The sequence below is a fragment of the Bos mutus genome, chromosome 19 (genome assembly GCF_027580195.1).
Source record: "Bos mutus isolate GX-2022 chromosome 19, NWIPB_WYAK_1.1, whole genome shotgun sequence".
Lineage (NCBI taxonomy): Eukaryota > Metazoa > Chordata > Mammalia > Artiodactyla > Bovidae > Bos > Bos mutus.
In genome coordinates, this window is record NC_091635.1 from 40,540,656 (window position 1) to 40,612,744 (window position 72,089).

At 38.4% G+C, this 72,089-nt stretch overlaps 2 protein-coding genes and 2 non-coding genes across 6 annotated transcripts in view; all 4 read right to left on the reverse strand.

The window, feature by feature from the left end:
* Positions 1-273: 273 nt before the first annotated feature.
* Positions 274-35,861, reverse strand: GOSR1 (golgi SNAP receptor complex member 1). Of its 3 annotated transcripts, none has more exons than XM_005888216.3 (9): positions 35,719-35,861; positions 32,652-32,766; positions 26,570-26,657; positions 26,119-26,226; positions 22,006-22,097; positions 17,037-17,111; positions 9,409-9,438; positions 3,503-3,585; positions 274-835 (listed from the first exon to the last, which is right to left on the reverse strand). In XM_005888216.3, exons 1-9 carry the CDS (start codon positions 35,747-35,749, stop codon positions 711-713), a joined length of 747 nt encoding a protein of 248 aa, XP_005888278.1. In that variant the 5' UTR covers positions 35,750-35,861; the 3' UTR covers positions 274-710. The 3 variants fall into 3 exon arrangements, with proteins under 3 accessions (XP_005888278.1, XP_005888277.1, XP_070246410.1); XM_005888215.3 differs by having other exon boundaries at positions 32,646-32,766; XM_070390309.1 differs by having other exon boundaries at positions 274-846; positions 32,646-32,766.
* On the reverse strand, positions 2,604-2,676 carry TRNAC-ACA (transfer RNA cysteine (anticodon ACA)). The gene has a single exon. It is a non-coding gene; the product is annotated as a tRNA-Cys (tRNA).
* A 5,246-nt stretch (positions 35,862-41,107) lies between the features above and the next one.
* CPD (carboxypeptidase D) overlaps positions 41,108-72,089 on the reverse strand; it is a 71,623-nt gene continuing 40,641 nt past the window's right edge. The window contains exons 8-21 of the mRNA XM_005888213.3: positions 67,553-67,662; positions 63,220-63,322; positions 62,594-62,736; positions 60,311-60,480; positions 59,810-60,133; positions 57,438-57,633; positions 54,760-54,895; positions 53,722-53,853; positions 50,722-50,817; positions 50,551-50,615; positions 49,185-49,316; positions 47,607-47,792; positions 46,856-46,955; positions 41,108-45,266 (exon numbers count right to left, since the gene is read on the reverse strand). Of these exons, the coding sequence (XP_005888275.3) occupies positions 45,040-45,266; positions 46,856-46,955; positions 47,607-47,792; positions 49,185-49,316; positions 50,551-50,615; positions 50,722-50,817; positions 53,722-53,853; positions 54,760-54,895; positions 57,438-57,633; positions 59,810-60,133; positions 60,311-60,480; positions 62,594-62,736; positions 63,220-63,322; positions 67,553-67,662 (2,120 nt within the window). The 3' untranslated portion in view covers positions 41,108-45,039. The remainder of the gene's footprint in view (positions 45,267-46,855; positions 46,956-47,606; positions 47,793-49,184; positions 49,317-50,550; positions 50,616-50,721; positions 50,818-53,721; positions 53,854-54,759; positions 54,896-57,437; positions 57,634-59,809; positions 60,134-60,310; positions 60,481-62,593; positions 62,737-63,219; positions 63,323-67,552; positions 67,663-72,089) is intronic.
* On the reverse strand, positions 62,189-62,260 carry TRNAC-GCA (transfer RNA cysteine (anticodon GCA)). Its single transcript has one exon. It is a non-coding gene; the product is annotated as a tRNA-Cys (tRNA).

The following is a 72,089-nucleotide window of genomic DNA, read 5'->3' on the forward strand; positions in this document are numbered from 1 at the left end:
AACAATGACTGAGCAAAAATAAGCCTATCATTCTTGATGGTTTTTCCAGGAATACAGTTAACCCGAGTGTGGGCATGATTAAAAGACAAGATAAAGTCTTTTTTGCAGTGCTTGTCTTCTGTTTCAGATAACCTCAACTGTGCTGAAGATGGCCTGTGAAAATCTCAAAGATTCTTTGAAAATTGCCATTTTCTTTGAACACCAAAAAAGTTGGGGACGAAGAATAGAAATTTATAGCACAGATTATCAAGAAATGACTTGGGATTTCTCATCATGAGTGTAAAATAAAAGGAAAAAACTATTTTTATTCACAACTCCATCTGGTGGCTGAAAGGAAAGCAGTCTTTGGATATACAGAAGCCTGGTTTTTTGAAGAGTCCAGCCTCATGACCTGGCTTGTCATCAGCCTTCAACACTATCATCGAAGCATGGAAATTCTGTTTCTGATGGGTTTACTTACCTCTTGGGGAGACAAAACATCTTTTTTTTTAGAAACTAAAAACAGAGGGAAATGTGTGTTAGAAAAGACAGCACAGAAAACCTGTGACTTCCGCTTAACCTGACCACATCAGAGTCCATCACTATCAGTCCTGAATGAATCCTGCTGGTCAGGCTAATTAGCAGGTCAGTCAACTTCTCCTTCCTACTGTTTCTTCTTCTGGATCAGGGTGTGAAAGTGGTGGCTGTCAAGAGTCTCTGGAGATGTCCCATCAATGGAATGCATACAGCAGCAACAGGATGGTACAGACGCCAATAACACCACCCAGGATGAGGGAGTCTCGCCGCTTCCTAAGGTTGATTCGCTGGATGAGGCTGTTCACAGCAGGAAAACGATCTTTGGGGAATCTTTATTAAGGTCATATGTCGAAGAAGCCTCTTTAATGAAAAGTCACAGGAATCACAAAAAACAGAGATCAGTGGAGTCCAGAAAGACAAATGATGAGAAGAAACAGAGGGGAAGAAAATCACACTGAGGGAGCTGCAGCAAACACCAATGCCTTACTGCTCAAAGTCCCAAGCAAATTTGAGTCCCCTGGTACACTTGCAGGACATGAGTAGGAATAACAAAAAGGAAAACATTAAGAGAGAGGAGGAGGCAGCAGTGATGACTGCTGCCATGTGCCGAGGGAGTACTGTCCGGGTGGAGCCAGTGTGGCCAGGAATGAAGGAATGCTGCAGGGCAGGGAGGAGGAGGCACAGCCAGCCACCACCACCATCCTGCATTTCCTTCTCTTCCTCTCTCTCTCTCTTAAATTCCTTTCCTCAGGAGACTGGGAAGTTCTTCCAGAAGGGTTTTGAGGAGTACACGATCTCCCCACAGGGTGATAAGCCCCCCTGGATTCAGACAATTGGTGGGAACAAGCTCTAAGGGTCTGTATAATCAAACACTGGTTAATTATTTAAAAATTTTAAATTCACTTTGCAGGAGTGGGCAGGAATAGGATCAGAAGGTGGGTTAAACTGCTCTGACTGCCCTTTGTGGGGAACACAACAAAAGGAGAGGGAGCTTTCAGTTCAGGAGTCTTGCGGCAGTCACAACCGTACTGGGCTCGGTACTGTATCTCACTTAGTAGGATGTCGTCATCAAAGCACACGCCTGTGTGTCCTGTACTGCTTTCACTTCCAGCAGTGGTTTCTGACTACAAAAACTTCCATGGTGTCAGGTACAAATCTCATATAAAGCAGGTACTTAATCTTTTCTGGCTTGGTACAAGCGTCAGCACTGCCCTTAGAGGAAGAGAACCTCTGACATCAGGAAACCCTGTCTGTAGTGAACACATTTCTACCTAGTTTGTCTTTTAGGGGACTCTCCCTGATCCTTCTCTAATCATCTAGTTCGGTTCATGTAACTGGGTGGGGCTGATGCTGTCCTCTGCCATCAGGTGTGCATACCCACTCAGGGTGGGCAGGAGAGAACAGTCCCTCCCCTTGGCCTGTGGCTGGGTTTGGCAGCGACTCAAGTGAGGCAACCACAGTCCTCTTTGGACAGGTGCCAGAGCTGCTAGAAATTTCATAATTTTTGATCTGGCAGGAGGTGACCCTGGTAGCCATCTCTTATCAGCACGAGGAAAAAATGTGTCTGAGAATAAGGCCATCACGTAAGTAAACAGAAATGAGAGATGGAGGAGGGGAACAGAACGGAAAGGCAGATTCTTGATAATAAAATCTAAGCCTCTGCATCCAAGCCATCCATTAAGCCAAATTCTACTCCTGAATTTTACAGACATATGAACAAGTTAATTCCCTCCTTTTCCTCGTTAGGTCAGTGTAAATTAGGTTTCTATTAGTATCTTTCTATGGAGTCCTAACTAATCAAACCCATTTTATTTTTTTAAAACATATTTTTGGAAATGATTCTAACTTATTGTACTGATAAAATGAGATAATGTATATCAGAGTACTCTACTAACTGCAAAGCCCTATATAAAACAGAAATGATTTTAGATGTATGGTTTTATACTTAGGGTGACAAGTGAGTGAAGTCGCTCAGTCGTGTCCTACTCTTTGCAACCCCATGGATTGCAGCCTATCACGCTCCTCCATCCATGGGATTTTCCAGGCAAGAGTACTAGAATGGGTTGCCATTTCCTTCTCCAGAGGATCTTCCTGACCCAGGGATCGAACCTAGGTCTTCTGCATTGTAGGCAGACGCTTTACCGTCTGAGCCACCAGGGAAGCACAAAGCAAGAACAAGATTCACCAAAAACTGGAAAATATCAACACACTTCAGGATATTCTTTTCCTTAGGCCAATAAGGGATCAAACTAAAAGTGACCTCAAATTATCTAGGTCAGAAGATACTCAACTTTTAAAATTATAGGTCCTTTCCCTACTAGTAATTGGGGAAGGAAACTTTTTTTCTCTAAAAGGCTTGATTCCTCCAAGGAAACAGAATGTTTTTGGTCTTAGCAGTTTCCTTGCTGGATTTCTCAGAGTATGACTAGTACTAATTTAAACTGGGAAACTGAAGAACTAAAAAAGGTAGAGGTTACAACAAACAAACAGCAAATCTATACGAGAGTTCAGCTTGTGCAAAATGAAAATACGGTGATCAGCAGTGATCAGCACTTACATGTATGGCTGTCTACTTCCCTCCCTTTCTAAGCATATGCCACTGACTTATTCTCCAAAATGAAAAAGAAAAAGAAGAAAAAGCACAAAATTTATGACCTCTGTGTAAAAACAGCATACACTGTAGACTTCTAACATGGATTCAAGAGCTCTTAAGATGCAAAATAGTTCTGTGAATAACTTGGAAATTATATTTATCATTTTTTTCGAGATCTACTAGTATGAAACTTCTGGTGTGCTGTCTTTTAGAAATGGCACTAAACAGTATGAACTTCCACAAAGTACAAGCACAGGGCACGTCCATAATACAGAATTACGGACGACTTATACTCTCACTGCCGACGGCAATCTGCCCAGGGGAGGGAGAGAGTGGCGAAGCACACAGATTTTCCCCCTAAAAACACAGATTTCAAACTGTCAAAAAGGATACTAGCCAAAGTGTTCATTTTACTCTGAATTGATTTCAACATTCCTCTCTGTGAAGTCATATTTTCTTTTGTTGCCATAGCAATGCTGCAAGGGAGAAAAAGAGAAGCTCATCAATTGACGTTTAAGACAATCGTGCATGGATTCATCGTACACATAAAAATGAACAGAAAACCAAGGTGAATGACACCAGCTTTGAAAAGCACATGGGAAGGAACATGAAAAAAAAAATCATTTCCCAAGTCATCTTCCCATTGTTCTTTTTCTGAATGATCACTTTATCCCCAATGTTATCTTCTGATATTTTTTTGGACAAAGCAGTGAACCATTTCCCGTGTTTTGTTTTTTTTTTTTTTAATTCAAAGTAACAAATGAAATAAGACAACTGACGAATCACACATTACAAAAGCTTCTTAAAATGGTTTTAAAAGGGGCCAGCTACCAAAACATCTTTAATTAGGAAAAACTCTTTGAGAGTGAAGTGGGGAATTACAATTATAAAAATAGAACCAAATGTGTAATACATCACAAAATATTTATATACAACCAGCCCTTAATTTATGAAAAGACTATATTCCAAAATTCTATTGGAGAACCAACTAGACAGTGTATTAAAAAGCAGAGATATCACCTTGCCGACAAAGGTCCATACAGTCAAAGCTATGGTTTTGCAGTAGCCATGGATTTGAGAAATGGACCATAAAGAAGGCTACGTGCCAAAGAACTGATGTTTTCGAAGTGTGCTGGAGAAGACTCTTAAAAGTCTCATGAAGTGCAAAAACATCAATTTAGTTAATCCTAAAGGAAATCAACCCTGAATATTAATTGGAAGGACAAATGAAACTCCAATATTTTGGCCACCTGATGTGAGAAGCCAACTCACTGGAAAAGACCCCAATGCAGGGAAAGCTTGAAGACAAAAGGAGAAGAGGCTAACAGAGGATGAGATGGTTGGATGGCATCACTGATGCAATGAACATGAATTTGGGCAAACTCCAGGAGATAGTGAGGGCCAGGGAGGCCTGGCATGCTGCAGTCCATGGGTTCATGAAGAGTCAGACACAACTTAGCAACTGAACAACAACAGGAACTACACTTCAAAAAAATATACATTGAAAGATAAAAGGAACCAGGAGAAATGCATGTTGTTGTTCCACCATTCAGTAATTGGCTACAGTAGGACAGCTCCCTAGACCATCACGTATTTCCACCACCCAGTTCTTATCCTTGGTCAAGAAAAGGAACCCCACTTGCAGTGTCTGTAACTAGCATTCTACAAGCAACCCTCCTTCCCTTTTTAGGGGTTAACACTTACCCATATGACCCTCTCACAACTTACTGTTTTAAGTCATGGACAAGTTAGGTGATGGCACAAACTAACTTGCTATGATTAATATCATTCCACTTTTTCTAAACACATGACTATACATGTGTCTGCCTTTTTAAATGAATACATTAATATTTTTAAAATCATTTTACACAGATATGAAGAGCTACAGAGAGAAAAATACGGAAGCACACCAAATTATTAACCAATGTAGTAGTTGTATTTTAGGTGAATTCTTTTTCTTCCCTGCTTTATTTAGGTATATTTGACAAACATAAATTGCATTTAGGTATATTTGACAAATATAAATTGCATACATTTTTTAAAAGAAGATCAATAAGGAGGAGAGAAGAAAATGATAAATGTAAGAAAATTTCTCAGATCTAAAGATAAGTTTTCAGATTGTAAGAGTCCATCAAACAGACTAAAAATGATGCATGGCAACCTCATCATGGTGAGATTAAACACAAACATAGGGAAAAGGGATGATCCTAAAAGATTCCAGAGGGAAAAAACATTTACAAAAAGTGAAAGTGAAAGTTGCTTAGTCGTATCTGACTCTTGGTGACCCCATGAACTTATACCGTCCATGGAATTTTCCAGGCCAGAATACTGGAGTGGGTATCCTTTCCCTTCTCCAGGGGATTTTCCCAACCCAGGGATTGAGCTCAGGTCTCCCGAATTGCAGGTGGATTCTTTACCAGCTGAGCCACAAAGGGAAGCCCATCATTTACGAAGGACATAAAATTTTAATTGGGACTGGACTTAAAGAGCAGTACTGGAAACAATGCCTTAAAAAATGTGAAAATTATTTTCAACCCACAATTCTGATTTTTAGCTAAACAATGAATCAAGAATATGGGTAGAATAGGGACTTCCCTGGGGCCCGGTGGATGGGAATCCGCCTGCCAATGCAGGAGACATGGGTTTGATCCCTCGTCCAGGAGGATTCCACATGTGGAGCAAGTAAGCTTATGTGCCACAACCACTGAGTCCGCGCTCCAGGGCCTGCTAGGTGCAACTACTGAGCCTGTGTGCCTAGCGGCTGTGCTCTGCAACAAGAGAAGCTGCCACAACGAGAAGCCCACGTGCTGCAATGAGGAATAGCCTTCGTCCACCACCACTAGAGAAAGCCCGTGCAAAGCAGCAAAGACCTAGTGCAGCCAAAAATAAAATAAATAAAATTGAAAAAACAAAAAAAGAATATAGGTAGAATAGAAACTTTTTTGAGATGCGTAAAGTCCAAATAATTTACTTCTTATTCTTCCTGAGGAAGCTACTAAAGAACATGGTCCAACATAATGAGGGGATAAACTAAGAAAGTAGCAGACAGTAAATCCGAGAAACAAGTGATTGCATTTAAGGAGGTCATTGTAGAATAATGGTAAAAAGACATCCCAGGACCGGACAGTGAATGCACCAGGTCTAAAGCACAACCAGTCAAGATTCGAGCAGAAAGAGGCAGGCAGTGTCAATTTTATAACACATTAAATTTTATTTTTTTAATTAATTGATTTTAATTGGAGGATAATCACTTTACAATATAGTGATGTTTTTTGCCATACATCAATGTGAATTGGCCACAGACACATACGTGCCCCCACCATCCTGAACCTCCCTCTGCACACTATCCCTCTGAGTTATCCCAGAGCACCGGCTTGGGTTCCCTGCTCCATGCATCGAACTTGCACTGGTCATCTATTTTACATATGGTAATATACGTTTCAATGCTATTCTCTCAAATCATCCCACCCTTGCCTTCACATTGAATTTTAGATCCAAGAAGATCATAAGAAGAGTGAAACTAACAACATCCTTTGTATCACTAGTTCTTATTCCTAATTTTTCAGGTTAAGTGTCTATCTATGGTAGAATATGATACATTTAAAATGTAGTCGTTTTATAGTAAATTTACTTTACCAGATATTTAAAAATAGGTACTATAGCCTTGAAAAAAGTAACAATTCAAACCTGAGCTGAGCAACAATCTTTGAATCATATATCTCTCTGTTTTCTTAAACTGGGACTATCACTATCTCCTATGCACTCTGACTCAGAAGTAGAGAAAATTAAAAAATAATTTCCACAAAGCACTTTGTATTCCTTGGAGAACAGATATTATCATCATACATTATGTTATTATCTTGTTGAATATGCATGATTTCCAGTAGCACACAAAGTATATCTAGATATCCTTTCCTATCTCATTCCACCATCTGGAGTCAACTGGAGTGAGATCTAGGCTGTTGTTATTTCAAGGGTCAAATATGCAGGGACAAAACAAATTCCAAATAACATGTAATGCTTTTAAAATGATAAATCATTGATGTTTACTGGAATTTCAACATTCTCACCTATCCTGTGAACTAAACTCGGACTTTTTTTTTTAACAATTGTTGTTTAGTCGTTCAGTTGTATCCGACTCTTCTGTGACCTCATGGACTATAGCCCACCAGGCTCCTCTGTCCATGGGATTTTCCTGGCAAGAATACTGGAGTGGGTTGCCATTTCCTTCTCCAGGGGATCTTCCAGACTCAAGGATCCAACCCACATCTCCTGCTTGGCAGGTGGATTCTTTACCAATGAGACACCTAGGAAGCCATTTTTTCAACATTAGATAATACTAATTATACATTTAAAGCTTAAGAATAAACTTATAAATATTAGGTCTTTTCAACAAATTGATGCCAGTTTATATTCAGTTGTGTACATTGTTTTTAAAATATAGCTCCAAAAGGAAAAGGTAAAACTTTATAGGTAGAATTATGGGGAAACTTTAAGAAAAGAATCCCTGATAAAATGTTACCCAACTTTATGCTCTGATGAAAGCAAAGGAGCCACAAGGGACATATTTCAGTCAACAATTAAGCAATTTTGTGAAAACTGTGGAGGGATAGAAGACTGAGTGCATGAAATTCAAACAAAATTCCAAGATATGATAAATTCATCTTATTATAAAATTATAATTTATGATTTTCAATTATAGGAACATACTATAATCCACTGAATACAATAAGAATCCATGAGCTCATTTCAACATAAAAATTTCAGGATATGAACACTGAAACTGAAATATTCAGAGGTAAAGAGGCATCATGCGTGAACTTATTTACAAGTAGTTCAGAAAAAGAAAAGTGAAAAAGCAAATGTGGCAAAATGATAACATTTTGAGAATCTAAGGTAAAAGGTATGTGGAAACTCTCAGTACCACTGGAACTTTTCTGAAACCTGAAATATCAAAATAAACAGTTAAAAAAATTAATAATACAGCTGCCATTTAAATTAACTTAGTAGCAGCCAGGGGATCTTCTTGATTCAAGGATTTTACTTATATTATCTTTTTAGTCATATTATCTTTAATTTTCACAACAATCTTTTAGGGTAGGTATTATCATCAATTCATTTAAGCATGTAAGAACATGAAGATTCCAAGAAACGTGTTTAAGAACAAAGATCTAATTAAGTAGCAAAGTCAGGTTTCAAACCAAATCATACTCCAAAGCTCATCCTCTTTCATAAGGCAGGAAATGTAGTAGTGATTTAGACAGAGCTCTTGCTCTAGAGTTAGAGACTCAGGTTTGAGGATCTGAATCCTCAATACTATTTTTAGTAATGTGATTATGGACAAATAATTACTTACCTTAACTTCTCTTTTGTTTTGAAGATAGTATCTAGTGATTAGTGCCTATCTCATGAGTTACTGAGGAGATTAAACAACATATAGCACGTACAACCCTTGAACACAATGCATGCTAAGTGGCTTCAGTCGGGTCCAACTCTTTGCAACCCTACGGACTGCAGCCCTCCAGGCTCCTCTGTCCATGGGATTCTCCAGCAAGAAAACTGGAGTGGGCTGCCATGCCCTCCTCCAAGGGGTTTTCCCAACCCAGGGATCGAACCCACGTCTCTTACGTCTCCTGCACTGGCAGGCAGGATCTTCACCACCTGGGAAGCCCTGAACACAATACCAAAGTCTATGATAAGAATACAAATGTTTGTTGTTTCCATGTATTTCATGCTACCTTTCCTGAAAAAGTGCTTTAGACAATGCTTAATTTTGAAGAGTTGAGACCATTACTAGTTAACTTTTTTTTTACTGTCTTAAAATAGGTATTTAAAAATTTATCAAACCTAGAGAATTAGGCAGTTAAAACCAACAAATTTCCCTTACTTTAAACAAGAAGTTACTTCACTGTTATTACAGATAATACTAATTACTGCAGACTTTCTATAACTGCTATGACAGAAACCAAGTCTACATAAATGTTACATATAAGACACTTAACAAATCACATGTTCAAGACTGTTTTCCATTAAAAAGTGAGAATAAAAAGACAGAGGCTGAAAATATTGAGAATGAACTCACTAGGAAAATTAACCTAGGTAAAACACCCTAATGCCAATAGTTTCGAAAAAAATGTTTTAGGCTTCAAGTATCTTATAAGGGGAAGTCATAGTAAAAATACATTACCATATAATAAAATTCCCATCTTTAAGGAAGATTAACTGACTTTAGTTATAGGATTAACTTCATCTGTTCATTAATGTGCAAACAATAAACAAAAAACCCCCATTTTTCCTACCTTATTGTCTCTTCTATTAGACGGTCTGAGCTGCAAATAAAAAGAAAATTCAAATTCTGGAATTATTAAAAGCACATTTAAAACCTGCACTTAATTTTTCTATATTTTACAGGTAGATTATTTTTCCAGTCATTTATGTGAAAAACACCCAGACTTTTGAAAGCAGCTAGAGAAAATTCTGGACTCTGAAATTAGTTAACCCACATATATAGTTTTCATCTTAATTTGTTGGCTTAAATCTATTTCTTCCACAGAGATACTTAATGATTAAAGTCAGAACAGTTTTAATGAGAGTACAAAAAAATAAAACTACTTCTTTAATCTAGATAGCTCCAAGTTGTCACCACTGTCTATCCAAAACTTCAGAATTACAGCCAAATTGTTGAGACAGGATAGGCAATATAGTTTCAATGTCTATAAGCAGTAATTATTTACATCTTAAAATTTCTTCCTTTTTTGAAAAACAAAATCAAATCTCAGCTTGCCACACTTTAGAATTCAAGAATCTGAATAACGATGCCAATGCACTGTTGATCAGTGAAACATTTCCACTTATGCATCAAATACTGGAAAGAAAGACACCTCCAAAAAACCCATTTTAGGGAGGAATGCACAGGTAGCTAAGCTTGGTAAAAGGGGAGCTTTACAGCAGAAACAAACTCCCAGACATATGTATCCATTTACCATAAAGATAGCACAATCTAGTAAAAACAATGTAAAATTACTCTCCTTTGGGGATACATAATATATAATCAAGTGGAATCATCCTTCGTAAACAAATACTTCATAACAGCCCAGAGGTATTCCAAAGAGGCACCTACTGTCTGTGATTAAGCAACAAGTATCTGTTTCTTTCAAGAAACCAATTTAAACTAGCTGAAAACAATGAGCTAAATTTTGTCATCAATTACTGTACCAAGGAATCACTAAAGCCACACTTAGATAGTAATTCTGCTTAAAAGGTAATTCATTTCCCTCAATATACAAAACTGCAAATGATACAAATTTCAAGCACATATTTTAAAGCAGTTTAACAAAATGTAAGAACTTGGCAAAACCATTTAGGTTAGTAACTAATAAGAATCTTTTAAAAGAGGAGGTGAATAAAAGAATAAACAAGTAAATGAATAAGCAAGCAAGAAAACAAACAAGCAAGTATGTAATAAATAAAATGTAAAAACTGATCTCTTTGTAAACTGTAAAAAAAAATCTGATGAAGTTGTCACCAACCAATGAGATAGTTTACATCAAGCACTGTGGTGATTTCAGTCTTCTGCCTACTTACAGTTAACCAGAGGGACCCTATGTCTTCTTTACTTTTATATAAATATCTTCTAAGACATGTGAATGATACTATTAAGCTACAGTAGGACACAAAAAGCTAAGTGCTAACAGAGTTTTATATTACAGATAACATTTGGAAAATACCGAAAAAACAAAGATGAATGTAGAAATCATTTGCAACCACTCTTCCATTAACACTGATATTATGGCACATTTGTTTCTTGTCTGGGTAGCCCAAGGAACATCTTTTTTTGTTGTTTTTGTCTTCCCTTCTTTCTTTTTGGTCACTATGCAGTGTGTGGGATCTTAGTTCCCTACAGGAGATTGAACCTGCATCCCCTGTATTGGAAAGCAGACTCTCAACCACTGGACAGTTAGGGAAGTCCCAGGAATACCTTTACTTGCATTTTTCATGGTTTATTTAGCACAGAAATTTTGTTTTATGATCACATGATGTTACCTAGAACATCAACATTCTAGGAATCAACGAACTAAGATGGACTGGAATGGGTGAATTTAACTCAGATGACCATTATATCTACTACTGTGGGCAAGAATCCCTTGGAAGAAATGGAGTAGCCATCATAGTCAACAGAAGAGTCCAAAATGCAGTACTTGGATGCAATCTCAAAAACGACAGAATGATCTCTGTTCATTTCCAAGGCAAACCATTCAATATCACAGTAATCCAAGTCTATGCCCTGACCAGTAACGCTGAAGAAGCTTAAGTTGAATGGTTCTATGAACATCTACAAGACCTTCTAGAACTCTCACCCCGAAAAGGTGTAGGGGACTGGAATGCAAAAGTTTGGCCTTGGAGTACAGAATGAAGCAGGGCAAAGGCTAATAGAGTTCTGCCAAGAGAACACACTGGTCATAGCAAACACCCTCTTCCAACAACACAAGAGAAGATTCTACACATGGACATCACCAGATGATCAACACCAAAATCAGATTGATTATATTCTTTGCAACCAAAGATGGAGAAGCTCTATACAATCAGCAAAAACAAAACTGGGAGCTGACTGTGGCTCAGATCATGAACTCCTTATTGCCAAATTCAGACTTAAATTGAAGAAAGTGGGGGAAACCACTAGACCATTCAGGTATGACATAAATCAAATCCCTTATGACTATATAGTGGAAGTGAGAAATAGATTAAAAGGACTAGATCTGATAGAGTGCCTGATGAACTATGGATGGGAGTTCATGACATTGTACAGGAGACAGGAATCAAGACCATCCCCAAGAAAAAGAAGTGCAAAAAAGCAAAATGGCTGTCTGGGGAGGCCTTACAAATAGCTGTGAAAAGAAGAGAAGCGAAAAGCAAAGGAGAAAAGGAAAGATATATCCATTTTAATGCAGAGTTTCAAAGAAGAGCAAGGAGAGATAAGAAAGCCTTCCTCAGTGATCAATGCAAAGAATAGAGGAAAACGATAGAATGGGAAAGACTAGAGATCTCTTCAGGGAAATTAGAGACACCAAGGGAACATTTCATGCAAAGATGGGCTCAATAAAGGACAGAAATGGTATGGACCTAACAGAAGCAGAAGATATTAAAAAGAGGTGGCAAGAATACACAGGAGAACTGTAAAAAAAGATCTTCATGATCCAGATAATTACAATGGTGTGATCACTCACACTCACCTAGGGCCAGACATCCTGGAATGTGAAGTCAAGTGGGCCTTAGGAAGCATCACTAAGAACAGAGCTAGTGGAGGTGATGGAATTCCAGTTGAGCTATTTCAAATCCTAAAAGACGATGCTGTGAAAGCACTGCACTCAATATGCCAGCAAATTTGGAAAACTCAGCAGTGGCCACAGAGCTGGAAAAGGTCAGTTTTCATTCCAATCCCAAAGAAAGGCAATGCCAAAGAATGCTCAAACCATCACACAATTGCACCCATCTCACATGCTAGCAAAGTAATACTCAAAATTCTCCAAGCCAGGCTTCAACAGTACGTGAACTGTGAACTTCCAGATGTTCAAGCTGTATTTAAAAAAGGCAGAGGAACCAGAGATCAAATTGCCAACATCTGTTGGATCACTGAAAAAACAAGAGAATTCCAGAGAAACATCTACTTCTGCTTTATTGACTATGCCAAAGCCTTTGATTGTGTGGATCACCACAAACTGTGGAAAATTCTGAAAGAGATGGAACTACCAGACCACGTAACCTGCCTCCTGAAAAACCTGTATGCAGGTCAAGAAGCAACAGTTAGAACTGGACATGAACAACAGACTGGTTCCAAATTGGGAAAGGAGTACATCAAGGCTGTATATTGTCAACCTGCTAATTTAACTTATATGCAGAGTACATCATGAGAAATGCTGGGCTGGAGGAAGCACAAGCTGGAATCAAGATTGCCGGGAGAAATATCAATAACCTCACATATGCAGATGACACCACCCTTATGGCAGAAAGTGAAGAGGAACTAAAGAGTCTCTTGATGAAAGTGAAAGAGGAGAGTGAAAAAGTTGGCTTAAAACTCAACATTCAGAAAGCTAAGATCATGGCATCTGGTCCCATCACTTCATGGGAAATAGATGGGGAAACAGTGACAACTTTATTTTTTGGGACTCCAGAATCACTGCAGATGGTGACTTCAGCCATTAAATTAAAAGATGCTTGCTCCTTGGAAGAAAAGTTATGACCAACCTAGACAGTATATTAAAAAGCATAGACATTACTTTGCCAACAAAGGTCCATGTAGTCAGAGCTATGGTTTTTCCAGTGGTCATGTATGGATGTGAGAGTTGGACTATAAAGAAAGCTGAGCGCTGAAGAATTGATGCTTTTGAACTGTGGTGTTGGAGAAGACTCTTTAGAGTCCCTTGGACTGCAAGGAGATCCAACCAGTCCATCCTAAAGGAAATTGTCTTGAAAATTCATTGGAAGGACTGACGCTGAAGCTGAAACTCCAATACTTTGGCCACCTGATGTGAAGAACTGACTCATTGGAAAAGACCCTGATGTTGGGAAAGATTGAAGGCAGGAGGAGAAGGGGACAACAGAGGATGAGATGGTTGGATGGCATCACGGACTCAATAGACAGGAGTTTGAGTAAACTCCGGGAGTTGGTGATAGACAGGGAGACCAGGTGTGCTGTAGTCCATGGGGTCGCAAAGAGTTGGACATGACTGAGTGACTGAACTGAACTGAAACTATTGAGTTTTAAGAGTTCTTTGTGTGTTTTGGATACAGTCCTTTATCAGATATGTTTTACAAGTATGTTCTTCCAGTCCACTTCATCATCTTGACAGCATCTTTGGAAGAGCAGAGGTTTTTCATTTTAATGAATTCAATCTTAACATTTTTGTTCATGATATTTTTGTCATTACATCTAAAAATACATTGCCAAACCCAATGTTACCTAGAATTTCTCCTGTGTTGTAAAACTTCTAGTAGTTTTGTACTTTATATTTAGATCTATGATCTGTTATGAGTTATTCTGGGGAAAGGTATAAGGTCAGTGTCTATATTCATTTTTTTGCACGTTAATGTCCGGTTGTTCCCACACCACTTATTCAAAAGACTGTCTCTTCTCCATAGAACTGCCTCTACTCTACACAAATATAGTCAAAGAGTATTTGACTATATTTGTGTGTCTGTTTCTGGACTTTCTCTTCTGTTCCACTGATCTGTCTGTCTGTTCTTTCACCAATACCACACTGTCTTCATTACAAACAATATACACAGGAAGTCAAGTTTAATGGGGAGATAGTTTTTGCTTCTTTTCTCCCCTCAAAGTATTTTAACAAATATTTTGGTGTAAAAAAATTTTTTTTTAATGTCAACAAATTTGTTTACAGCAGAAACAGAAAGACTAAGAGAAAACGTGAGGAATCACAGTTTCCATTTGTTGTTCTTTTGATAAATGGTATAAAAGGATTGAAATCATAAAAACCTGAGTCATAAAGAATATGAAATATTAAGGAAGCATTTTATAATTTGTTTCTGAAATCTCTAGAAAAACCTTGTATACCAATACAAAATAATCTATTATGTAACTTAACAACTCCCCTCAAGTTCATCAGCTCATACTCCACTCAACTTCATCCTGCCTCAGTTTCTTTCTTTATAGAATGAGCACACACAAACTTTTTCACAAGAATGCTGAAAGGAATATATGTAAAGTATATCCTACATAGGACTTCCCTGGTGGCTCAGATGGTAAAGCGTCTGCCTACACTGCAGGAGACCCGGGTTCAAGACCTGGGTGGGGAAGATCCTCTGGAGAAGGAAATGGCAACTCACTCCAGCACTCTTGCCTGGAAAATCCCACGGACTGAGGAGCCTGGTAGGCTACAGTCCATGGGGTCATAAAGAGTCGGACACAACTGAGCGACTTCACTTCACATATCCTACATAAAATCACCTGAGAAACAAAAATGGAAAATACCTTTTAATAGCCAATCTTACTGCTATTTTTTATAACCCTAAATACATCATTTAAGCTGTGTGACCCTAAATTAATGTACTTTTCCCCCTGTAAAATGGACAGTGGGAAGGGTTTTCTTTGAATTACTAATGAACGCAAAAGTAAAAATTTTCATATAAAATTTATGACCATGTGTTCCGAAATAAAGAATATTAATTTACAACTGATAAACTCTTTTCAGCATCAAATAATCCTTAAAGTAAACAACTGCATTTCTGTTTAACTTATTTTGGGGTTGATGAATATAAAAATGTTAATGCAAGCTCATCTTTATTTTTGTGCTACTTGAGTATCCTATTCCTTACTTTGTACCCAAAGAATATATTAATATACTTTCAGATATAATGCAAAATTCTTTTGTGGTGGTCTTTATCAAATACAAAAAGAACTACCAAAGCTATAAGTAACTATAAGCTACTCTAGGAAAGACTGCCCCCTTGTGCCAATCGATAATATTTAACATTCTAAGAAAAAAACACTAAAAACTTTCTGACACTAGAAGTAGCCAGAGTTGTACTAAAATGGTCTTGATCTTCCCATGTTCTGATTTCAACAGCTCATATTTAAAGTGGTGATCTTCAAAGAAAAGTAAATTGAATAGTACATTAAGCTCATATGGACATGACTTATTTATGACATTCAGCAACAAAAGCATAATTCATATCATTTAACTATCATGGTTATTAGCTATTCAAGTGTTTAGAGGCTGAATTCAGAGAGTTTAAGTAATTTTCTGATCCTTAAGTTCTATAATAAAATACAAAGAAAATAATTAAAGAAACCAGTATATTTCAGAAGAAAACTAGATGAAGCAGGAATAGAGTATGGTGGCTTATTTTAAAATAAAAATATATATTTCATTTTTATATATATATGTATGCGTGTGTGTGTGTGTGTGTACATATACATACACATACACACAGTTCATCCAAGTTTTTAGGTATTTTGAGTTCTTAGAAAAGATATTTTCTTTGAATTTGATGTATGGCTAATTACCCTTTATAAAGCTTCTTGACATATATAAGTAGTATAAGGCCATGCAAATATAAGTCAGTATCTATATTATTATTAACCTACAGTAGTAGACAAAGTATTAGAGCAATAGACTTGCTAAAGGAAACAAGCATTAAGGTAACAAAAGACATATTACAGTTACCGCTTCCCTGGTGGCTCAGAGGGTAAAGCGTCTGCCTGCAATGTGGGAGACCCTGGTTCGATCCCTGGGTTGGGAAGATCCCCAGGAGAAGGAAATGGCAACCCACTCCGGTACTCTTACCTGGAAAATCCCATGGATGGAGAAGCCTGTAGGCTAGAGCCTATGGTAGGCTAGAGTCTATGGGGTCGCAAAGAGTCGGACATGACTGAGCAACTTCACTTCACAGTTACTGCTAAGTCGCTTCAGTAGTGTCCGACTCTGTGCAACCCCATAGATGGCAACCCATCAGGCTCCCCGTCCCTGGGATTCTCCAGGCAAGAACACTGGAGCGGGTTGCCACTTCCTTCTCCAATGCATGAAAGTGAAAAGTGAAAGTGAAGTCGCTCAGTCGTGTCCAACTCTTAGCAACCCCATGGACTGCAGCCTAGCAGGCTCCTCCATCCATGGGATTTTCCAGGCAAGAGTACTGGAGTGGGGTGCCATTGCCTTCTCCTCACAGTTACTAATACATTACAAATTACATTAACAAATAAGTAATGTGAATGCAGACTTTTGTGTATATATTTCATAGCATCCTATCTTTCCTAATTACGGTCAGAAAAGTTGTAATTCTTTCATTAGAAGAATTAAATGAATTAGCACTGGTAAAGCATTCAGTATAATAAACAGCACAAAATGTCTGCTATATGTGTAAATAAATTAATAAGTATGTACCACATAGTATGTATTTATTCAATAATACCTACTTTCGAAGGTGGTCATGTTCTTTCAAAAATAGTTCAGTTCTTCTGTTGTTTACTCCAGACCCACTTTTATATGACCTAGAAGAAAGAAAATTTTAGAACGTTTGTTGGCAGACACTATAAAAAAGGATTAAATGATTACTCCAGTAATATCCAAAGTGGACAAATTGAGCCTCTCCATATACAACTAAAATGTATAATCCTTTTTATCTCCTTTTAAAAATGGCATCTATGACAGATAAATATGCATGGCTTTCTAGTTTAAGAATTTATCTTTCACCAAAATAATCTAACATTCTTAGACAAAAATCTTACTTTTCCTTTTTTACATTTTATATATACATTTGATAACTTCTAAAAATGTGTATTTTGTACCAGTTGCCAAAAAGTCCAACTCACTAAAGTACATGAAAAGAGAATATACATTCATTCATTTGTTTATTCATTAACTCAGCAAATATTTATTCAACATCTCTTAGGTACCACACATTTTAACAGTAAAACATGCTACTTAGTCATGAGTTGTTCACAGTTTAGACAGGTACATAAATTATTTAATTTTAATTCAGTGTAATAGGAACTATTACTATAATACTACATAAATACTATAATATTTATATACAAAAGAAAAGAGTAGTCATTACTATAAGGCAGAAGGTAGATTAGAGAGCTTGTGAGAAATACAGAAACCTTCTTAAGCAGAGAAAATCCATAAAGGATACCCTACAAAACAAGTGATAATTTACAGTTGTAAAAAGTGGAGGATTATTTCAGGAAGGAAGGATTGCATGTGCAGTGTCATGGGGTGTGGAAGAACACAGTGGCTTCAAGAAACTTTGTATCGTCCATCTTGCAGAGTGAGGTTTGGGAGGGTACTGTAAAAGATGAGAAAAGCAGGGGCTTTTAGAGCCTTTCCTTTCTTTCTCTATTATTTCCTCTTGTCTTTATTTTCCCCAAGTGGGACTAATACTCCTGATTGATTACGACACAGCACATGAGGTAGGGAAGCCACTGAAAGGGAATGTTTCCCTAAAGGAAGCTACAGATCTGCCAACTGTGGAGTACTTCAGGATTTCTATCCTGGCTTGAGTTCATTACAATTTACAAGAAAATGCTTTGTATCATTACTACCAACATTTTCATGTTTCAGTTCTTTACTTACAAAGTATCAAGAACCACAACAAAAAAATTCAAGTAACTGCACACATACTGCAGTGAGACAAAAGGGGGTCATGCCGTTAAAGTAAACCACGACCTGAGAGCAGGTTCTAATGTGCAAAGCGCAGCAGGAAAGAAAACACCAGGGAAAGCTGCACAATATAACCAGTACCGCACTGGACTTGGAAGACTAATGTTGTTTAGTTGGTCAGTCATGTCCGACTCTTTTGCGACCCCACAGAACCCACCCAGGCTCCTCAGTCCATGAGATTTCCCAGGCAAGAATACTGGAGGGGGTTGCCATTTCCTTCTCCAGGGGATCTTCCCAACCCAGGAATGGGATTGAAACCATGTCTACTGCTTGGCAGGCAGATTCTTTGCCACTGAGCCACCTGGGAAGTCCATGAACCAGTAAACCTTAAACAAGATTCCTAATACCTAGTTTTATAAAGTGGGACTAATAATTTATATCTATATCAAAAGATTCAGTTCAGTTCAGTTGTTCAGTCGTGTCGGACTCTTTGCGACCCCATGAATCACAGCATGCCAGGCCTCCCTGTCCATTATCAACTCCCAGAGTTCACTCAAACTCATGTCCATCGAGTTGGTGATGTCATCCAGTCATCTCATCCTCTGTCGTCCCCTTCTCCTCCTGCCCCCAATCCCTCCCAGCATCAGAGTCTTTTCCAATGAGTCAACTCTTCGCATGAGGTGGCCAAAGTACTGGAGTTTCAGCTTTAGCATCATTCCTTCCAAAGAACACCCAGGACTGATCTCCTTTAGAATGGACTGGTTGGATCTCCTTGCAGTCCAAGGGACTCTCAAGAGTCTTCTCCAACACCACGGTTCAAAAGCATCAATTCTTCAGCACTCAGCTTTCTTCACAGTCCAACTCTCACATCCATACATGACTACTGGAAAAACCATAGCCTTGACTAGATGGACCTTTGTTGGCAAAGTAATGTCTCTGCTTTTGAATATGCTATCTAGGTTAGTCATAACTTTCCTTCCAAGGAGTAAGCGTCTTTTAATTTCATGGCTGCAATCACCATCTGCAGTGATTTTGGAGCCCTCCAAAATAAAGTCTGACACTGTTTCCACTGTTTCCCCATCTATTTGCCATGAAGTGATGGGACCAGATGATTATATGAAGCCAAAAAAGAGATAATATATGAAAAAGCAGTAATTGCAGGAAAAAAATCTTATATATCAGTTATTAGTACTATTAGTCACTCAATTCAGTCGTTCAGTTCACGTTCAACTCTTGGCGACCCCATGGACTGCAGCACACCAGGCCTCCCGGTCCATCATCAACTCTTGGAGTTTACTCAAACTCCTGTTCATTAAGTGGGTGAAGCCATCCAACCATCTCATCCTCTGTCATTCCCTTCTCTTCCTGCCTTCAATCTTTCCCAACATCAGGGTCTTTTCCAATGAGTCAGTTCTTTGCATCAAGTGGCCAAAGTTCTGGAGTTTCAGCTTCAGCATCAGTCCTTTCAGAATATTCAGGACCGATTTCCTTTAGGATGGACTGGTTGGATCTCCTTGCAGTCCAAGGGACTCTCAAGAGTCTTCTCCAACACCACGGTTCAAAAGCATCAATTCTTCACCGCTCAGCTTTCTTCACAGTCCAACTCTCACATCCATACATGACCACAGGAAAAACCATACCTTAGACTGGACGGATCTTTGTTGGCAAAGTAATGTCTCTGCTTTTTAATATGCTATCTAGGTTGGTGATAACTTTTCTTCCAAGAAGCAAGCATCTTTTAATTTCATGGCTGCAGACACCATCTGCAGTGATTTTGGAGCACCCCAAAATAAAGTCTGTCACTGTTTCCACTGTTTCCCCATCTGTTTCCCATGAAGTGATGGGACCAGATGCCATGATCTTAGTTTTCTGAATGTTGAGTTTTAAGCCAACTTTTTCACTCTCCTCTTTCACTTTCATTAAGAGGCTCTTTAGTTCTCCTTCACTTTCCGCCATAAGGGTGGTATCATCTGCATATGTGAGGTTATTGATATTTCTCCCAGCAGTCTTGATTCCAGCTTGTGCTTCATCCAGCCCAGCATTTCTCATGATGTACTTTACATATAAGTTAAATAAGCAGGGTGACAATATACAGCCTTGATGTACTCCTTTCCCAATTTGGAACCAGTCTGTTGTTCCAGGTCCAGTTCTAACTGTTGCTTCTTGACTTGCATACAGAATTCTCAAGAGGCAGGTCAGGTGGTCTGGTAGTCCCATCTCTAAGAATTTTTCACAGTTTGTCATGATCCACACAGTGTATTACTTTCTCTAATTTAATAGTGATCCACAGAGTGTATTACTACTATATCTCATCTCATTAACTATATTTTGCCATATATTATACTAATTTGAATATGTGCTTACTCCCCTCCAGCATCTAAAGGGCCAAGTTAATCTTTTCATTTCTACCTGCTACTGCAACTGACATATTATCTAACAGTAATCAAGAAATAGTTTAGCAAATGGATGAACATGTTTCTTTCATGATAAACTTTAAGAAAACAAGTTATTACACTGGAATATAGTCTAGCAATTCCCACAAATTGTGTGGTAGCTAAATGACTATACATTAAAGGCTGTCTGTTACACTGGTTCTCAATGCATTCTTTAAGATATATATGTATACAGATTATAAAGAAACTAGACAAGACCTACATGTGCCTGAGAACTAATAATAATATAAAATTCCAAATACAGCAAAAATGTTTCATTTTCTTTACTCCTATATGTTATACAAAGTACATATGACTAAATGTAAGAAAAACAGATAAAACAGAGACAAACAATAAAAATTAATTTTCCAACATAATTTCTGGAGGTAAAAACATAACTGATGACTGGACAATTCTGGGTTTAGAGTTTTGGACAAAAATTTTGAATAGAATGAATATTAAGTGGTTTGTGCTGTAAAACTGTCTTACTGTTACAACAAAATAAAGGAACTCCAAGGTAATGTTTGTCAGAGTACACATGAAATGTACAGTTCATAAGATGGCAGTACACATCACAGCTCATGAATCATGAGTACCATACTTATGAAACCTAAATACCATAAGTGAGACAAGGAAAGGTCTCAACAGATGGCCTAAAAGTGGGAAGACTGCAGCTTTAATTAGATGCCCAATGGATCTGACCTTGTCAGTCAAGAACAGCTGTAAAAAAAAATTCGAAACTGTGTATAAAATGCTATATTATTAAAGGTGAGGTAAAGGGAGGGAGGAAAAGAACACAGTCAAAAATTATGGATTAAGAGCAGCATAAAAATGCTGGGAGTCCTTAAATAATTTGACATAAAGCTATGAGTCTGTATAAAACCTGGAAAAAACAGATTTAGGATTCTGGGGCAGTAAAGGCTACTCTAACAGCTACTTAAGTATGTAATTGTTGTGGTAAGGGAGAGGGTAGAGGGACAGAAAGGGTCATGAGGAAGGGAAACACAGAGACCTTTGGTTATTGGTGATGTTATTAACATAATGCTCAAGGTGGGTAGGAGGCAATCAGAGGAAAACTCACAAAGACATCATCTGAACTGGACTTTGAATTAAGACAGGAAAGTCAAGGTTGGCAAGAGTCAATGATAAAACTAGGGTAAGCTGGAGATAAGACCAGCAAAGTAGATTAGGACCATATTGGAGCAGCAATGTTTAAAGAACGATGAAATGCGAAATAGAAACCCTGAAATCTAAATCATGGTTCTGCTACTCAATTTGTTGTTAATCATGGATACACTTTCAATCTAATTCTAAGTAAACACCCTACAAAATAATATAAAAGGTAACTTACTCAATATCCTTTCGTACTGATCCCATGAGATTCTCCCTTTCCCGTATTGCCACAAAGTTTGCTTTGGTTTTATGGAATTCATGTGTATAATCCTGCAATAAATTAATATCCAGTCTCAACATAAACTTTTACCTTATTGAGCCAGTTATGTATTGTTATACTACAAATCTCTGTCAAGAAAACCGCTATTTGAGAAATCTAATTGTCAAGACGTAAAAATGCCATTATAATCAGTTTCCCAAAGAGTGACCAACTTTTTCAAATGAAAACAGTTTGGCACCAGAGGGGTGGTGGTAGTGGTGTATGTATGTGTGGTGTGTGTGTGTGTGTGTAGTCACTTCAGTTGTATGTATGTACGTGTGTTTGTGAAATCATTTCAGTCTTGTCCAACTCTTTGCAACCCACTGGACTACAGCCTGCCAGACTCCTCTGCCCATGGGATTCTCCAGGCAAGAATACCGGAGTGGGTTGTAATGCCCTCCTCCAGGGGATCTTCCCGACCCAGGAATCAAACCCAGGTCTCCTCCATCTCCTCCACTGGCAGGAAGGTTCTCTGCCACTAGAGTGCCACCTGGGAAGCCTGGCACGAGGGTAATAGTGCCATCAGATCACCATCCTGTGTATCCTCTCATACCCTGTCTTACAGGGCAGAATTGTAAAGAAAAAATAATCCTCAGATAAAATAACTTCAAATAGCCTAGGATAAAAATTCGGAAGCTCTTTCTACTCATTAGTGTACCCAATGGGGCTTATTTTCAAATTTCATCATTTTGGAACTCCTGCAGAAAGTTATTTCTAAACCAATCAAATGAAGAGAATCGTAAAGAATAAAATAATTTTAGAATATTTCCTTTTTTCTACCATATTTTTAAGTTATTAAGGAATATTCGTTGCTTTTAAAAATTCAGATAAATATATTAAAAGATAAAAACAACATAATCCCACCTCCCAGAGAGCCCCTATTGATCCTTTAGAAGCAAAAACAATACATGCACGTGGGGCACCATGAACTAAAAGAGCACCTTTTCTTTCAGTTTCTTTCAGGAAATATGTTTTTGCATATACAAGTTTATTATTTCTTTCATTTATGCTAAAAAAAACTCATAGTCTGCTGTAATCTTTTAAGTTCATAAAATATCAAGTAATCTTTCCCTATTAGCAAACTGAATCTATATTTTTTTTAATTTAATATGTAGTTTTTAAATTATGACTGCATGCTAAGTGCTAAGTTGCTTCAGTTGTGCCTGACTCTTTGCTACCCCATGGACTGTAGCCTGCCAGGCTCCTCTGTTCATGGGATTCTCCAGGAAAGAATACTGGAGTGGGTTGCCACACCCTCCTCCAGGGGATCTTCCCAATCCAGGGATCAAACTAGGGTCTCTTGTGTCTCCAGTGTTGGCAGGTGGATTCTTTACCACTAGCGCCACCACTACCGTAATTTAATAAATTCCCTACGATAAACAATTTAGTTACCTTTTTTTTCCTTTTTCTGGCTGTTAAAAACAGCTTCAATAAACAAGCTGTGTATATATTTTACTGTACTCTCTAGGTATATTTAAAGGGTAAATGCCTGGTAGAATAACTGGGTCAAACAATCTTACACAAAAATTTGGATAGTGCTAAAATGCTTTCTAGAAAGGCTACAACTTACATTTCCAGAAAATGGAAGAGTGTCTATTTTTCTGCACTCTTGACATAAATGGGTTACAAATGGTTCAGTATTTGCTAATCTGACAGGTGAAAAATTTTATCTCATTTTGATTTGCATTTTTTCATTTGAGAATGTGGCTGACCATCTTTTTATGAATTTGGCCACTCATTTCCTGTAAATAAGTTTAAGTCCTTTTCCCACTTTTCTATTGGGTTCCCTTTTTCTTATTTCTATCAGTGTATCTCTGTATCACTTGTTAAAGTTTCTGGTAATAGGTCTTGCTTAGGAAAGTCCTTCGGAGAAGGCAATGGCACCCCACTCCAGTACTCTTGCCTGGAAAATCCCATGGACAGAGGAGCCTGGTAGGCTGCAGTCCATGGGGTCGCTAAGAGTCAGACACGACTGAGCGACTTCACTTTCACTTTTCACTTTCATGCACTGGAGAAGGAAATGGCAACCCACTCCTGTGTTCTTGCCTGGAGAATCCCAGGGATGGGGGAGTCTGGTGGGCTGCTGTCTGTGGGGTTGCAGAGAGTTGGACCCGACTGAAGTGACTCAGCAGCAGCAGCAGGAAAGTCCTTTACTACCCTGAAATGTATAATTTCAACCACCAAGAAATTTTATAGTTTCTTTTTCTACATATAAATCTTTGACCCATTTGGAATTTACTCTAGATAGGAGGAATGAGATAGAAATTGAGTGCTTCCCCCCTCCCCTCCCCTGCCAGAAATTAGCCAGTTGTAACAACTCTATTTATTTTATAATCTCTTTTTTCCCCATTGATTCAAAATAGTACCTTTCTCAGAAACTAAATTTTCATGCATATTTGGGTCTATATATGAACTCTGTTGTATTCTATTGATCTAATTTTTTCCCAGAATCAAATGGTCTTCATTATTCTAGATTCTTAACAGGTTTTAATCTGTGGTAGAACTAGGTATCTTTTACCACTTACCTTCATCTTCACATGTTTTCTTCTTGGTTATTTTTGTATGACTATAATCTCAAATAAACTTTGGTGGCATTTTGCCATTTTTTAAAAAAATGAAGCAAACAAGAAAAACCCTGTTATTTCCATTGGGATAACATTCAATGAAAGTTAAAGTCTCTGAGTTGTGTCCAACTCTTTGCGACCCCATGGACTATACAGTCCAAGGAATTCTCTAAGCCAGAATACTGGAGTGGGTAGCCTTTCCCTTCTCCAAGGGCTCTTCCAAACCCAGAGATCGAACACAGGTCTCCTGCATTGCAGGCAGATTCTTTACCAGCTGAACCACAAAGGAAGCCCATGAATACTGGATTGTGTAGCCTTCCCTTCTCCAGCGGATCTTCCCAACCCAGGAATCGAACCAAGGTCTCCTGCATTGCAGGCGGATTCTTTACCAACTGAGTTACCAGGGAACATTCAATGGATAGGCTGATTTAGAGAGAAATCTTTTATGCTCCTCAGGAGAACTTTATATATGTAAGTCCTTCCTATACATTCTTATTAAATTATACATAAAACTTTCAGTTTCTTCCACTGTTCTTTCTAACAGGTTATTGTTTGTGTATAAGAAAACTGCTTGCTGTATATATTAATTTTGCAAGTCATCAACTGATTGAATTTTTTTTCTAATTTTTGTTTAGTTTTCTTGATTATATTAGCTATATAATCTTATCACCAGTACAGAATACAGATTTTCGTCCCCCTTTTCAGTATTTATATCTTGTTCTTTTTACTGTGTAATTGAACTACAAACAACTTCCACACAATGTTAAATAGATATCTGTGGAGACTATGGGGTATCCTTGTCTTCTTTTTTTTTAATGGGAAAGCTTTTACTACTTTATTATTAAGCAAGATGATAGATTTTAATCTGATGTACACATTTCTGTACTAGGTAAATAAAGTATTCTATTTCTATTTTTAACATGAGTTTTAAAAATTAGAAATGACTGGATTTTTTCAGTATTAAAAAATTTGCCTTCCTATTTGTACTACTATATTTTCAGCACCCTCCCATGTAAATCTTTTAGGAGTTTATTTGTTTCATTGGTATACTTTTAATATTTTTCTCAAACAATACATTAAATATAGCAAATTACTTCTCTTCCCTGCTATCTTCAAAGCCTGATGAAAGTATACTAGAAACCATCATGACTGCTTATGTGTGACCACTGGCTACTTCACTGCTTCAGCTGGGTAGCAAGATCTCCCACAGCAGTAACATACTTACCGACTGATGAATATGATTCAGTTTTACCAGGCAAAAGACAGAGCTAATAAACATTTTTAGAATTTTATAGTAACAAGAAAAAAAAAAGCAAAACAGGACAAACTTCCATAGCACAGCATCTACCCTCTTGGAAGATTTTTCCCTTTGTTCTCCTAAATACATGCGTACATGTTCTCTTCATGGAGTAAAGAAAACTCAAAAGCCTCTTATGATGACATAAAAATCTCAAGCCCAATGTATTACCTGCAGTATGTCTCTATGTCGCTGTAACGTATGCATCAGTGCTGCATTCAAGGAGGGCACACCTGCGCTGTTGGTGTATTCTGCCATTTTATCATTTACTCCTGTAAGCTAAAACAGAAAAAAAGGAAAGAAAGAAAACCCATACAAACATTTCAGAAAGCACGATAAAGAGATAAAAGCAAATTAAATGCCTATATGCCCTTCTGGCTAACAGCAAAAAAATAAAAACAAGAGACAGCATGTAAGGATTTGGTATTTCCCCAAAATAACCCAAAAGGGCTAATAAAATAGGACCTTGGAATGGCCGTTATCAAAACTCAAGTGGCCTGGGGAGGCACACATCTTGAATGAAAGGGTAATTTCAATAAATATGTCTGCATTAATATCATCTGGTACCATACCTAACAAGTACAGTTACTAGGAAAATAATCCTTTAACAGAAGGTACTCACTCTTGCCAAAAGCTGTTCAATCTCAATCGCCATAGTTTCAAACATTCTGTCTTGGCTTGATCCATTTAAAAGGGGTGTTGTGTCAGAGCTAAAAACAAGTTCAAATAAAGAGAATCTATTACTTAAACCTAATCCTTTAAAATATACTTAAAATGATAAGGTAATTATTTTTAAAAAGGTCAAGTGGAACCCCTGAGACATTCTTTTTGTTTCATAAAAAAATGTAATTTTTATTAAAGTTTTCTTGTAAAGATCACACATCCTGAATATTAAATTCAGTATTAAATAAAATTGAATGTACGACTGTCCCAATCTTAATAATGCAAAGAAATTCTAAATGCTTGCTTCCTGTTTCCCAAACTAAAATAACTTAAGCTATGACAGTGCCTAATTAAATGCTGGATCTGAAGGAACAAATTATGTGAAATAAAACTGCAGAACTACATAATACAGCATGTGAGAGGAGCCATAAATGTATTAGAGAGATTACGTTAGATCTGTGAGAAATAATCTTTAAATTTTTTCCTCTAAGTTCTATCTTCCTTCCATGACTCTTTCCAAAATGAAATAAAATTGAGATTTAAACAATCCACAAACTGAGTAAATAATATTAAATAATCAGGAATTGGCTTCAAGTCTAATAAAGATAGCTACGTCTGGCAGGGAAGTTTTAATATCAATCTTTTACATTTCCTCTTAGATTATATAATTACTTCTGTTTTGCTTTGCAAAAATGTATTGAACTGTCTTCTAAAGTCTGGAAAGTCAAACATAATTTTTACAAGTGAAACTTATGTTTGACAGATTCAAATTCTAAAACCAAATGTCTTGAAAGTTTCTGTCTCTTCTGAAAAACCATTAACCTTCATTAAGTCCCCAAGTGGTATATATTATCATATAAGCAGCTGTAGCTCAATACTCGGAGAAGGCAATGGCACCCCACTCCAGTACTCTTGCCTGGAAAATCCCATGGATGGAGGAGCCTGGTAGGCTGAAGTCCATGGGGTCACTAGGAGTCGGACACGACTGAGCGACTTCACTTTCACTTTTCACTTTGATGCCTTGGAGAAGGAAATGGCAACCCACTCCAGTGTTCTTGCCTGGAGAATCCCAGGGACAGAGGAGCCTAGTGGGCTGCTGTCTATGGGGTCGCACAGAGTCGGATACAACTGAAGCAACTTAGCAGCAGCTCAATACTGGTCTTATTTACACTGAACACAGATAAATACCAAACAATGACTATGTTCTCCACTCTTACTAAGACTTTGTCTTGCCCTGGGGCAGTTGCTTCATCAGTTTGCTTCCCTGGTAGCTCGACGGTAAAGAATCTGCCTGCAATGCAGGAGACCTGGGTTCAATCTCTGGGTTGGGAAGATGCCCTGGAGAAGGGAATGGCAACCCATTCCAGTATATTTGTCTGGAGAATTCCAGAGACAGAGGAGCCTTGTGGGCTACAGTCCATGAGGTCACAGAGAGTCAGACACGAGCAACTAACACTAACACTTCTTTTTTAAATGGCAAAATTGACCTTGGCTCTTTTTCTTTTCTACATACACATTTACAGCAACAGTAACAAACAGTGAAATAGCCAAAAAGTAGCTAATAAGGAGGATTTTCAATTTAGGATGCTTAGGTCCAAATTTTTCTTTAAAATTTTAATTCATTCACCTTAAAATATCTCATTCTTTATTACGTGTCAGAGTCAACCCAAGGTTCCATGGTTATCTCTTAGAATGTGCCCAGGGGAAATACTTTATACACTACTAATGCAGATCCTCCCCTACCAGATATATGAAAAAGAACAATGGGCCAATGATGTACGCTCCATCAGGAAGAAAACTGCCTCTATCTTGTTCACAGATACAAGCCTACCACCTAGAACAGTGCTTGGCACATGGCAGATGCTCATTAAAATCCTTGCTGAATGAATGAGGAGGCAATCTCTACATTCACCACCTCAGGGAGGTATGAGTCCAGGGAAATGAGGGAAAATATCCTCTCCACAATACTGAGACTCAGTTAAATGTAATGCATTTCGTAAGTATGTGGTGATTCACAGACCACATAGTTCTCAAAACACAGAAAGTAAAAAAAATAACTCCTGGAAGAAAAATTCTGGGCATCACTGAGTTTATTCATTATGACGTGCTTTCAATCTGGGCAACAAATGCTTTAAGATGCACTGGATCCCCATGGCCCTAGGTTTCTTGTTAAAAGGGACAGTGAGAGTGAAGTAACCCCACAAACTCATCCTCAATTTGTTGTAGAATTTCTGATGGAATGTTTTCAAATAGTTTCCCCCTTTAAAGGAGTCATAAAAGTACAAGTATACCTCAGAGATACTGTGGGTTTAGTTCCAGACCACCACAATAAAGCAAGCATTTCAATAAAGTGAATCACACTAATTTTTTTGTTTCTCAGTGCACATAAAAGTTGTTAACACTTTACTGTAATCTGTTAAGTATGCAATAGTATTATTCTTAAGAAAAAAAAAAAAACAATGTACACACTGGAATTTAAAAATACTTTATGGCTTTAAAATGCTAACCATCACCTGAGTCTTCAGGGAGTAATCTTTTTGCTGATGGAGGGTCTTGCCTTGATACTGATAGCTACTGACTGACTAGGGTGGTGGCTGGTAAAGGCTGGGGTGGCTGTGGCAATTTTAAAAAATAAGACAACACTGAAATTGTTGAACTGACTCTTCATGAACGATTTCTCTACAGCATGCGATGCTATTTGACAGCATTTTACCCACAGCAGAACTTCTTTCAAGATTGGAGTCAATTCTCTCAATTGCTGCTGCTGCTCTATCAACTAAGTTTATGTAATATTCTAAATACTTTGTTGTCGTTTCAACGATCTTCATAGCATCTTCACCAGGAGAAGTAGATTCTATCTCAAGAAACCATTTATCTATAAGAAACTTAGACACACACACACACATATATATCCATGCATGTGCGCTTGCTAAGTTGCTTCACTCAAGTCCGACTCTTTGCAATCCCATGGACTATAGCCTGTCTGTCCTCCATCCATGGGATTCTCCAGGCAAGAATACTGGAGTGGGTTGCCATGCCCTCCTCCAGGGGATCTTTCTGACCCAGGCATTGAACTCAAATCTCTTATGTCTCCTACACTGGCAGACAGGTTCTTTACCACTGGGGAAGCCCATATATATCCATATGTATACATGTATCTGTATCTATATCTATCTGTAAATATATATAAGAAATAACTTATCATCTGTGGCAGTTCAGTTACAGCTTCAGACTCCACTTCTAACTCTAACTTCTAATTCTCTTGCTATTTCCACCACACGCGCAGTTACTTTCTCCACAGAAGTCTTGAATCCCCTCAAAGTTATCCATGAGGGTTGGAATCAACTTCTTCCAAATACCTGGTAACATTATTTTGACCTCTTCCTGTGATCTTAATGCTCTTAATGGCATCTAGAATGGTGAATCCTTTCTAGAAGGGTTTCAGTTGACTCGGTCCAGACCTATCAGAAGAAGCACTATCTGTGGAAGCCATGTAATGTTTGTTCTTTTTTGAGAAACTGGTATACTACTCTTTGAACAGATGTAAATATAGTCTTATCTTTGAACCTCACTTTAGGCCATCCACTTATTTAAAAAAATATTAGGAAATACTTAAGACAGGAAGATAGATAGATAGCGGCTTCCATTATTTATTATTTCTTCAGTAATAAGACTTGAAAGTTGAAATTACTCCTTGATCCATGGGCTACAGAACGGACACTAACACAGGCATGAAAATAACATCAACCTCACTGTACATCTCCATGCGAGCTCCTGGGTGAACAAGGTGCATTGTCAGTGTGCAGTCATATTTTGAAAGGAATCTTTTTCGGAAGGGTAGGTTTCATCAGTGGGCTTAAAATATTCTGTTGTAAACACATGTGTTATCATCCAGGCTTTGTTGTTCAATTTATGGAGCACTGGCAGAGCAGATCTAGCACAATCTTTAAGGGCCCTAGGATTTCTGAAATGGTTAATGGTCAATGGCTTCAACTTAGTCATCAGCTGCATTAGCCCCTAACAAGAGAGTAAATCTGTCCTTTGAAGCTTTCAGACATCAACTTCTCTCTAACTGTGAAAGTCCTAGATGACACCTTTCAATAGAAAGCTGTATCATCTATATTGAAAACCTGCTAGTTAATGTCACCACCTTCATTAATTCCCTTAGCTGGATCCGCTAGATAACTTGCTACAACTTCTATGAATATATCAGCACTTGTGGTTTCTCCTTGCTCTCTGACGTTATAGGGATGTCTTCTCTCCTTAAACCTCACAAACCAACCTCGATTAGCTTCTGCAGCTTCCCCTCTCAGCTTCACAGAACTGGACAGAGTTAGTGCTTTGCTCTGGATTAGGCTCTGGCTTCAGGGAATGCTGTGGCTGGTTTGATCTGTTCAGACCACTAAAACTTTCTCTGTATGAGCAGTGAGGCTGTTCACTCTCTTATCATTTGTGTGCTTCCGGGAGCAGCAGCATTAAGCTTCTTTCAAGAGCTTTTCCTTTGTGTTCAGAACTTGGTTGTTTAGCCTAGCCTTTGACCTATCTCGATTTTCAGTATGAATTCCTTTCCAAGCTTAAAATCATTTCCAGCTTTTGATTTAAAGTGACAGACACTTTCACTTGAACACTTAGAGGTCACTGTAGAATTATTAATTGGTTTAATTTCAATATTGTTGTGTCTCAAGGCATAGGAAGGCCTGAGGAGAGGGAAAGAAAAGGGAGAACGACCTGTCCATGGAGGAGTCAGAACACACACATTGATTAACTCTGCCATCTTACAAGGGTGTAGTTTGCGGTGCCCCCAAACAATTACAATAGTAACATCGACTAAGCCCATGTGCCACAACTACTGAGTCTCTGTTCTAGAGCTTGGGAGCCACAACTACTGAAGTTCAAGTGCCCGAGAGCCCGTGCTCCACAACAAGAGAAGCCCCAGCACCGCAGCGAAGAGTAGCCCCAACTTGCCACAACTAGAGAAAGCCTATGCAGCAACGAAGACCCAGCACAGCCAAAGATAAATAAAATTTTTTTTTAAATAATGTTAAACAAAAAAGCAAGTTAAAAAGTAACCATTATGAATCGTTCAGGAACACAAATATACGTAGTAAAAACATATGGAGATTATAGGGAGGGAGAAAATGGGATGCCATCAGGGGCTTCAAATGAACTGATAATGATTATTTCTTAAAGTGGGAGATAGTCACACAGGGATCCATTATATTATTCCTTCTATCTTCCTGTCTTAAGTATTTCCTAATATTTTTTTAAATAAGTGGATGACCTAAAGTGAGATTCAAAGATAAGACTACATTTACATCTGTTCAAAGAGTAGTATACCAGTTTCTCAAAAAAGAACAAACATTACATGTACACACTGCTATATTTAAAATGGATAACCAACAGGGACCTAGTGAATAGCACAGAGAACTCTATTCAATGTTATGTGGCAGCCTGGATGATGCGAGGGGAGCTTGGGGGAGAATGGATACATGTGTATGTATGGCTGAGTCTCTTTACTGTTCACCTGAAATCATCATAACACTGTTAATCAGATATACCCCAATACAAAAAAAAAAAAAAAGAACCAAAATTTAAAATAGCTTGGATCATTAACAGTGAGGACATATACACTGCATTAGATTAATCCTAAAACACCAGAATAGCAGTAGGTATACTTTGCATTTGAGTAGTCCCTCAGATCCATTTAACAATCAGAAAATATAAGAAACACAACGTGGGCAAAGCAACATTTCCTTATACGGGATGAAACAGAAATTTACTTCTGATGAACTCATTCTTAAACCTTAGCATTTCCCTCCTGATACCAACACACTTTTTGTCTAAGGATTCCAAATAAATGTCAGTCTCTGACATTAATTCATATAAAATGAATTAATAATTTTTATAAATCACTTTAAAAACCACCAAAAATTCACCAACAGACCAAGTTACAGAGATATATTTTACTTTATTTTTTTTAATGCTTTAAAAATATTATATAACTATAAGGCAAAAGAGAGAGAATCTGGTAGTACCTATACCTGTCGCGTCTTCCATCTCGGGCACTGCTGTGACTGTAACTTGTACATAGTTTACTGAAGGAAACTAGTTTCAGGTCAAGTTCATTTTCCAGCTGTCGAGCCTGTTTCCTGAGATCTTTAACAAAATTACAAAAGCAAATAATTAGACACAAAAAGTCCTATAAACAACACAAAGCTTCTGAAGAAAACAAACTATGAAGACGATCATACATCTAGAGTACTAGAAGATGTGAACCAAACACTTACCCATGGAAACACACTGTCACTTATTAAACTTCAGATGAGGCAAAAAGGGGAGAAATAGTGGGAAATGCAAATTTTCGGCTTTATCCTAAAGACAGCTAGACAACGAATGTTGTTCTAACGTCCCTGAAATTATTTCTATAGCAGTTAACTAAAATTTTGTAACTCAGGGGAAAACAGAAGAGAACAAATCACCAAAGGAACTGAATATGGTTTATGACCAGCACTGTATCCATTTACCAGCTAATTTTATAAAAAGAAATCATCACTATTTTTGACAGGGATTATCCTATCTCTTTAAGTGTCAAAGCTTTACTAGGCTTATGAAATTTATGAAATTCTTAACAACAGAGTGAGTGATTGTTAAAGAGAAAAAAATCACTGACAAAGATTTAAAAAACTATCTTTCGACAAGCTTACTGAAAGATATTTGAAGAGGCTGAGTTTAACAGTAAATGAACAATGTGCTACCGACAAGGTCAACTCTAAGTATGACAGAAATAAGAGCATAAGTTTGAAGCGAACAGAAGAAAACATACATGGAGAGAAACTGGCATCATGTAATAGTTTGGCATCTAAGTTGAGTGAGAGAAGCCAGTCCAGTAACTCTTATCTAGAAATGAGTACTTTCATTCATGATGAAGTAGAGGTCAAAATAAAACTACTGGAATATAGAACACATAGTATAAACATCTCATCTTTCAGGAATAAGAATATAAAACACATTTCAATACACTAACCAGCAACCAGATGTAGGAAGCGCCATGCAGGTAATACAGTGAAGTACATTTTCCCAGAGACTAAACGTCACAATCTCAGCTCAGCCTAAAGTTCTCTGAGAACTGGCTCTGAGATTTATTCACAATCGATTTAACCTACAAATCTCAGCTTTTTGCTTTATAAATCTTTACCTTCAGAGTTTTTCTATGCATTACTAATCATTATTTAAAGCACCTGGCACAGAACTATAGCCACAGGGAAGAAACCTGCTGGACACAGAGGCAGGTGGGAAGGGTGGGATGAACTGGGAGATTAGGTTTGACATAAATACACTACTTTAAAAAAAAAAATTGGGCTTCCCTCATAGTTCGGTTGGTAAAGAATCTGCCTGCAATGCAGCAGACCTGGGTTCGATTCCTGGGTTGGGAAGATCCCCTGGAAAAGGAAATGGCAACCCACTCCAGTATTCTTGCCTGGAGAATCCCATGGACAGAGGAGCCTGGCAGGTACAATCCATGGGGTCCAAAGAGTCGGACACAGACTTAGTGACTAGAGAGAGAGATGCCTAAAATAGCTCGTGGGAACAGGGAGCCCCAGCACAGGGAGCTCAGCTCCTGCTCTGTGATGACCTAGATGGGTGGGATGGGAGAGGCGGGGGGAGTTCAAGAGGGACAGGATAGATGTATCCACACAGCTGATGCACTTCACTGTACAAGAGCAACGAACACAACACTGTAAAGCAAGTATACTCAACAAAAAGATAAGCTGCTATAATTATTATAGCACGATGCTTCAAAACAGTATAGCCTAATGACTAAAGATACCAATAACCACCTCTACATAATTTAAAAATATTTTCTAGCTAGCACACACATTTCAAATAAGCATTTTAATACGTTTTAAACTATTAGCACACTTCTCTGTAATTAGTAACTGTCTTCTCTAGTACTGAGCGACTTCCCTTTCACTTTTCACTTTCCTGCATTGGAGAGGGAAATGGCAACCCACTCCAGTGTTCTTGCCTGGAGAATCCCACGGACGGGGGAGCCTGGTGGGCTGCCGTCTATGGGGTCGCACAGAGTCGGACACTACTGACAAGACTTAGCAGCAGCAGTATAAAGTATCAAGTAAGAGCATATTCAAAGTATGACAGCCAAGTACCCATGAACTTAGAATGAAGTATTTTAGACCAAGAGGCTGATTGTGACAATTCTGTTATTAAATAGGTTAAAAAGGAAAGGGGTTTCGGAGAGTAGTTTCTATTATATTTTGCAGAAGACCAAAGAGACAATTAAAAAAAAAAAAAAGGTGAGCCTTCTCTGATCTCTGTTCATCATCATGGTCCAGAAATGAGTTTTACCTGAGACCACTTTATCGAATCATATTTTCAGGAATTAAATAAACGTACTTGTCAAGTCACAAGATGGTTTTTTTGTTTTGTTTTTTGGTAGAAGAGGTATAGCAGATGCAATCATTACAATTCACATTGATTCTCTCAACTTTCTCTTTTTAACAAAACCGATCTCCGGAGCAGAGGGTAAAGTTATTTCCTCTGCCTTAAATCGCGACTCGCCACCCAATCCCAGCCCGAAGTCCCAGCCCGAAGCTGCCAAGGGGACCCGACAGGAGGGAGTCATTCCGCTCACACAACTTCCCTCGATGGACTGGACCGACAAGTTCCTCCTTTCTCTTTTCCTACTCAATTGTCCAACAGCGACCTCAACTCTAAGGCGCTGACTCCTCCAGACTTCTGGACTCGACACTCGTTTCCTCTCAGAGTTCACACCCCAGACTCCTCCGTCCAAGTTCCGCTACCGCCTCAGCCCAGCTCTCCTCCGGAGAATCAGACCCTCTTTCTGTCGGCCGCGGCTCAGCCTTCTCTGCCCAACACCTGCCCCAGGTCCCGCTGTCGATCAGGTCAGCCTCCTCCCCAGACCGTACGGTTTCTACAACTCCCAGGCCCGAGGACTCTCTGTAGACCAGCCCTACCCCTCAACTCAGCCGCTCTGGAGGCCAGGCTCTTCCCTCTGCTGCCTCCGCCAAGACCCGTCCTTACTCAGCCCCTCTGCCCCTTGGCAAGTCGTACAAGGAGGTCTCCCCTCACCTTCCCAGTAATTGCTCGTTCCTGCCGCCATCTTTGTTGTCCAACGTCAGTGGGGATAGGAGAGTAGAGGCGAGGGGAGCCAGAGAGTCACGTCCACGCCTTCTTCCGCTGGGCGCCAGGGCCGATGGGATACGTGAGCTTCCACAGACACCGCCACCTGGTGGCCAATATATTATATTACACCTTTTGACTAGCGAGATGGACAGCTTCAGATTTAGCGCCTGACACTCCCTGAACATCTGTCTTTTTGGTGTCTGTATTCGCTCTCCGCGTCCCAAACCCTTGAGCATCATCGCCTTGAGCTGGCTGGGTTTATCCCCTCTTTAGGCGATACCTCCCCTGGAGAAGGACATGGCAACCCACTCCAGTACTCTTGGCTGGAAAATCCCATGGACGGAGGGGCCTGGTAGGCTACGGTCCATGGGGTCGCGAAGAGTCGGACACGACTGAGCGACTTCACTTTCACTTTTCACTTTCATGCATTGGAGAAGGAAATGGCAACCCACTCCAGTGTTCCTGCCTGGAGAATCCCAGGGATAGAGGAGCCTGGTGGGCTGCCCTCTACGGGGTCGCACAGAGTCGAACATGACTGAAGCGACTTAGCAGCAGCAGGAGCTGCAGCGGGAGCTATCTCCCAGGCTGAGAAGAAAGTCATCCTCAGACCGAACTGCCTGTTTCCTTCATCTTCTCTCAAAAGTGTATCTTTAGCCACCTCTTTCTCTTCTCGGAGCCAGAGGCTCTTTTCTTCCGGAGACCAACCTGTGCATCCTACCTCCGCCTTGTATCATGTTCTGTTTCAAGAACCTCCTTTAGCCATTTGTTAAAAAGTAGTTCAGCTGGAGACAAATTCTATTAGTTTTTCTTCATCTGAGATGTCTGGATTTCCCCTGCATTCCTGAAAAATTTCGTTGCCAGGTTAGGAATCTGGGGCTGACAATTGCTTTTTTCCCCCAGCACTTGAAAAATGTGCCAATTCCTTCCTGATTCCACAGTTTCTGATGAGAAATTGGCTGTTATTTGAATTTTTTTCCACTAATATATTTCTTCTCTCTCCTTTAAAAACTTTTTCAGTATCTTTAGTTTCCAGAAGGTTGATTATGGTGGGTCTTAGCGTAGGTTTCTTTGGCTTTAATCATTGTATTTTTCAGATCAAAAATTTTCATTTGGTTCCTTATTATATCTTTTATTTAATTGGTGAAAGTTTTTCTTTGCAGAGATTCTTTTTATCATTTATTCTAAGATTATTTGTAATTGCTCATTGAACTATTTTTATTATATCCTTGTCAGATAATTTCCATGTCTGTATCATTTTGATGTTGGCATCTGTTGTCTTTTTTCATTCAAGTTGAAATTTTCTGGGGTCTTGGTATAATGAGTGATTTTAAAAATTGTATTCTGGATATTTTAGGTATTATATTCAATAAGACTCTGGATCTTATTTAACACCTCTGTTTAAGCAGAGCTCCTTTGGCTCTATGCTGATGGGAAAGAGTAGAACCTTGTTACTACTAGCTGGGAGTGAAAGTTCACACACACATACACACACACACACACACACCACCCCCTCCACCTTGGCCTTTGCTGTTAACCCAGGTGGGAAGAGTGACTTGTTACTGCTGCCCACGTGCCCTCCACTGACACCATGACAGGGGACTTCATTATCACTGTGTGGTAGTGAGAGTCCTAGTTCCGCACGTGGCCCTCTTTGATACCACCCAGGCAGTGGGGAGGAGTGCTAGGCTGCCCGTTCAGCCTATGCTGGCGGAGGGTAGAGATGGCCTCGTTTTTTTTCTGTAGCGATTGGCTGGAGTAGTACAACTGTTATCTAAGACTGTTCTGCCCTGGTAGGTTGCCCCTTTCCTGGTTCTTTGGCTGGAGAAGGCTTTTCTTTAATTTTTTTTGTCTGTGCCCTTTGGCATTTCTGGGTCGTTAGTGTCTCCAGGATCCATTATGGGATACATGAGGCAACATCTATTATGATATACATGAGGCAAAAAAGAAAACCCAGGGAACTCACCACCGTGTCATTTCTTAGATGCAGGAGGTCACTTGGAGGTTCCTGGTGGCCTTCTTCTCTCTACCTGAGTCTCCTTTATGTATAATGCAAGAGTTTTTTGGTTTTTTGCTGTGCTTGGTAGGAGGAATAGAACTACATCTAGTCCATTTTGTCCTGAAGTGAAAGTCTCCAATTTTTAATGTTAATTATCTGCCAAGGGCTTCCCAGGTGGAGCTAGTGGTAAAGAACCTGCCTGCCAATGCAGGAGATGTAAGAGACGTGGGTTCAATGCCTGGGTCAGGAAGATCCCCTGGAGGAGGGCATAGCAACCCACTCCAGTATTCTTGCCTGGAGAATCCCATGAACAGAGGAGCCTGGTGGGCTATAGTCCATAGGGTCGCAAAGAGTTGGACACGACTGAGCGACTTAGCACAATTATCTGCTAAAATTATTCCATCTTGTTTTACTTTCTTGAATTTATTCCTTGCCATTATTTTAAAGTCTGATTGGTAACTGACAAATCTGTGACTTCTGTGGCAGTGTTTCCATTTTTTTCCTTGATCTTTCATCATTTGAGATGGGACAATAAAAGGAACTTTAAATTGGATGTTATACATTATAGATTAAAATTTGTAGTAATCGTAGGAGACTCTAGGGGTTATCTTCCTCCACACAATTTTCTGCTTCTTGTAGGCACTTCCTGTAGGTGCAGATCAGTTCACTCCAGTATGGGGTGGGACTAATACCAAGTGGGATTCTATGTAAAATTTGGCCTGTTTTCAGTTACTTGTAATTACTGCTACTCATAATGTGTAGTCATGCAAGTGTCCTAATTGAAAGTCTGATGACCAGTAGTGCCCCCTTCCTTGACAGGTGCTGAACTCACATTACCTGCCTAAAGCTTCTGTGTGGGTTCTCTGCTACTGTGTCTCTCTTACCACTTACGAGTCAACAGATGCCTTAAGGTGAAAACTTCATCACGTTCACCTCTGAGCTCCCTCTGCTAGGGTCTTGACCCTTAAGTCCTTGTTACTTTAGTAACTTTCCAATCCTTCGACAGGTTTTATCTTTTTAAAAAAAATTTATTTCTGTCTGCGCTGAGTCTTCCTCTAGTTGTGGTGAGCAGGGGCTCCTCTCGAGTTGGGGTGTGTGGGCTTCTCATTGCAGAGGCTTCTCTTGTTGAGGTGCACAGGCTCTAGGTACTCAGACTTCAGGAGTTGCAACACATGGACTCAGTCATCGTGGCTCACAGGCTTAATTGCCCTGTGGCTTGTGGAATCTTTCCAGCCCGGGGATTGAACCCGTGTCCCCTGCATTGGCAGGCAGATTCCCCACCACTGAGCCGCTGGGGAAGCCCAGTTTTCATTTATCTTGCAGGACTCTAAATTGTCCTCTTTCTCTTTTTGTTCTCATCACCCAATTGTCAAAGGGTGCTTCTTCTTTTGTCCTTCTTCCTGTGTGTCCAAGATTGACTCGTTATTGTTGTTTCTTGTTATTGTTCAGTCACTTAAGTTGTGTTTGACTCTTTTCGACCCCTTTAAGTTATACTCACTCTGAAGCCTATTCTATATGGTTTGTGCTCTGATCTGATCTGCTTGGACATGTTTGTTTTCTTTTTTAGGCCATTCAGACTTAAGATACACTTCCGGAAAGACTTTTCTGGAAGTAGTTTTACACTAACTTTAGGCCCAGTGCTGAAATTCCTCTTCTGCCTTTCTCCACAAAGCCTTGTACTGGGTGGGCTAGGGCTGGGGCAGGGCAGGTGAGAGTGCATGCTGAGATTTGCTTATTTTTCTCACCTTATTGTTAGTTTGGAGTTTTGAAATTCTCTGGCTTCAACTTACACTGAGGTTTCAGTATATTTACTTTTTCCTTCTTGTTTTTTGCATTATTTTCCAGTGAAATAATGGGAGACAGGTAGCTTAAGCTGCCACCGATGTTTTCAGTGATCTGGATGTTCACCTCAATGTTTATGACATAAACCAAAAGGTTCTTGTTCTTTCTGAGAAAACTCCAAAAATCCAGGAAAATACTTCAAATATTGGGGGACAGAGAACCATCATTACTGTTCATTTCTCGCAGCAGTTAAGTAAGGCTGTTTTCACTGAGTAAGCATAAGTATAATCTAATTTTACTTAAAACCAAATATGAAGCATTGGGCATAATTTAAAAATTTACTGCCATTCCCAGGTGGCGCTAGTGGTAAAGTCTGCCTGCCAATGCAGGAGACTTTAGAGATGCAGGTTCAGTTCCTGAGTCAAGAAAATCCCCTGGAGAAGGGCACGGCAACCCACTCCAGTATTCTTGCCAGAAGAATCCCATGGACTGAAGAGCCTGGTGGGCTACCCAGTCCATAGAGTTGCAGAGTCAGACACGACTGAAGCGACTTAGCACAGCACAAGCCGTGCTACATACAACTTATGGAACCACATAATGGAAGTTTTTATTTTTAGTATTCATGTCTAGGGATTTCTTCTAAATTAAAAAGGCCACCTGTAAACCCATCTTTAGTTCATATATGTGATTAAAATAACTTTCTTTCAAAGTGATCCGAAAACAGCAAAGGATACTGGTTACCAAGGTCATTCAATTTCTGAATCACATACAATGTTGGGCCCTTTGCTAATATCATTTTGCTTCATTCCCACTATAGTTCTATTGGGTATTATTCCTTAACCAGTAGAGAAACTGAGAAAATGTTAAGCTTGTACAAAACAAAGTCACAGAGGAAGCAAGTGGCAGAGCCAAGAGTCAATGGGAGACTGATTCAGCTCTGAAGTCTGTGCTCAACTCTGTGTTGTACCGCTTCCATAGCAGACTCTTTTTTTTTTTAGAGGAACCAGTCACAAGAGAAGTACAGCTTATTTCCATTTCTATTCTCTGGCCTGGAGTATGAATTCCTGCAGAGCCCTTTTTTTTTTTAATATAACTTTGTTTTCTCAATTCCTGTTAGAGCAACAGTATCAACAAATCATTGCTAAGTGAAAAGGGGCTTTTAAGTTCATTACCACTGTGTCTAAAAGTGCCAGAACATATTACTCTAACTCTGCTTATCTATGAAAAGAACCAAATTTAGAACAAGCAAGCTTGAGATGGATACATAAACCTTTCCATGGCCAGTTTTATTATGTTCCTTGTGGAATGACTAGACTCACACATCGATCTAGCTGACCTGTGGCTATTATGTAATTATTCCAGAAACATAGTTTTATGTTAAGCCAATTCGTGAAGACAGAAACACTCTGCAGCTAACAACCTGTATTCTTTGGTACTATTTTTCCCCTCGAAAGGTAGAAACACTAAATCCATAACTTTTGAACTGAGACAATAACCTTTTCTGGTCTACTGCTTTTGAAAAAAGATTATGAGACAAAACACAAAGAAAGACAGACATCATAAAATAACCTTTATACAGGATTAGTAGATCTGTTTACATATAAAAAACAGAAAGGACCTCATTACAGTTAGATTTCACATAAATTACACAGATTGACTTTTTTTAAACTACTATTCAGCTTCAAAGTCCCTTTTAAAAATTTCGTTTTGAAGGCACAGTGCATGATAATAAACCAAAGACTGAAGCACTTGAGATGAAGGAGTCCTGGGCACCTCATGTAAATAGCTATAGATTGTTCTGGAGCTGGGGAATGTCACTCTGAAAAAGTGGAGAGGTGAAAAGTTGATTTTTAATCTGAGAGTAGAAAAATACCACTATGTCATACCTCCAGAAAATCTGCAGCATGGCCGGCAGAGAAGGTAGCTTGCATACTCATGGTATGCCATTCATAAAAGCCAGAGTCATACACATTTATAGAATTTATATCCAACTGCCTCAAAATGGTAGCCTGTTTTCAAATTTCACAATAGATTCTGCCAAATCAAAATCAACTAGGATAATATTCTGAAAGTCAAGTGAAATATTCATGAATTATTGCTAAAAACAGGAGAATTGGGTATTGGGAAATATTTCTTCCTGAACTGGAAATTCAAGTTTAGCTGACATTAATCAAGGGCTCTAATCACACCCCCCAAATCTGCTTTAATTACAGCAAATCAGAAATCCAAATACTTATCAAAAATTTGCTAGCTAGAAAATCACTGAACGTTGACCGTAGTGGAATTTTGGTAGTAACATTAAAGTTGCTACTCTTAAAAACGATTCTGCTGGAGAACCATAACGTAGGGCACTATGATGGCATTTGCAGCCAAAAAGCTTTTAATACAGCAAGGACAAAACCTGGCACAAGTGCATTTCTGGCCACAGGAAAATAAAATGATTTACTGTTGAGAATAAATGGAAATAGAAGAACAGGTCATGGTTATACTGAGTAACCTGGTGTTAGCTCAGAAACACAATAAGCTCAGTTATCAGCACTACCTTTTATTTATTTGCCAACTCATAGTTTTACGTTCAATACTCATTAATTCAGCAAATCTCATTCAGTGAAAGTTACCAAAGGTTAACCAGTCAATCACACTGGGCCAAATATACATTCTGTTTCCTTTCTGGAGGATGACAAAGTCCCAAAGCACATTCCCTCCAAAGAATTGTAAGCATTCCTCAACTGGATGGGGTCCCAACCACTACTCAAATGTTCAGCAAAATACATCAAAACCAAAGGGCCTTTCCTTCTGAAATTAACTTGAGTTCTTCTTATTGAACTGTATAATCAGTACAAGTGCATTTACACAGGCAGACACTTTGAATATGACCTACTCAATCACTTTGCTTTTATTAAGGAGTTGCGAGGGAAGAAGGCTTACACACTGATCACCAGGACAAAAAATAAAAAACCGCCTTGTGAGTAAAAAAAGGCACAACTCAGGTTTTGGGCAAATTTCTTAATACTGTGATACTTACTTGCCTCCATGACTCCAGGGAAATGAAAAGTCTCTAGGAGAAATACTGAAGAAATGCATTCCCCATGCCGTATGGCTTCAATGCCTTAAGCAGTTAATGTGGTCTAATATTAATTACATTAGATCCACAAATAAAAGACCAAGCAGGGCAGAGAACACAGTCTTAGTAGTCATGATCCTGTACATTCATGTTAACAGGTAACACAGGCTGAGACGGCCTTTGTTATGCATTCCAGAGCAATGCATCATTTAGAAATTCATTAGAGGTTCAAGATTTATAGCAGAATTTGGCTTTCCTTTCAGGAAACATTATTAAAAGAACTATTTGTATGTTCATCTCTAAAAATATTTTACACATGCTGAAAAGGCATGGACTCCAGTCACTGTGATGTACAGTGAAAGATCTGTTTCATTCAAGAGAGAAATGAATTTAAAAGGCATCCTCTCGTGAAGACCAACGTTAATAAAGTTGAAGGTTGTCTCGCAACTTTGTTTCCCTTCTACCTGCAGTTGTTCCAAGTGGAGCCAGCCACTCACAGGCCCTTCGTGGGTTTTCTGACTTTGCACTCTTAAAAATAAAGCTGAAAAGAGCAATGCCACCACATCATCCCCCTAAGGAAAATGTAAAGTATTATCAGAAGAAACTACATCATGTATATTTCATTAAGTTCCAGAACCTCGTGACCTCTGTTCTGTGCATGTGGTGGACTGAGAGTAGGGTGGCAAGGGCTCAAAACTGAGAGTTGTGTTGATAACAGAGTTAATACCGGAAGGGCTTAACCCTGACCCACCCAAATTAGACTACAGATACTCAGCAATAAATGTCATGACCATTATTCCTGCTAAACCAGATCTCTCTGCGTAAAGCTATACTTTGGGTACATTTCTCAGGAAACTGGGTTGAATGACCTAGGTGGGTGGTAAACCATTCCATGTGAAAGCTTTGGGATGACTGATACATGAATGATATAGAATTCAACTTGAAAAGATGAGAGCAAGTTTTTTGATCCCCTGATTTAGTACAAGTTCAGCAGCAACTTGGCCGTTAAAACATTCCAAGGTATTAAACTGTTAGATCATTGGTAAGACTCATACTCACAAAAGCATCATTTCCATTGAGTAGCATAGTATCACAGACACAGTAAAATACAAATCTTTTAGGCGTTTGCAATAACTTCAGTGGCACTGAAGATGATACTTTCTCACTATGGTGTTTATGTTTGTTTGTTTTTTAATAGAGGGAGCCATATTTAAGTGCTTTCAACTGAACTTTCAACAGAATTGGTTGATCAAGAAGAGACTGCCAAATGAAACATTAGGACAAAGAACCCAATCACTTGCAGAGGCCTTTATGAATAAGGCTGGCCAAGCTATTTCAGTAACAGGATGCTATGAGAGGGTGCCGGCCTGGGCTGCACATGAAGTGTAGATATTTTGTGTTCAAATGTAGGTTAAGAATGTGCAAGGAGGTTTCTTCCATACTTCCGGGTATTTTCAGTAGAATTCAGATCTTGTCGATTGCCAGGTCATCTGAAAACCCTAAGTGTACAACATAGAAAAAAGGTTCGAATTTAGGAAGTATTAGAGAATTAGGCATTCCTCGAATAAACTAGTGCTTCACAGACAAAAGCAACAGCACCTGTGGGTTTTACCGCGTTAAAAGATAGGCAACACGAGTTTTAGCTTTTGCTAGATCTCCTTCTTGGCTCTACTCAAGTGGACACTGAGATCTTTTTACAACAGAGTCAATGAGTTATCCCTTAAAATGGGGATGTTTAGAACTTTGCTAAACCTTAAAGAGAGGTAGAGAAATCCTCTGTGCTTAGAGCACAGCCCACCAGTTCTGATCTAGCCTTGGAACAGGTAGAAAGCCCAATACAGAAGCACATTTATTCATTTCCTAATGCTCTATATAAGTTTCAAAATCAATTCAGCCTCCATTAAACCTGAATAATAAGAGAAACTCCAGCTATTCAATAACTAGAGAGAAGTACTTCTCAATAGGTTAAAAAAAAAAAAAGTGAGTTTTTAAAGCTTTATGTCAGATTCTGACTGCTGTCCCTGCCTTAATGTTTCTGGATTCTTTTGGCCATTTAAAATAAAGAGAAAAAGCTAAAGCCACTAGTAAACCACCTGATGTGCAAAAGACAACATCCACTAGTTGGCTTTGTGCAGTTGCAACACAAGCTCCAAACAGCTCATCTTAAATTATAAAAGAAATACGAAGTGGCTGTCCCATCTCTGCTGCATAAATAGAAAGCAGATTTTTTTTTTAAAGGTAAGAGTACTTTAAGGAGGGGAAGTTCAAAACTGCAGCCAAATTCACAGAGAATACAAATTTAGCAAGTTAACTTCCCAAAGCTCTTTGAAGAAACAAGACAGTCTCTCTCCTTGATGCAGTGTCTCCCAAAAAGAACTGTAACTTTGCTTGGTACTTATGCTGGGAGAGATGCAAGGCGTGTGTTTCAATGTTTGCTGGAATATAATGTTTCCTCCTCAGTGTCTGTTTCGTCCTGGAATTCGTGGCTTAAGAGAGACTTCTTGGAGCCAGTTGACATCATGCGAATTTCATCTTCATACTCATCGTGATGCTGCCTGAGCCGATGAAAGCCATCCTTGTGTCTGTTAGACTTGATTGAGCAGATGCACCAGATAATGCAAGCTGTTAGGATCAATGCCGACATGGTGGCACCTGTCAAACAGAACCATCATGTGACTGGAGCTCCAGCTGAAGGATGCAAATAAGCAGCTGCTTACAATGGCACTTTTTAGCATATTCCCTTCATTTATTTATTTCATGCACTTAAAAACAACCTTTTATTATTATAGAAGTAGTAACATGTATTATGCACAAAATTGGAAAACTATAGATAAGCAAAATACTAAAAACCCAAACCCCAAACTCTACTTCCTCACATTTCCATTATCCTGAGATCATTTTTAACAACCCTAGTGCATATTTTTTCTGGATTTTCCTTCATGCATGTGTATATGTATACAAATATATTTTTTTCTTTTACCACAATGCAGAACTATGGCCAATGCTGTGCAACCTGCTTTTTTAAATCAATCAATGACTTCTACTTTTCCTTTCCGGTAAATTTTCATCTCATTCCAAATCCCTCATTTATGTAAAATATTTTTACATAAGACTCTGATGCTGGGAGGGATTGGGGGCAGGAGGAGAAGGGGACGACAGAGAATGAGATGGCTGGATGGCATCGCTGACTCGATGGACATGAGTCTCAGTGAACTCCGGGAGTTGGTGATGGACAGGGAGGCCTGGCGTGCTGCGATTCATGGGGTCACAGAGAGTCAGACACAACTGAGCGACTGATCTGATCTGATCTGATCTGATCAGAATAAGAGTCTAAGGACCATAAAATACAACTAATAAAATCATAATAAAAATTAAGGGCACAATAGCAAATAGGTGGCATAGTCAGATTTAAACTGGATCCCAGCTTCTGTCTTTCTAAGCACTTCATGATTCATGCTTTATCTGGTTCATGTTTCCAAAATATCACTCTCTCTCAACCAAGGATCTCTCCCCAACACACCCTGTAATAAAACTTGGTCATTTTCTAACAGGTTCAAGCTCTCCTTAGAAATAAACCAAGGTTCTTTGTGTCCAAAGATACAATACAGCAGAGTATTTATTGTTTTACCACAGTTTTTCCTTCTTAAACTTTCAGTAATTCAAGCAATGGCACATTAATCCTGGAGGAAACAAATATTCCCTCCTTCCAGGATCATGGGAAAAAAAGAACTAATATAAGTCAAAGTCCAAAGGACTTAATGATCTTTGCAAGTCATTCATTCAACCAACAGTGAAGTGGCTCTTCCTTAAGACCCACTACATGCCACCCATGGTTCTAGGCACTGGGGAGGCAGAGAAAAGCCCTTTCCTGCCAGAGCTCATGTTTTAGTGGGGGAGATCAGATACAGACAAATAAATGACTAAACATGTAATGTAATGGCAGCTAGTGAGAAGTATTTTAACCCAAACATGTGAGGCAGAGACAGTGATAGGAGTATTATTTTAGCTAGGGTAATCAGGGAGGAAGGCCTCTCTGTAGAGATGACATTTGAGTACAGACCAGAAAATGGGGAAGGGGCAAGCTGTGAGAACATATGGGAAAATATTCCAGGAAAGTATTCTAGGAAAATCATGTTTAGGTAGGAGACAGTAGAGGAGAAGGTTCAAATGATTGTGGAGCTGATCCATTCTCAACCTGAAATGTCAGGGTGAGTTTTTAAGTTCGACTACCGAAAATTTACCTGATACAGTTACCACAAGCTCCCTTGGCAAACCAAAGATCCGGTTATCTGTGTCAAAGACTATTACCACAGAACTTGCAGCATCATGACGCACGAAGACCTGGGAAGATAAAGTGCAAGAATGAGAAAAAAGTTTACTTAAGGTATATTATATCCACTCTATGTTCCTAGGGCCTTTACAGCAAGCCAAGGAGATGGCTGGTTGTCATCTAAAGTATACAAAATGCTACAAAAATTTCCTTTTGTTGCTAAAGGATAGAAAGATAACTATCATAATCAGGAGATGGTCCACAAGCTTCCTAACAAGAGTTTAATGTTAAACAGAAGTTTAATCCCTGGTAGCTCAGCTGGTAAAGAATCTGCCTGCAATGCAGAAGACCCTGGTTCGACTTCTGGGTCAGAAAGATCCCCTGGAGAAGGGATAGGCTTCCCATTCCAGTGTTCTTAGGCTTCCCTGGTGGCTCAGCTAGTAAACAATCTGCCTGCAATGTGGGAGACCTGGGTTTGAGACCTGGGTTTGATCCCTGGGTTCGGAAGACCCCCTGCAGAAGGAAATGGCAACCCACTTCAGTATTTTTGCCTGGAGAATTCCACGGACAGAGGAGTCTGGTGGGCTCTAGTCCACAGGGTCGCAAAGAGCTGGACACGACTAGGCAACTAACATATGTATCTAACATATATATATTCCTGTTTCTAGAAGTATTATGAACAACAAGAATTTACGTTATACCACTCAAGTTGAGTTTCTTACCTGTGAATGTTGTTGCTGATACCCATCAGCAATGGCGTTGATGTTATGGACACCTGGGGCCAACAGTACATGGAAATAACCTCCGTCTTTTGTGTGTACCTTTATTCCTTCATTGAGCACAATGACTGCTTTAGAGATTGGTTTTCCAGTCTTATCTTTAACAAATCCATGAACTCCCTTATGAACCTGAAAAAAAATGTTTAAAATATAAATTTGTGTTTTTGATAAATGGAAATATTGCCTGCCATATCAGCAAAGAATGCCACAGTCATCAGCGACCATAGCCACAGCAGATGGTGAGCTGGTAAGCCCTGAGGGGACTTAGGAAGCAGAAGAATACTTGCCTTCTAGCAGCCATCAGACTGCAGCCACTCCCCATGGTGAGCCCTGAGAAAACTCAGAATGTGAAAACTCAGTATACTGGCCCCAGACAGCTGATGTGCATATCAAAGGAATGATCTCAGTGGGCTCGCACTCTTGCATCTTCCCATGTATAGAAAATGGCTAACTTCCTTAACTTGAGATATCTGGTTTTCTTTAATTAACAACAATCTTTTGGTGTTAAGACTACCTGCCCTTTGTTGCAAAACTCCTATATATCCTGGCTGCTCCCCAACTTCCTTGGAGCAGTTCTTTCAGGGTTACTGGAGATGCTGCCTCCTGGGCTTTAAGTCCTAAAAGCTCTCACCAAATGAAACATAACTTGCAACTTTTAGGCTGTGAATAATTTTTTAGTCGACATTTTCATGATGCCAGATATCTGAGGGGCAATAGCTTGAGACATGACATAAACCCCCAAAAAACCCTCCAGAAGGCTGGCTTATTCCTCCCTCCCCACCAACTCTGACCTTGTTTGCTACTCATTCACTGCTGCAGAGGCACAGAGATGGAAATAAGTGAAAAGAGGACTCCGATATAGTCAAGCCTAAAATGTTAGAACCCAAATCTCCTATGCCTGGAATGCTTTCCTTCCCACCTCAGGAGTAACGCCGTGACATTCCAATGGAAGAAGCTGCGACATCTCACAGGGTTAAATCAACCTCATCAGACAGCAGATATGTGAACTCATGGCACCTATTTAGGCAATATAAAAGGAATAAGACTCTCCTTTCTACGTCACTTAAATAATATTGAAGCTTCCCTGGTGGCTCAGTGGTAAAGAATCCACCTGTCAATGTCAGAGACATGGGTTTGAGCCCTGCTCTGGGAAGATCCCACATGCTGCAGAGCAACTATGCCCCCATGCCACAACTACTGAGAGCCTGTGCTCTAGAGCCTGGGAGCCGCAACCACTGAGCCCACGTGCCCTAGAGCCCTGCTCCGCAACAAGAGAAGCCCCCACAGACAGAAGCCCGAGCACTGCAATGAAAACGAGTCTCTGTTTGCCCCAACTAGAGAAAAGCCTGCACATCAATGAAGACCCAGCACAGCCAGAAATAGATAAATAAAAATAAATTAAATTATTAAAAAATAAAATCAATAACACAAAAATTTTGGTAAGAGATGAAGAAAATGTTTTGATAAAAGTTTCCATTGAACATACTCCTGGCAGTCTGCTTCTAAAAGAGGATTACTCACCTCCACCAACATGCTGAGAAGAGATTTCTTATTTTCTGCCCACAACGAAGGGAGCTGTGCTGCACTAGGAAAGTAGCAGCAACTTGTATACACTGTGATCTCCGGACAGTGGCCATAGGTGACACTATAATCCTGGAATATAAAATTCACAAACAAATGTAGGAAGATGAGTAAGCACAAGTAAGAATGGGGCTTTGTAATGCTCAAATGCGATGAACGGAATAAAAAGACAACTTGGCTGATGTAAACAAAGAATCTGTAAAGCATTTCACAGCAAATATAAATAAACCCCTTGGTATTATGATCAGTCACAAACACGTCTACTCCTAAGAGAATTCTTAAGACCAGGGGTTATGTCTAATTCATTTTTACATCTCCAGTGCTTCCTACAGTGCCTGGTTGGTAGAGGGGTTGTTGTTTTGGTTTGTTGAATAAATGAAAAGTACATGCAGAGTGTCAGCTTCCCTTTAAATCCTGGAACTTCATTGCTGTTACTGCTGTTTTCAAAGTTCTTAGAGGCAGAAGCACAAGTACTTGCTCTCTGATACCCACAACCTGGAGGCTCAAGCCTACCATACAGCAATATGGCAAATATTTAGGTAGGAACTACTTGTGTGGACAAGTTCCAAAACCTAACTTTCCACCTTCCCCCAACTACCAAAATTCTTCTTCCTAATTCAATTCAGTTAATGACAATAACTCATTTTATCACACGGATATGAAATCTTTTGTCTTTCATTTCTTGCTATCACCTAGAATTTGCCAACTCTGGTGAATTCCACCTCTACAGTATCTCTGAAACTTCATCCCTTGATTCCACTCCCATTGCCACTTTTCTAATCTCGGCCTTCAGTTGTTCTTGTCTAGGCTATTCTAAACCAGTCTCCCTGCACCACAGTCTCTCCTTCCTCCAAACCATCTTAACCCACTGTTAAGAGATGGATTTTTCCATAGCACAGCTCAGATCGTGTCACCATATCCCTGTTCAAAAGCTCAATGGCTTCCCATTCCTTACTAAAACAAAGCATTCAAAGCCTCAAACTCTCTTTCCGTTCTTATCCTCTGTTGCTCTCCATTACACCTCATCTTCTAACTAACTTAGGCTGCTTCTCTTTAAAAAAATCTTTATTTTATATTGAAGTATAGCTGATTAACAACATTGTGTTAGTTTCATGTATACAGCAGAGTGATTCAGTTCTATATATGCATGTATCTTTTATTTGACAAATTCTTTTCCCATTTAGGTTATTAGAGAGTACTGAGCAGAGTTCATTCACTTCACTGTATCAGAAAAGCCACCTATTCTTTCACTCCATGTCCAGTATGTATTTACAGTCCCATTCTCACTGTATTCTATAAAACATACCTTCATGCTGCCCAGGTGACTGTGCCATTCTGCTCCACGCATTACTCCTCCTGGAATATTCTCATCTATAAAAGCATTGAGAGATGTAGTGTCAATAAGATCATATAAGGCAAGTCCTCCTCCTCTCTCCAAACAGCAACAACAGTAACAAAGCGTAGGGAAAGTACCTACCTGACTTATTGGGGCAACTGGGCTGACCCATATGCATCGATGGATGGTTATTTGCATAAAGAGATGCCAGATGCTTTAGAGTCTCTTTGTTTTCCACTACAAAAAGAAAAATTCAGAAGTTAGCAGAGAAATCGAAAGGATTTTTCTCCAAGTTCAACTTCATGGACACAGAAATCACATTCCTTTCCTTCGAGTAAATCTTGTGCCTCGAGGAAGCTGATTAAGGAGTTATTATAATTAAGTCCACGGTTCTCTTCACCCCAAATAGGGAAAGGAGTACATCAAGGCTATATGTTGTCTTATTTAACTTATATGCAGAGTACATCATGAGACATGCTGGGCTGGATGAAGCACAAGCTGGAATCAAGATTGCCGGGAGAAATATCAATAACCTCAGATATGCAGATGACACCACCCTTATGGCAGAAAGTGAAGAGGAACTAAAGAGCCTCTTGATGAAAGTAAAAGAGGAGAGTGAAAAAGCTGGCCTAAAACTCAACATTCAAAAAACTAAGATCATGTTATCCGGTCCCATCAATTCATGGCAAATAGGTAGGGAAACAATGGAAACAGTGACAGACTTTATTTTCTTGGGCTCCAAAGTCACTGCAGATGGTTACTGCAGCCATGAAATTAAAAGGTGCTTGCTCCTTGGAAGAAAAGTTATGGCCAACCTAGATAGCATATTAAAAAGCAGAGATATTACTTTGCCAACAAAGGTACATCTAGTCAAAGATATGATTTTTCCAGTAGTCATGTACGGATGTGACAGTTGGACTATAAAAAAAAATAAGCACTGAAGAATTGATGCTTTTGAACTGTGGTGTTGAAGAAGACTCTTGAGAGTCCCTTGGACTGCAAGGAGATCCAACCAGTCAATCCTAAAGGAAATCAGTCCTGAATATTCATTGGAAGGACTGATGTTGAAGATGAAACTCCAATTCTTTGGCCACATGATGTGAAGAACTGACTCACTGGAAAAGACCCTGATGCTGGGAAAGACTGAAGGTGGGAGGAGAAGGGGATGACAGAGGATGAGACGGTTGGATGGCATCACCGACTCAATAGTCATGAGTTTGAGCAAAATCTGGGAGTTGGTGATGGACAGGGAAGCCTGGTGTGCTGCAGTCCATGGGGTTGCAAAAAGTTGGACACAAATGAGCGACTGAACTACTCTAGTCTGTTCACCCCAGAATAATCTGACCAAGGAGAGAAGCAACTTTCTTATATTAAAAGGCACTGTGAATTTAACAAGTCACTGCAGAAAAACACAAACCTATTTCGGTATGTTTTACTACATTTGGAGGCAACTGTGGCCTAATTACAACATTCCTTGTAAGCCTGAAAATGTATTGAAAACGACACAAATTATCTCCACATACAATGGCCTCAGGCAGATTCAACAGGCAACTGTTTAACTCCCCACAAGGTGCAATCAGTCAGGCACAGTTTAAAGCAGGAGAGGGGAATTCAGTACCATTGCTTCCCTAGTAGCTCAGTTAGTAAAGAATCCGCTTGCAATGCAGGAGGACCCTGGTTCGATTACTGGGTCAGGGAGATCCACTGGATAAGGGAAAGACTACCCACTCCAGTATTCATGGGTTTCCCTTGTGGCTCTGCTGGTAAAGAATCTGTCTGTGTTGCAGGACAACTGCTCCAGTATTCTTGCCTGGAGAATTCCATGGACTATATATAGTCCATGGGGTTGCAAAGAGTCGGACACAACTGAGCAACTTTCACTTTCACTTTCAATGTTTGGTTCAGTTCAGTTCAGTCGCTCAGTCGTGTCCGACTCTTTGCAACCCAATGAATTGCAGCACCAACTCCTGGAGTTCACCCAAACTCATGTCCATCGAGTCGGTGATGGCATCCAGCCATCTCATCCTCTGTCATCCCCTTCTCCTCCTGCCCCCAATCCCTCCCAGTGTCAGAGTCTTTTCCAATGAGTCAACTCTTCGCATGATGTGGCCAAAGTACTGGAGTTTCAGCTTTAGCATCAGTCCTTCCAAAAAACACCCAGGACTGATCTCCTTTAGAATGGACTGGTTGGATCTCCTTGCAGTCCAAGGGACTCTCAAGAGTCTTCTCCCACACCACAGTTCAAAAGCATCAATTCTTCGGCACTCAGCTTTCTTCACAGTCCAACTCTCACATCCATACATGACCACTAGAAAAACCATAGCCTTGACTAGACGGACCTTTGTTAACAAAGTAATGGCTCTGCTTTTGAATATGCTATCTAGGTTGGTCATAACTTTCCTTTCAAGGAGTAAGCATCTTTTAATTTCATGGCTGCAATCACCATCTGCAGTGATTTTGGAGTCCCCAAAAATAAAGTCTGACACTGTTTCCACTGTTTCCCCATCTATTTCCCATTAAGTGATGGGACCAGATGCCATGATCTTCGTTTTCTGAATGTTTAGCTTTAAGCCAACTTTTTCACTCTCCTCTTTCACTTTCATCAAGAGGCTTTTTAGTTCCTCTTCACTTTCTGCCATAAGGGTGGTGTCATCTGCATATCTGAGGTTATTGATATTTCTCCCAGCAATCTTGATTCCAGCTTGTGCTTCTTCCAGCCCAGCGTTTCTCATGATGTACTCTGCATATAAGTTAAATAAGCAGGGTGACAATATACAGCCTTGACATACTCCTTTTCCTATTTGGAACCAGTCAGATGATATGAATTTCTTGGGGTGAGCACTGTGTCTTATTCACTTTTGTATTTCCAGTATCTACAGATATAATAACTGTTCCATAAATGCTTATGGAGTGAACTGAACAGGTGTGACAAGATGGCTACACTAAATAAAGCTAGGCTCCCTCCCACAAGGAACTGTTTGAACTGTTGACAGGTGTACAGTCTTCTTAGGCTGGTTATTCATGCAGTGTGCTCAAAGGCTCACCATTTTAAAAAGTTTCAGAAGGGACATTACCTAATTGAAATTTGAAATTTCCTATCTAAGCTTAAATGCTATATATGTAAAGTAAAATTCTACATACCTGTTTGCACTGGCTTGTCATACGGGTATGTGACTAGCACTGAACCACCATCTAGAGCAACAGAAAGACTGAAGTCCTGTTTCTGAATCAAGTTTTCAATGATGGCTTTAGTCTCAGGTTGGGAGGCATTACCTAAAAAACAGAAAAGTCAAACATAAAATACCGAGTTTTAAAACTTTTAGTATGAGCAGCTAAGAAAATATTCCCTACTTGAACATAGTCAAAAGGTTAACTTACAAATCTGTAAATACTTTATTACACCATAAGCCACTATCTCAAGAAACAAAGATATATCTTAGGAGGCAGGTTATTTTGAGTTTTACATATTTTAGATAATGTTGAAAGGTCAATGACTCTTAGCAAGTTTAAGAAAATTCTTACTGGAAACAAAAAGAGATAGATATATCCTCTCTTAGAAAATGAAAACCTGTCTTTGAAAGAAAATAAGATTTTTCAGAAATTTTCTGCAGTATTGTTTGCAAGAACAAAAAATTAGAACGAAATTAAATGTCCATCAGCAGGGAAACTGTTGAATAAATTAAGGTACTACCATACATTAATAGCATACTAAAATGCCATTAATAAGAATGTTAGAAATTTGTAAGTATTAAAATAGACAGATATCAGTGATGTATCCAGTAGAAAAAGTTGCAGAATATGTATAGCTGATGATCCTTATATTAAGTAAATATGAAACAGGCCCCTTCAAATCAACATACACATACATCGTGTGTGTGTGTGTGTGTGTGTGTATACAAATATATAAGAGAACAGAGAGAGAGAATATCCATCTCTGTATGACTAGTGATGGAAACTTCTCCCCAATATTGGATTTCGAAGAAAAAACTTGAATTACCTTTACAAATGAAAAACAAGGAAAACCTGCAAAGTTTTCAAGATGTCTCTATTCATTTATACTGTACATCCTAGACAAGAAAGCACCCCTTACTCATTTAAATAACAGGATCAACCAATCTCCTAGCAAAGAGAAATAAAATTATCTGCAAAGTACTTTAATGGCCTAAAAATAAGTCTTACTTGTGAAGTCTGTATCCAGGTCTTTGCCACGAGCATTTGTCTGTCCTGTCTTGGAAGTACAGTCTTTCTCTTGTGCTTTCTCTCGCCCATCTGGATTTAGAGAAGGGACAATCACAATTCTAGTCCTGTCAACCAACTAAAACAGAAACAGAAATAAATGGGTTTATTAGCTCTATGTGAAATCAAAAGATAACCTTGCCATGCCTCAAACAGAAAGTTTTCATTATTTGTTTTAAACACAGATTTAAAAGGCAGAATTGAAAAATAAATAAAATTCTTTCTTCCTCCAAGTAAATTTTAAAAAGAATCAAAAACTATACAACTAATGTTCCTAGAGACCTCCCAATAACTTACATCAAGGTTTAAAAACCACTGCCTATAGACTAAAATCCCCTGGAGGAGGAAACGGCAACCCACTTCAGTATTCTTGCCTGGAAAATCCCATGGATAGAGAGGCCTGGCAGTCTACAGTCCATAACGTTGCAAAAGAGTCAGACATGACTGCACCCACACACACAGGCTAAACCCAGCCTGATGCTTGTTATTGTAAATAAAGTTTTACTGGCACAGTCTTGCCATTCATGTGACTGTTTTTGTTCTGCAATGGCAGAGTTGAGTAGCTTCAACACAGAACATCTGACCCACAGAGCCCCAAATGTATATTATATGACCCTTTACAGAAAAGGTTTGCTGACCACTTGCTGGCTTAGGTCAATAATAATGGCAATATGGTATTTCCAGATTAAAAACTAGAACATATAATGTTCTAGTTGACAAATATCAATGTATATCTGGAAACAATGAGACAGAAGAGTTGAAATCAGCATATCAAAGAAATACGGGGTAGGATATTTGTCTAATCCAAATAATTTCTCCTTCAGATGATCCATATCCATAGGTATTAATACCTATATTTATGGCATGAACTTCTCACTTAATTTATCCTAAATATTTCTAATAGTGAATCAGAATAAGTGATCCCTGGTTTATTTGTTCTGGTAAAACAGTCAATAGCTTGAAATATATTTGCAATCCTTTAATTAATTTATTCTAGAATCTTTCCCCTGAGAGAGATTTTCTTCCTAAAGTATATATGTTTGGGGTTAACCACAGGTCTCTGGTTACGTATTTGTTTCTTTGAAGTCTCCAGACCATTCTGACACTTAGCTCAAAACAAATGGCAATCTAAAGCATTGTTGTTGTTTAGTTGCTTAGCTGTGTCCGACTCTTTTGCGACCCCATGGAATGTAGCCCACGAGTCTCCTCTGTCTGTGGGATTCTCCAGGCAACCCACTGGAGTGGGTTGCCATTTCCTTCTCCAGGGGATCTCCCCACCCAGAGATCAAACCTGTTTCTTGCACTGCAGGTGGATTATTTACCAGTGAGCTACCTGGGAAACGCAATCTAAAGCCTAATTAGACCAGTGAGGCAAAATCTTATAAACTAGGAGTTTTGAAATTCATGGTAGATGTTGTACCTTTCATAACCATAAGATCAGTAGGTAGCAATTGTGGCCAAATAATAGAATAATCTGAGGAGCTTTTAAAGGAATATTGATGCTTCTGGGAATGGAGCCCAGCCACTGAGATTTTTAGAAACTTCCCAGATTTTTCAATGTGTAGCCAGGGTTGAGAACAACTCTCCTAGGTAATCTCCTATTTTGAAACAACATCAACAAAATCTCTGAAAACAGGAAGAAGTCAATGGGATCTCCTTTTTGAAAGTTTTTTGATCAAGTCTGATTTACGTTCACTTCACCTAATCCCACATCATGGGATCCTAATCATGACATCAATTCTTTCCAAATTTCTCTCAGTGGAGGCAGTACAGTAAAACAGAATAGCATAGGCTTTCCAGTGACACACACCTGGGCTTAAATCCCAGTTTTACCACTTAGCAGCTGTGTGACCTCCTGTAAGTTATCTAATATCTCTGCCTCGGTTTTCACATCTATTAAATGGAGGTAACATAATTGCAGGGTTGAGGATTAAATTATGATATATGTAAAGTACCTACAACATAGTAAGTATTAAACAAATACTACTTGCTTTTCCCTTTCCTAAGTTCTATACAGACATTGCCAATTAGTGAGTGTTCTAAACAGAGGTGCACTCTTTCCTTCCTTTCTCTAACATAACACAGAAACTAGGCTGTTTACTCATAAATCTGAGCAGCTTCTGGACCAGCAGTATAGTCTCTAGTCATGGATGACTGAAGCTGGCACTGCTGTATCACTTTTTCTAAAATCTCTTAGCATCCAATACTTTCATCTTTATTACATGAAAAGAAAAACTATTTCTCTTCCACCTCATTTTTCAATATAGTACCCTAACTATAAATAACTGGCAATGGAAGTCCCTCCAATTAGAGTGTATATCACTGTGAGTAAAGAATGGAAGGGTAAGGTAAAGGAATAGAGGACTGGATGCAAATCTTTATTCTTTCTTTTCCTCTATGGCTCTTAATATATACAAAGAAATATAATAGACACTATTAACAACTATATACCAAGGTCCATTTTTAAAGAGTAAAGTTTATAATGATATTAAAAGTACCACTGTATAAAAATCTAACAGGAAATTAAATTTTTAAAAAAATGATGCCTTGATATCGTATACAATCAGTAAGCCATTGAGCTTTATCCTCTTAAAGCATGTCAAAACAGGTTATTCTCTTACTTGTGTAACAGCTGGGTTCTTTTTGTAGTTCAGACAGAGAAATTCTGCCAGAGCCAAAAGAAGTTCAGTTCCAACTGGAGCATTGCCATGGATACCAGCAACAAAACGAATCTTTGGTTCTTCAGGCTCAGATACATTGGGCTTATTGGAGATTTCAAGGGACCAAATGTGACGATATTCAGCACTCTGTCCCAAACTGTCGAAAACCAGAATCAAAAAGTCAGTAAGTAATCAAGTTACTTACTTGATTGCTGCCTTACTTGATTACTGTTAATGCTGCCTTACAGATTTTAAAAACAGAAATGAGAACAAAATTCGAGAAGTCTTAAAAAATCTTTAAAGAATAAATCTCTGTGTCAGAATACTTTAAGAAAATTAGGTTCCCTTGATCAAAGAAAGTCAAACAGATGTGAGATACTATCAGATTTAGGAATGACTATGATTGAGAACTGCATTCCTTCAAGTCCAGTCATTCCTCGATCATCTTCGTGATGTTTACCCAATCTTCTATAATCTATATTATTTCCTTAGTTAGCATATGTCTCTTAAGTTAACTCACTTAAATTTTTATTACTGAAATCTCTAAATATACACAAATTTATAAAATCTTACTTTTAAGATCTAAATGAATTTAAGTGAATAAGACATTTTATATTTTAAATGCAGTACCAGAATCACAGCAAAACTAATTTTAAAGGCCTGCTTTCTCTAATATAAAGAAAGACTTATTAAGAGTTAGAAAAAAAAAATTGGCACTAAACTGAGGATTAATAGAATAGACAAAGCACTGCTTTCACATGAAGGTATTTAATGATACTTAGTAACTGTTGGAGGGCCACCTAAAACTGTCTTGCATCCCACCATGGGCAGATATTGTACATTAGGGGGTACTATTTAACAAAAAATGCATGCTGAATTGCATTTAAAGGTTAAAAAACTTGACTAAGTAAACGGAAAGCAAAACAATGTCCAATTTTTTTTATTTTAAAATAAGAAAGTCTTTAACCTCTATATGGCACTAAGATGGACCATATTAAAACATGACCTGGGCAGAAAAGTTCAAGATCAGTTGAGGAAGAGAGGTAATTGGTATCTTCCAATGGAAGAGAGGTAATTTCAGTTCAGTTCAGTTCAGTCGCTCAGTCGTGTCCGACTCTTTGTGACCCCATGAACCACAGCACGCCAGGCCTCCCTGTCCATCACCAACTCTGGGAGTCCACCCAAACCCATGTCCATTGTGTCGGTGATGCCATCCTCTGTCGTCCCCTTCTCCTCCTGCCCTCAATCTTTGCCAGCATCAGGGTCTTTTCACATGAGTCAGCTCTTTGCATCAGGTGGCCAAAGTATTGGAGTTTCAGCTTCAACATCAGTCCTTCCAATGAACACCCAGGACTGATCTCCTTTAGGATGGACTGGATGGATCTCCTTGCAGTCCAAGGGGCTCTCAAGAGTCTTCTCCAATACCACAGGTAATTGGTAATTGCCAAAGTAAATATGTGCAATTTATGTGCAAAAGTAAAATCCTTTGTAAGCACAAACATTATAAACCAGAATTTGAGAAACTAAATTTACTGGTAAAATTAAAAGAAACAGTGAAGGAAAAAAAGTGAAAAGTAAAAGGCTAGATAATGTTCGTTTGGTTCGGAGTAGAGACTTGTTAAGCTCAGGGCAAAATGGAAAGACCCTACAATAGGCAAACAATAGGAATCAACAGGTCAAGGAAATAATTCTGAAACAGTGAAAGTGAAGCAGAGAAGCACAGTGAAATGAAGGTAAAAGTTATCTTAGTCATCAGTTTCACATAAGCCAGTACCACATGTTTTCTCAGAACCCTTAATTACATGAGCCCCTAAGGCTTTGGGGAACAGTAACTGTGAGCAGAGACTAAAGTACAGAAAATGACAGCCAACCAAACTTCATTTTCTACTTTGAAGAAAAGGTTAAACATTATTCCTGACAAGTGAGCTCATAGTTCTAAACCTATCCCTTGCCCCTAGCAAAATAAAACTAAATAATATTTACTCAGAACATAAAATCTGCAGCTGAGAAGTGGAAAGGGTTTTGAAATCAAAGTAATCATTAGAAAGAGTGGTTTTACGTTTTCTGGAGGTACAGGCCACACATTACTGAACTAACAAGTAGCTCTGCTCCAGTGTTTCTTGTAAAAGTTTCCAAGATTCATTGCTAGAAAGATCTCCAAGCAAATATCTCTTTCAAAATAAGTTAACGCCAACTCTATACATTCAACCCAAATGTTTCTAAATGAATTACAAGAACCATTTAATGTGGTTTATGCTGAATGTAACCTCGGTAAAAAGAATAAAGGAAGGAAGGAAGGAGAAAGAAAGGAAAAAAAAGTCAGTAACACTTACTTGGTAAGATTTGTAATAAGTGGATAGTTCATCACAAGCCCTCTCAGAAACTCTGACAAGTCCTTGTATGAATGGTAACGATAAAGAGCCAGATTTGAGGAGGAGCGTAACATGAGGCGTTCCAAACCATTCTCAGCTGAAAGGTCTTTAATTAAAGCTTCAAACTCTTTAGTGGTCGGATCGCTGACGTCATCAGTATCGGCACTGTCCCCCTTGCCCTTCTTTGATTCATTGTTTGAATCTGTTGAAGATCGGACAAGTGTGAAGTTGACCTGAACAGCACCTTCACTCTTTACAGTCACATTCTTGGTGACCGGGTTATACCTGCAATAAAGTAGACAGATCAGGGTCACACATTTGCAGCTGGAGTACCCAAGCCCTGGCAAGACAGGGAAACTCAAGGTTGCTTAGCCTCTATAGGGCTTTCTGGCGATAATCTTCCAGAATAGAGCTGTTTCTTTCATCCTCAAGCACTCAATTTCAGAGCATCCAGTAACTCACCCTCGAGCAGATGCGGTGATTTTATAAGTTCCTGGAACCAAGAGACGCCAGTAATCTCCATTTTTGTAAGTAGTTACTGGGTGATTAATTTCAGCAACACTAATGGTGGCATTTAATATACCTCTGCCATCTGTGGCATCTAGGACGAATCCTTTGACACCCTGATGGACCTGGACAAAGCACAAGGATATCCAGATTTTACTGATAAAGATTATCGTCTAGATATTTCGGGAGTTCACATCCAACATAACAGATTCTTAAATAATGTAAATGTGTGGAACAAACAGAAACTCAGGACTTTGGAGTAAAGCTAAATGTAACCATCCATTAAATAAAACATTTTATTTTCTGAAAGGCTAATTTTTCAGAAGTTATATTTGTCTTTACCATGAGGAATATAAACAACTGTTTAAACTTCAGCACCAATTTCAGAATATAGGACATTCAACAAGAAAACTGACCTGACGGCTTTAAAAAGGAAACGTGATTTAAAAAAATAGAGGATTACTCTAGATCAAAGAGAGTAAAGAGATGTAATAATCAAACCAAATGCAATGCATGAATCTTGACAAGATTGTGGTTCTAAAATACAGCTATAGAAAGACATTTTGAGGACAATAAGAAGGAAATTTGAATGTGGACTAAGTATCAGTCAGTGTAGGGAGTAAGTGTTAATTTCCTCAGGTGCTCTCTCTCTGCTCCGCTCAGTCAGTTCAGTCGTGTCTGACTCTCTGAGACCCTATGTAGTGTAACCCACCAGGCTCCTCTGTTCATGGGATTTTCCTGGCAAGAATACTAGAGTGGGTAGCCATGCTCTCTCCTCCAGGGGATCTTCCCATACCCAGGGATCGAACCTGTATCTCTTGGATCTCCTGCACTGGAGGTGGATTCTTTACCATTAGTGCCACCTGGGGAGCCCTTTTCTTAGGTGAGATAATAGCAATTGGAGATGTCAGGTAGGAGAATTAACTCTATTTTTAGACTATTTTTAAATATTCTGAAATACTTAGGGATAAATATCATAACACCTGCAATTTATACTGCAATAGTTCAGCAAAAATATGTGTATATACATGTGTGTATGTTTATGTGTATGTATATAAAAAATACAAATGCAGCAAATGTAGAAACTGTTAAACCTAGGTAAAAGAAGAGTAGTATTTATTGTGTTAGTCTTACAATTTTTCCTAATGTTTAAAAAATTTCAGAATAAAGTGTTCTAAGATATTAGTATGTAAAGTGAAAGTCACTCAGTCGTGTCCGACTCTTTGGGATCCTCTAGGCCAGAATACTGGAGTGGGTAGACTTTCCCTTCTCCAGAGGACTCTTCCACACCCAGGGATTGAACCCAGGTCTCCCACATTGCGGGCAGATTCTTTACCAGCTGAGCCACAGGGAAGCCCAAGAACACTGGCATGGGAAGCCTATCCTTTCTCCAGTGGATCTTCCTGACCCAGGAATCGAAGCGGGGTCTCCTGCATTGCAGGCAGATTCTTTACCAACTGAGCTATCAGAGAAGCCCATTAGTATATAAACTCACACCCTTTATGCCACTTTACTCAGAAAAGTACTGGCACAAAGGAGTACTCAGATTATCCTAATAATTTTCATCATTATTAGCATATTTTTACAGTCTTTACCTATTGGCTATCATGCACATCCATCCAGACAAAAGAAAACTAATCATTTCACAGTAACTCTATGGCAAAAGGAAAAAAACCCACATTCACCCTATAGCCCATCTTTTGCTTCCTTAGTCACTCAGTTGAAACTGGCCCTTTGTGACCCCATGGACTGCAGCCCACCAGGATCCTCTGTTCACAGGATTTTCCAGGCAAGAATACTGGAGTGGGTTTCCATGTCCTTCTCCAGGGGATCTTCCCCACCCAGGGATCGAACCTGGGTCTCCTGCATTGCAGGCAGATTCTTTACCAACTAAGCCACCAGGGAAGCCTAAAATGCTGGGCTTGCTTATCACTTGACACATTTTTAGGTGTGTATCCAATTTATATTAGCCTTTTATAAAGACAAGGGTAAAAAGTGACACTATCCATTAAGTGTAAAACATCATCACTACATCATTTAATCTTTTCAAACTTTTCTCCACACATAAAAATAAACTTATTTACATCCATAAATCTTCTAAATAAATTACTAAAACATGAATAGGTCAAGCTGGAATTCCAATGAGGTGTATTCCAAAATCAATGCATGAAAACCATATGTACACAACAGAAATCTTGCTCTTGGGAGAAATTTCCGATGTCACTCCTGAATACTCACCTGTTTCATAAACTGGATTAGGGATCTTCGATTCTGTGCCCAAAATTTTGGCAGGTCTTTCTCAAATGGGTATTTCACACAACCTAGTTCAATAGTCACTTCAAAGCAATTTGTTTGCAAATAGTTCCAGTCCTGCATACCACCTGAAGGATAAAAACTTTAAATTAGTTACTCTGAAGAAGTTCTAACTAGCTCAGATCCCAAAGGTAAGCAACATTCCTAGTAAAAAGTCAAATTCGTTCTTTTATCAGCATAGTTGAACACCAATAATGTGTTCATGTAAGAGCGCTTCTATGCTTGTGGTACAGGTGAAAAACATCTGTACTTTCATGTTCAGAAAGAATTCAAGTGTAGCTTACACTCTTCTAATTAGCCCATCTAATGTTCTTTATAATAGCCAGAGGGAAAATATAACATTTTCATCAAGTACAATAATTTTACTCAAAATTCAAAGTGCACCAAATATAAAAAATTGTTGAAAAAGTAATTTGAATGTTTTAAACTAATTATAAAATATTTTTAAAAGAATGATTATTTCTCAAAACTAAAAACTCAGTAACAAGCAGTACCATTGGGAGGACAGAAAATCCATCAAGTCGCATGGCCTTGATATAAAAGAATTTTACCTGGGACATTGTACCAACTGGCTCCATTTGTTATTCCATGAGGAAAATACTCATTAGGGTACATGTTCTTACAAGGTCTACCTTGAAACATCTGTGAGTTTTCCTTTAAAAAAAAAAAAAAGAATCTTTATTTGTATTTGTTTGTATCTGCATCAAAAAAACATGAGGAGGATAAGGAAAGATAATAAGAGTGGTTACCAATAAGGTATATGTTGGGGTGGATGGAGTCACGGAAGCAGAGACTTTTCAACGTATAGCTTTCTGTGCCACTTTGATTTTTTACTATATGGATTTACTACCTACTTTTTAAAACCAAAATTAAACAGTTTATGCTCTGTTAAAAGAAAACTGAAGGCTTCATTTATTACTTGTATTTACAAGTAATATAAAAATCCAACCCAATCCCTCTCAAAAGCAAAACCAAACTGTTCATATTCATACTTTCATTTCATGATGTCAAGAGGCTTAAAGTCCCTAAAAGGTAGTTCACAAACAAGGACAGGTAAGCATCTTTCTCTGACTTGTTAGGGACTGAGGCAGCCCTTCTGTTCTTTGTAGTTATTTTATTCTGCTACAACTGGTTCACCTTTTTCTTCCCTAAAGACAATACCCTGCTCCTTGAAACAGTTCGTGTCTTTGTGTCCTCAGTCTCCAGCAGTGTCTAGCACGGCATGTGTGCAATTGTTTGCTCAATACGGAGTAAAAAAAAAAAAATTCTATAGAGGCACAAATAAACGCTATTGAAAGCTAGAGGAGAGAAAGATTATCTCTGACTAGAGTGACAGGGGAATTTTCCTGAAGAAATTTAGCTCTGGAAGATGGTCAAAACTTCACCTCTCTCTTTTGTAAATAGAAAATAAAAAGTACAGAAAAGTATAAAGAGAGAAATAATTTCTTACTTTCCCCCCACTGAGAATTAACCATTTAACTTTAAAATATACAAAACAATCCCCTTTCATACACTTAACATACCATTTACAGGCTTACCATTTATACCACTCTACTATCAAATGAAAGTTATTACTTTAGATTACTGGAATATTTATGTACATGTTGTATATGTGTACAAAGGGAGAAGACAAGAGTGTTAAAGTTTAAAATAGGCTTCTGGGGACCTTTGAGGTGGCACTTCCAGATGAAACAGTGTAGGTGGAAGATTGATGACAAGAAACTGAGGCATGAGAGAACAACAAGGAAGTAGAGACAAGTGAAAACTATTCAGGTTTCTTATTCTTCTTTTGAACTAATTTAAGACTTGTAGAAATGCTGCAAAAATAGTACTGAGTTTTATACATCTTTGATCCACTATTTCCTATGTTAGCATTTTATATAATCATAGCACATTGACCAAAACAAAAAAACTAATTCAGTTGCGTCCGACTCTTTGCAACCCCATGGACTGTAGCCCATCAGGCTCCTCTGTCCTTGGGGATTCTCCAGGCAAGAATACTGGAGTGAGTTGCCATGCCCTCCTCCAGGGAATCTTCCCAACCCAGGGACTGAGCCTAGGTCTCCCACATTACATGCAGATTCTTTACTGTCTGAGCCACCAGGGAAGCCCTAATATTGGTATGATGCTATGAACTAAAATAACCTACATTTTATTCAAATACCACTAGTGTTCCACAAATGCCTGCTTGAAATTTTCTCTTCCCTTGAGATCTGTCACATTCTATAGCTGTTTTTTCACTTTCACTTAATTGAATTAAAATTAAATTTCATTATACTTAAAATATAATAAAAGTTATTGTAGAAAATTAGAAAATTGAGACAAGCAAAAAGAAGAAAAATATAAAGCCAGAAATCACCAATCATTTCCTATTTTGACATATAACATTTGACCATTTTTTTGACCCTTTTCTCTTTTCTCTTCACTAATTGTCAAAGGGCAGGCACTTCTTCCTTTCTTTTTGCTTTTCTTCTCTCCCAGAAGCTATGTGTTTGGAAGATTTTCCTTAAAATCCACCACCTGCCCTTTTAAATTGTGCTTATCCCTTTAAATACACCAGATCCTTTAATTTGTATGTACTTTGAAACCTCCTCCATGTATTCCACTGCTTTCACCTGCCCAGTTATTATGTTAGTATTTTCAGATTTAGGTTTCAGATTAAGGGCACATTCACTGCTTGGTGGTCATTCTGAATCATCTTAACGCCTGCCTTTCCTTAAACTTCCCACTTTTGTCTTCATTGATTTTGGGAAGGTTTTATGCTAATTCGAAATAAATCATACAAAGAAAGACAAATACTGTATGATATCACTTATATGTAGAATTTAAAATATACAACAAATTAGTGAACATAACAAAACAGACTCAGAGATACAGAGAACAAACCAGTGATTATCAGTGGGGAGAGGAAAAGGGAGGGGCAATACAGGAGTAGGGGATTAAGAGGTACAAATTACCATGTATAAAGTAAGCTACAAGGATATACTGAATAACACAGGGAAATAGCTGATATTTTATAATGACTATAAATGGAGCACAATCCTTAAAAATTGTGAATCACTATATTATATGTACACATCATATGTACTTACATATATGTATTACACATCATATGTACTTCAATTTTTTAAAAATTAGGAGAAAAAAATGAAGAATATGAGTAAAATGAACAATAATTGAGAAGACAGAATCGGAATGAATGCATGTCAGATTATTCACAGCTCTGCTTTAGTTCAAGGCAAAGTGATCCATAGAGAGAAAGACAAACAAAGCTGGGATTAGAAGGCTCAAGTAGAGGATAAAGGCTCAGAATCACCATAGCGGGAAATGAGCCAGGGAGTCAAGTTGCTTGCTGGGGAGAACGGAGGGCTAGGCTGAAGTTAAAGTGCACTATATATACATATTGTAGTCAACTGCCATAACTGTGTGACTTCTCTGGGATGTATCAGAGAGATGACTATAATTAATAAGGGTTGGCCATTGGCAAGGCAGATATGTCAAAAGGGCATAAAAGATCCTAAGACCCATCACTGAAAGGTATGTCCATGGGTCTAGGCTGGGTAGAAAAGAAACCAAATCAAAAGGGTTAAAGGTCAAAGAAAATAAAAAGAGGCTAAGGAATGCAAAGTTACAAAGAGGGTGAAAAGTGGAACGATAATAATCGGCAGAATGTGATGGGGACACGTATAAAATTTTATCTCTTAGTTTCTACTTTGATGATTTGGAAGTTTTCTCATTTAAAAAAAAATTATTTCAGGTATATCCCTCTAAAATGGCATGTCCAAACCAAAGACAACTATACTTTAAAGTGAAATAAGACACGTACTCCCTGTTAGAAACTCTGAACAATCTCACAAGTTCACCTTGTATAGAATGAGGGAGTGGGAAAAGCAAAATGACAGAAGGGTCTGACTGGAGAGTGCAGAACTGCAGTAATAAGTTTCACTTATCAATGACCAGTAACATCACAGACTGAGTCAATAGTAAGACCAAAACCAGAAACTAACAAGCCTAGTTCCCAAGCCTCAACTTTTAACATGTTTTCAATAACAATTTTTAAAATAAAATTTCATACAACATTTCTGATTATGAAAGTAATGTATATTCATTATAGGAAGTTTACAAAATACAGAAATTTCTACCTGCTCCCTGTAGTATGTTACTACTGGGTGCTTAAATACCTTAGACTATAGGTTGGCAATTTTTTTCCTGTAAAGAGCCAGATAGTAAAAATTTTAGGCTTTACAGACTCAGAAGGTTCTGTTGCAATGACTTGATTCTGCCCTCTGCATCTATTGAGATGACTGTAGTGTTTGTCTTCTTTAGTCTGTGAATGTGGTAAATTACACTGACTTATGTTCAAATGTTGACTGAGAAAGCAGCAACAGACAATATTTTAAAGAATGGATGTGGCTGTGTGTCAATAAAACTTTATTTGCAAGAACAGGTGGTAGGTTGGATTTTGTCCTAGAGCTGTAACTTGTCAACCCCACTCCACCACAGACTACTTTATGAGATTTATAGTTAAGTATTTGTCAAATGAAATAAACTAGCAGTTTATTAGTTTATTACATTCCAGGTACTGTGCTAAAAGCTATAGATGAAAAGACATTACGTGAGCTTAAAGGCTAATGGGGAAACACGCTAAGTACATTTAGACGAGACTGGGAGCGTTCAGGGTGGTATGGCTGTAGACCACATGCAGCACATTTAAAAGTGAGGTGGGAAACAAAGAAGAAAAAGAAGTAAAGTGGTCTGCAAGGAAAAAAGGAAGGCTTAACAGAGAAGAAAGCACTTGACTTGAGACTTGTAGGGCTTTGTCTTAATGCATCTTTTAACGAAAAATTAATTTTTATAACATTTCATGTTTGGGCACAAGCCTACCTTGGAATAAGAAAGTGCTATTTGTTGAAACACAGCATCATCTGGTGATTTACTATATGTGGCAATGCCTTGTTCATCATCATCAAAAGGGTAGTTAACCACCAAAGTACCTATAAGGGAAATGAGGAAAATGTATTGTGTTATTTCTTGCAAGATGGAGCATTAACAGAAAGTAAGCTTTTCACAATACTGCCAGGGACAGGACACCAATGCAATTTTCCAAGACTAATTTCCTTAACAGAAATGAAAAAGTTGTTAACTTCCTTGGGAGAAAATCAAAGTAGATAAATAAAATATTAATATTAAACAGCTGTGCATGACACTTAAAGGCTGCATTAACTGGAAAGGTCTTGGGAGTTTACCTGAACTCACAGGCATAATTTACACATTAGAACTGAAATCGGAAGTATACAGGCTTAATTAAACAATTTCACTTTTGTAATACTAAGGATCAGAAAATATGAGCAAAACTTGATTTTTTTTTGGTAAATTCAGACATTTATAAGCTCAAAGAATTTTAAAATAAGAAAGAACTCTTGAAGTCCAATTAACCCACCCTCTTCACTTTGTAGATGTGGAGTCTAAATTAGAGATGCTAAACAACTTATGTTCGGAGAAGGCAATGGCACCCCACTCCTGTACTCTTGCCTGGAGAATCCCATGGACAGAGGAGCCTGGTGGGCTGCAGTCCATGGGATTGCTAAGAGTCCGACAGGACTGAGCGACTTCACTTTCACTTTTAACTTTCATGCGTTGGAAAAGGAAATGGCAACCCACTCCAGTGTTCTTGCCTGGAGAATCCCAGGGGCGGGGGAGCCTGGTGGCTGCCATCTATGGGGTCGCACAGAGTCGGACACAACTGAAGTGACTTAGTAGCAGCAGCAGCAGCAAACAACTTATGGATAGAAGAACTAGTCCCGACCTTCACCCAGAAACAAATGCTAAAAATTTCTTTTATGTTCATATTATAAATTTGTCAACTGGAGTTATATCATATGGTTTTTCATGACCTAAAGTACAGAGAGTGTGTTTTAAAACACACAGAAAGGATGTCAACTTCCTTCATGGTACCCATAGGAAATGAAGCAATTAGGATGCTTCTCTGGCAGGAGCCCTGAGCCTACTCCCCCACCAAAGAATCAAACCCCTTATCTTCCTATTATTCACATGAATTTCATTTGTCCATGTGTCCATTTATTCTGCCTTCATTAGGCTATTCATTTTGCCTTTTTGTCATGCCACTTCCTGCATGCGGAAGTGAAGGAACATACTCAACTTGAATCCAGATGAAGTAATCCTGTGGTAACAAATACCAGCAAACATTCATCTGTTTTAAAAATTTTTCTTTAAGAAACAAGTATAAACACTCATTTTATTTCTCAAAACAGTTCTAATAAGGTAAGTGTACTTCAACACCTGTTTTTAGACAAATTACTCCAAAAAATTCTCTAAATTTCACCCTGAATTGATGACTCGGGTTTAAAAATTACAACTGAAAAAAGTCAACTTCTACTTAATATTGCCTTTCAAATGGTTAATTTTCTAAGGCCAAAAAAAAAATGTCATAAAAGACTTAGGATATTCCTATAAAAGTTTATTTTTAAAAAATTAGTATCAACACAAAAAGCATGAGCTTTTTACAAAATTTACAAAAAGATAAATTTGACTTCATCAATATTAAAAAAAGGGTGCATCAGAGGTCATTAAGAAAGTTAAAATATAGCCTATAGAATGGGAGAAAATATGTGCAAATAAGCAATTTGATAAGGGCCTAGAGCCCAGACTATGTCAAGAAATCCTGCAACTCAACAAAAAGATGAAAAACCCAATTAAAAATGGGTGAAAGACTTGAACTGGAATTTCTCCAAATAAGATATTCAAATGACCAAGAAGCACACAAGAACATGCTCAGTATCATTAGTCATCAGGGAAGCACAAACCTCAATTTCAGTAAGATATCACCTCTCAGCCACTAAAATGGCACAATCAAAAAACCACAAATTAACAAGGTAAGTAAGGATGTGGAAAAACCAGAACCCTCATATATTGCTGATGGGAACGTAAAATGGTACTGCTACTGTGGAGCAGTTTGGAAGTTCATCAAGAAGCTAAACATGTTGGCATTTCCATCAAAAAGCCAAACACAGGTTAACCTCAAAGAATTGAAAACAGGGACTCAGATATTGTATGCCAATGTGCACAGTAGTATTATTGGTAACAGTGAGAAATAAAAACAACCCAAATATCCATCCACAGATACACAGATAAACAAATTATGGTATATACCTACAATGGAGTAGTATTCAGTCATAAAAAGAAATAAAGTACGAATACGTGCTACAACGAGAATGATCTTTGAAAACATTATGCCAAGTGGATAGAGACAGACACAAAGGGTCGTACATTGTATGATTTCATTCCTGTGAAATATCCAAAACAGGTAAGTCCATAGAGACAGAATGTGGATTGCTGGTTACCGAGGGCTTGCGGGGCTTGGGGATAAGAACAACTGCTTCATGGGTAAGGGGTTTCCTTTTGGGGAGATGAAAATGTTTTCTAACAAAATAGAGATGGTTATGGCACAACATTGTGAATGCACTAAATGTCACTGAATTATTTACTTTAACATGGCTAATGTGATAAACATTGTGAATGCACTAAATGTCACTGAATTATTTACTTTAACATGGCTAATGTGATATGAATTTCACCTAAATAAAAATTAACATAAAATTTACAAAAGGAAATCTTACTTTTCTCTAAATTCTTTCAAAATACTTGTAAATTGTTAAGTTGGCAGCAAAGAATTCCTCTGTCAAATTTCTTTGCCAAGATTTCAAAACTCATTTAAAGATTTTAAAGATGAGAAAATGAAATATGTCATGGAAAGAAACATATCTACATGATTAAAGATCTATCCCCCACCATGCCAAGGTCTTGATACCACATGTGTACATATGTAAATTATTCTCACTGGAATGTAACTAGAATTATGTTTTCAGATTTAGTCAACATGACATTTGATGTATTCTGAGAATATTTTTAAAAGCTCAAAACAAAAATATTTTCTGTCACACATGGTATGCAATCAATAAAGTAATAAAAAGGCAAAAACAAACAAAAAAAATGCTAACCAGGCTGTAACTTCATAATTCCTATTTGGGTCTTTGAGAATTGTCCATGACAATTCTGGACAAATATATTTGTCCAGTTATAAAAGACTTTTATCCTACTGTTGGCAAACTTTCAAAGCCATTTTGGGGGAATCTTGATTTACTTCTTAAATACAAATATCCTTAAACATATACTGTCATTTCTAAAAAGGCAGGTTAATCTATACGCCATCAAATCTCAACGCCATCAAATCTCAAATCTTGTATGGTCTAACAAATATTGACAGTAAATTTCTTATGTATTGCCCCGGGTGTTAATACTTTCATTCTTTTTTTTTTTAATTTACTGAGATATAATTCACATACTGTACAATCCATCCATTTAAAGTATAAAATTCAATGTTGTTCCATATATTCACAGGGTTGTACAACCATCCCTACTATCTAGTTACAGACCATTTCATTACTTAACAAAAACAAAAACAAAATCCATACCCATTAGCAGTGACCCCTTCTCTCCCACCTCTAATCTATTTTCTGTCTCTATGGGCTTGCCTATTTCTGAGTATTTCATTAAAATGTAATCATATAATATATGGTTTCTTATGATTGAATTCTATCACTTAGAATGTTTTCAAGGCTCATTTATGTTGTAGCATGCATCAGTACTCTTTTCCTTTTCATTGCCAAATAACATTCAATTGTATAGCATATTTCATTTAATCATCAGTAAGTCAACATTTGGGTTATTTATATTTTGGTGATTATGAGTACTGCTATTATGAACATCCACATATAAGTTTACATGTAGACATAAGTTTTCGGGTCTCTTGGGTATTGACACTTATTTACACAACCATAGTTGGACATTGTAATGATTTTTAATCTTGACCTCTCATCCTATTCAACTGATAAATTCTGGCTGAATTATATGGAAGTGTATAAACTCAGGTACTACATAAGAATGAGGTCCCTGTGTTGCAGTTAAATACACAGCAGATGAAAGACAGAATGTCAAAATCTAAACCTACATAAAAGGGCTTATTAAACTTTAGGGAGAAGTAGAACTAACATTTGGATCTGTTAGTGTTTAATTTTTATGAATGACAAAGAACATGTTACCAAATTCCCAGGAAAAGGGATAAATATAAAACATGTGTGAGGGATAAATATAAAACAGTTGTGAGGAATAAACATAAACCACTTGAAGAACTAGGTGAGAGAGAAATGGAGGAAGGGAGGAGGAAAAGGGAAGTGGGGAGAGAGTGAGAGACAGAAAGAGGAAAGGGGGGGTGATGGAAAGAGGGAGTACAGAGGAATATGGGGACAGGGCAGGGGGCAGGATGGGAAAACAGCCAGGAAACTGGCTTAAAAAGTAATGAGAAAAGACCTTTGTTGTTGTCTGCCATAAAAGCAATAACAGG

Excerpts from the sequence above, each read along its gene's own strand:
- GOSR1 (XM_005888215.3), bottom strand. The coding sequence starts at position 35,749 with ATGGCGGCAGGAACGAGCAATTACTGGGAAG. Across the intron at positions 17,112-22,005 it reads TCAGTACGAAAGGATATTGA|GTCATATAAAAGTGGGTCTG; the intron begins GTAAGTTACCTT and ends TCTTTCTTCTAG. Across the intron at positions 9,439-17,036 it reads GAACATGACCACCTTCGAAA|CTCAGACCGTCTAATAGAAG; the intron begins GTAGGTATTATT and ends TTTTATTTGCAG.